This window comes from Odocoileus virginianus, chromosome 32 (assembly GCF_023699985.2).
Source record: "Odocoileus virginianus isolate 20LAN1187 ecotype Illinois chromosome 32, Ovbor_1.2, whole genome shotgun sequence".
NCBI classification, from domain to species: domain Eukaryota; kingdom Metazoa; phylum Chordata; class Mammalia; order Artiodactyla; family Cervidae; genus Odocoileus; species Odocoileus virginianus.
The window spans coordinates 35,620,041-35,685,784 of NC_069705.1; the positions used below are offsets into that span (position 1 = coordinate 35,620,041).

Consider the following 65,744-nt stretch of genomic DNA (forward strand, 5'->3'; position numbering starts at 1 on the left):
GCACAGAAATTTCCAAGGTTTGATTGATAACAGTGGATAAACGTACTTATTGCCCCCCAAGTGACTGAACAATATGTGTATCATTATACAAGCAATGAACTATTTTTTCAAAAGGATATCAGCAGTTATATCAAACGTAATGAATCCCAGATCACTTCTTTCTCTAGGTCCAGTGAAGTCTTCTACATTTTTTCTAGAAGCAAAAAACAGTTCAGTTTCACCATCCTTCAAACTTAACGGCATACAAAATTCACAAAATTCCTATGTAAGTGAAAGTCTAGCTGCACTCCACAAACAAGCAAAAATCAGAGAAACCTGTGTATCAACAAACAAATTCACTATTAAAGCAGGTCTTCAGCTATTTCCATTTAACTTAAAAGAATCCCTAACAAAACCCAGAGGGAGATAAACAGTGCTCAAAGAATGTGAAATACTTTAGGTCAAGTGATCTGGAAGAAGGGGAAGAAGAAATTACAGAAGACTATAAGAAAACCAAGACAAAATGAACAACTGCTATTTTTGAGCGTTTACTATGTGTTTCTGTCAGGTCCACTATGTATTTTTGACCATCATCTCAATGCTCACAACATGCCTATGGGTTGGGTGTTACTTCCACTTCAGACAAAAGCAAATGAAGACCAAGGAAAGAAGGACCAGATACAAAGGAGCTAACAGTTCAGGATTTACGATGAGCCACGCTTTTCTACTCTCCCAGAGCAGACAGACTCAGGAGTTCCAGCCAGGGTCTATCTGCGTGTAAAAAAAGCAGTTGCTACAAAACATCAACATAGGCAGGGGAAAAAAAAAATAGTGGGGGGATAGCTATCAGATGACCAGCTGGTCCGCATTTCCAACTTAATAAAACGAAGGTTGAAGACGAGGGGGCACTTGTTGAAAAATGGCACAGAGAATAACAACAGGTGAACCAGGAAGGAATTAAAAAAAAAAAAAAAAATTTCCTACGGATTGAAGAAGCAAGTCCCGGAGAATAAATCTCAGCATTAAATTTTTTTTAATGGGCATTAGTGGAAGGACCATGTCATTTTAAATTCTACTTGGGGACATGTTCGCAGAATGTATTCAAGCGGCTTGGACCTTCAAAAATTTTTAAATTCAAAGCATGCCGTCGCGAAGCGCCGGGGTGTCGCATCCTCCCCAGGCATCTTCACCCCTCCGGCCCAGTCGGCAGGCACCTTCGGCAGCTGGAGGAGCAGGCAGATCCCCGGGAGGTAAGGAGTCGGAGCCGGCGGCGCGGACCCCGCGCCGGTGGGGGGTACGGGGGGGGGGGGGCGCGCCGCGCTGTCGTGGGGCTCCCTCGTTGGCTGCGCGCGGGCGCGGAAGTGAGGAACCGGAAGGAAGCGCGGACGCCGACCCGAGCAACGCTCCACAGGAAAACTGAAGAGCGAGCCCGCGAAGGCGCGGCGCAGGGTGGCGCCCCGCCCGCCCAGGGGCGCCGGCTGCTCGTGAGGGGGCCCCGCGCCCAGCCGTCCCCCCGACGCCCTCACCGCCCATCCCCGCCCCCCCGGCGTCGGCCGCACTCACAGCATGATCCGCGAGACGTGCAGCCGCACCGGGACGCTCCTGTCTTTGAAGGCGGTGGTAATGAAGCAGCCGAACGTGAGCGCCGCCATCACGCTCAGCGAGAAGGCGAACAGCGAGTTCGCCCGTGACAGCACCGTGTTCATCTCGGCTGACGCCCCGAGAGCGCACCGCTGCACAGGCACAGCCGGGACCCCGTTCCGGCAGCGGACCGGCTCCCGACGATCCGCGCCGCCTGCGCCGCGCGTCCTGGGAACGCGCGCCGTCGCGGCCCCGCCTCCTTTCCGGTCCCGGACGCGACCGAGCGCGCGCGCCCCCGCTGCCCGGACACACCCACCGGCGGGCGGGGCGCGCGCGGAGCCCGAGAGACTGAGCCGCGCGCGGGCCGCCCCCTGTCCCGCCGCCAATCAGCGACGAGGAGGGGCGGGGTTTCGCCGAAAAGGTCCGCCCACTTGGTGTTACGTCCCCTAGCCCGGCCGGAGACTCCATGCCCAGCATCCTTTCTCCGCCTCTCCGTCAGCTTGTGTGGGCTTCCTGGGTACTTAGGTTCCGTTATTTTGCGTTTAAAACCAGCGGGGCAAGATCGTTTGGTGCGTGTCCCGACGGGTCACCCTTTGAGAGCAGCGCACTTTACAAAGCGCCCAGTCTTCCCTTTTGTCAAGCCTGATTAAAGTTAGAACATCAGCTTTTGGGGAGGGCGTGGGGTACAAAATGTATCGGATAACTGAAAGGATGACCTCACTGGGCTCTCAGGATCAAAGAAGGTGAACGCTGTGGAATTGCTATGCCACATAAAGGATAGTTTAAATTTTTAAAAATATATAAAATAAAATTTTATAAAATATATAAATTTATAGTGTAAATTTAGCAAGCCATCAATACATAATGGCCCTGAGAGACCGTAGGGTTCAGACTGCCAATAAACTTAAATAAACTGCCGACACCTTTGCGTTAGCAGCTAGGGTGTATATTTGTTTGGGTTTTTTTTTTTTTTTTTTTTGTAATTTAAAAAATAGAATTCAATGAGCCCAATAATACGCTGAAGTTAACTTCTTAAAAAGTTTTGGGTCCATAAACTAAGAGTGCGAACACCTGTGATACCTGCAGACCAGAAAATGATACTCTGACCCTATTGCTGGTTTACCTGACCTGTTGAGCCCTTGTTTCTTTGTATTACTCAGTAATCACTCAATTTTCATACAGCCATACAGTTAAAATTTTTACTAAGTGCCTAGTATGCCAGGTACAGCAGGCTCTGAGAGAACAGGACCAACAAGACAAAGCCCCTGCTAAACTGAAGTAGGGCCAAGTAATGAAAACCAAACAAGCTATAAACTAAAGAGAGATCTTTAGCTAAGTTTAAGCCCTAAATTTTTATCTCCCAGGCAGCACAGTAATTAAATGAAGCAATGATTTGTTGAACATCTACTGTATTGCACATGATACAGAGATGTTTGTGTGTATAATATGGATATCAAAGAAGTATCCATTAATTCCTTCTTTATCGAGAAGTTTTTTTTTAAACATGAAAGAGTGTTGAATTATTTTCAAATGTATTTCTATATCTTTGGATGTGATCATATGATTTTTCTGGTAGCTCTGTGCTATAGATGGAAGGTTTGTGACCACCTCCTCTCAATTCCATATATTGAAATCCTAACTCCCATTGTGGTGGTATTAAGAGATGACCTCTGGTAGGTGATCAGGTTAAGAAGGTGGAACCCTTATGAGTAAAATGAGTGCCCTTCTAAAGAGACCCCAGAGAGGTCCCTACCCCTCCTTTCATGTTGTGAAATGGTAAGAAGACTGCAGGTCTGTGAACCAAGAAGAATACCTTAAAAAGTTAAAAATCCCATATGCAACTCTTATTATTCTATCTTAGTAATTTGCAAAAAGGGAATAAGGAAATATTTGAATTCTTCATATCCTTCCTTTGAAAGGTCTATTCTGAAGAAAAAAATTGTGTAAATGGAATTTATTGGATTTTAGCTTCTGGGTGCTGGAGTATGTTCAATTTTTTTGCACTAATACAGTCTGAATCCTTATCTTGGAAGGAAGTAAAAAGTACTATTCAAAGGATGTGAATATACTACTAAAACTGAAATTCATGAAGCACAAATTCTGTTTCTGTGGTTTAATCATTAGTTGTAAGAGTCAGTCATAAGTGTATGATATTCTAGGAACAGTTGGGGAAGCAAAGAACCTGTGACCTGGTATAAGATCTGTTAACAGACGCTGAGTAATGATCTTGCCAGGTGCACTGACTACCATATAGGCAGGCAAGACCCACTGCCCCAAAGACAGTTGTGGTTCTGGTGAACATCAACATATGATTTGAGTTGTACATGAACACTTTGTGTGTCTTTCTGCACTTAACATTGCTCGTTTGTGTAAAACACAGTATCATCTAGCAGTTGGTGATTTTTCTGACAACTTTGCTGTGAAAGATCCCAAGTGATACCTAACACCAAGTGATTCCTGACACCAGATGACTCTTAACACCAATATTCCTGGAAGAAAGCAGTGAATAGACCATGTCTTCCTTCTTGTCTCAAATAAATATAAAGAGAAAGCAAAAGTTCAGTCAATCTACACACTACATTTCTTCCCTTTCCGTCTTCATCGAGCCTTTGGATGTACATGTGAATCTAGAGAGCGACCCACATGACACTTGTACTTCTCTTTGGTTCAGAGGCTTACAGTAAATGTCAGTTTAGCTATTCTCATTCTCCATTATCTAAAAAGTTGCTTTCTATCATTTGATATCATAAAAGGACATTTTTATATGAAGTGCATATTCAACCCACACAATACTCTTGTTCAGTCAGTGCATTATGGGAATTAATAAGATAATGTATTTTAAAGCTGGCTTCCCTTTTGGTACAGTGGTAAGGAACCTGCCTGCCAACGCAGGAGATGCAAGAAATGAGGGTTCGATCCCTGGGTCAGGAAGATCCTCTGGAGTAGGAAATGGCAACCCACTCCAGTATTCTTGCCTGGAAAACTCTATGGACAGAGGAGCCTGGCAGTCCATGCAGTTGCCAAGAGTTGGACACAGCTGAGCGACAGAGCATGCACACACACACACACACACACACATTTTAAACTTACTTGGAATCAATAATATTATGTGTATATAATATAATTTCCATCGTTTCTATTAGCTTATGCATATAATTTCTAAATCCAATATTTATATATATATATGTATTAGCTAATATATTTTTATCCTTAAAATTAATAGTTTATTATTAGACTATTCAAAACAAAATATAATTCTTTGGTTAACCAACCATGGGAAGAGTAGGAGTCTGTTTTACTGGCCCTGAAACACTGGTTTAATGTTCCCATCGTGTGGTTTTTTTTTTTTTGTATCTTGATTGTTGTTATTCCCAGAGGGATTTTGTGTCTTTAGAAGACATGCTTTAAAGATGTGTTCATTAACTGCTTTATTCCTGCCTAAGCCAAGAATGTTTGGTAACAAAGAAGAAAATCTGTTTTGTTTTTTTTTTAAGTTGAACAATAGCAGGGAAATTCTCTGATACTATTGAAAGGAGACAAATAGAGACTCCTACCAGAAACTGTATTAGATAACCACAAATCTTCTTTGAAGAAGAAGGATACTAAAACAACCAATGCCAGTCAGCCTACTCCTGAAAATTGCTGTGCAGAGAGATGAACTCTCAAAGCAAAGCAAACAGAAAACCCTAAGGCCAGCATTCTGAGCTTGCCTCCTGAGAATGGTGCCCTTGCATGTCCTCACTGCCTCTGATTAGGAGTAAATTATTTGAAGACCCATTTATAATTGGAATTATAAAAGAAGCATTTCGTTAGACTATCAATCCAGTGTGTAGATCTGAGGCACTATAAATAAATCTCTCAAGCAGCAACCCTCTCCAGTGAGCTCAAGTAATCAATTACAGCTCCACTGAGAGAGATGCTTTTTAATGTCCGACTTTGCCAAAAAGCAGGCTAACAGCTGATCCATTCCTAAAGACGTTAGTGTCGGTTTTCAAACAATCTTTATTCATAAGAAATGTTCTAAGTCAGGCATCCAGAATTCTTTGGTTCTTAATTTTTTTGATTACTTCAGTGGTCCTGCTGCTAAGTCACTTCAGTCATGTCCACCTCTTTGCAACCCTATAGACTGTAGTCCACCAGGCTCCTCTGACCATTTGATTCTCTGTGCAAGAATACTGGAGTGGGTTGCCATGCCCTTCTCCAGGTGATCTTCCTGTACCAGGGGTCAAACTCATGTCTCTTACATCTCCTGCATTGGCCATTATTTAGTAAAAAATAAATTTAGAAACAGAATATTGATGATAGAATCAATAGAGTTTAAACTCCAGTGAAGAGTTTGGAACATTAATTATGGTGGACATCTGTCATACCTAAATTTTTTTCAATGCTTCTCCACATGATAGTATCAGTAGTTCTGCACTTTGTGCACTTCCTTCCCAGTGCAGAATCCTAAAAATAACTACTTTTCCCAGCACTTTGCTGCCAGGTACGGACATGTGACTCAGATTTCACCAATCAGATAAAGCCTAATGAACCCATGATTTGGTTGACAACAGACGGAAACAGGAGACTGACATCGAAGTTTGCAGGCCTGGGTGTTTAAGTTTGAGGGTGAGTGAACCAGCCTGGAGAGTCACAGCAGAGGCCGTGTGGCTGGATGGTCATTGGTAATAGAAGCAGGACTGGTCTAAGGTCAGATAAGCCAGCCAGTCCCATGACCCTTCTGTCCCTGCTGGTTTTTCTTTGTTTTTTAAATCTGTGCTGTTTAATTTCTGCTTTCTTTTACTCCAGTCATTACCCAAATGCTTACCTTGTTTTTAATACTGTTTTGCAGTGGTTTGTTATGATTTCAAATCCACTTGTTTATGACAAAATGAAGCTGTTTTTAAGAGTGAAGTGGTTTTCAAGAATGAAGTGGTTTTTTTAAATATAATTTTTATTGGAGTATAGTTGATTTACAGTGTTGTGTTAGTTTCTGCCATATAGCACTCTGCTATATATACCCACTCGTTTTTTAGATTCTTTTCCCAATGAAGCTAGTGTTTTCATGTAGAAGTGAAATTGTGTGTCAGGATGTCATCAGCCACATCCATGCTGAGCACCAAGTTGCTCCGCAGCTGAGGGGTCACTGGAGGCTGGTCCCTAAGAATGTGTGAGAGGCAGCTGGGGCAAGGGGACACCTAGGTCACAAACACTTGAGAGTGCTGCGTCCAGGCAAAGGCTGCCCTTTGCTGATCTAAACAGCTCTCCAAAGATTTCGGGGCATTAGCTCCTGCCGTGAAGGCAACTGTTACCAGCAGTGGCCCCAGGAGGGACTGTCTTCTTGCCTATCAATTCTGCTGCAATCATTCCAAGCCGCAGGTTCTGCCAACAGGGGACTTTTCATTCTTGTGCTGGCGGCTGGCCATTAGCTCTGGTTGGTCAAGCCTTTTCCCTGAAAACCAGCTCATAGAAATGTACAGGTCCCCTTGTCTGGGGTGATGGTATAATTAATCTGCTATTGGCTTGAGTCTGTTATGTCTTTATTGGTTTATTAAGAGACATTATCCTGTATGCTGTTGGCCTGTGAAATTATTATAATCCCCACAGGGAACCTGTGTTAAATAAATTCTTGGCAAAGACACTCTCGGTCTCTGAGCAAGCATAATTTGCCACGAAACAAAACAAACTCCTATTCGACAATGACATTATGTGGCGTTAGACTTATCATTAAATTAAAGTCTATTGTCTGGAATATTAAGCCATGATTGACTTCTGAGCCTAAAACTGGTATGTCACAATGAACCATGTTTTCTTTCTTTTTTGTCATTCAGTTTACAGTGTTTATACTTAGCTTATTACGAAGTGCGAGATGGCAGCTCACTGCCAGTAATTTATTAGGAAATAGGAAAAACACTGTGTAATATATAGTGCTAGAATACGGACATACTAACCATCCGTGGCCATGTTTTAAAATTTACACCGATTACCTATTTCTTTGGATATGATTTTCTGAAATGAAGCCCACGTATTGTCTCACAAGATGTTTAACCCTGGAGTCTTTTCTCAGCACTTTCTTTTCTGTAGTTGTGTAAAGCTTCACAAATCAATGTGGAATTCTGGTGCTCTGAATTTTCTGCCCCTGCATCTCCAAGATTGTGCTGTGCCATCTCAAAGATGTTATTCTTTGATACCTTCCTTTCTTTCACTGTCCAATTAGGCACCAAGTTTCTGTCAACTCTGTCCCTACGTGTGTCTTGCGTTTTATCCACTTTTCTCAGTTTTCACTTCATTACCTTAGTTCCAGGCATCACCTCAGCTGACCCGCTGTAGCCGCGCCCTCACTGGTCCTCCGATTCTGTTCCTGTCCTCTGTGATTCTGTATACACCAGTTAAAATCATTCCCCCTTGCTTTTAGGAAAGCCTTTCAATCACCTTCCATTTAATTTAGAATAAAGTCCCATGGACTTGTGATGTGGCAGTTTGCTTCTTTGAGAAGGTATCTCGAGTCAGAGCCCTGCATGCAGACAGGTGTGGGGAGCATCACGGGCGGTCCCCAAGAGGACCGCCAGCAAGGGCAGTCGGCAGGCGTCACCGTCAGTAGCTAGGAGAAGACACTCCAGTTCTAGAGGAGAGTCTGCAGGGTACTTGACAGTGTCCAGTATCCGTGGCTCGAAAGTAGGGTCATGTTCCCTCCTTCAGCACCATCTCATGCCTGGCTTCAGGCACAGCGGCCCTCTATCAGGTCGGGGGAAATCAAAATCCTCGACTGCCACCTATTTTTCCATAAGGAAGGCTCATTCTGGCTCATCACACTAGCATCACTGAGGCCCCACTCTCTGCAAGTGTTTGCCAGGTTATAGAGAAATAGGTTTGGGCTTCCCTCGTAGCTCAGACAGTAAACAATCTTCCTGCAATGCAAGAGACCTGGGTTTGACCCATGGGTCCGGAAGATCCCCTAGAGAATACAGTGGCTACCCACTCCAGTATTCTTGCCTGGAGAATTCCATGGACAGGGGAGTCTGGTGGGCTACAGTCCATGCGATCAGAAAGAGTCAGACAGGACTGAGCCACTAACACAGTTACAGAGAAATAGACCTAAGAAGATAGATTGTATCTGCTGCTTTCAGAAGGCAGGATAGCTTATTGCTTTGCTCGTACAAAACACTAGAAAGGTTCTGGAATTAAAATTTGGATGCCCCAATCTGCAGCTAGGGAAATCCCATGGACAAAGGCTACAGCCTGGCAGGCTACAGTCCGTCGGATTGCAAAGAGTCAGAGACACCTGAGCGCAGCACAGTAATCTGCATGTAGGTGCAAGCTGGGCTGAGGAACAATATCCTTGAATTCATCTGACTTATCCGTGGGATCAAATATAAAAATACTCATAGATTCAACAGATAAGCTTCAAAGGGACAGAAGACTGGAACCAAGCTACTGATCAAACACACGTGACCCAGACTGGGATTCTAGAGCTCCAGGGGAAACAAAGCATCTGGGTTCATAAATCCCTCCGAATGTCCCTCGAGGAACAGGCATTAAAAGTCTCCAAAAGTAGCTTTCAGTTCAGCAGTTTGTTCAGGGTGATTTTCCCGTTGGAACGGATGTGGAGAACTTGATGGACACTGTCTCAGAGACCCAGGTTTCTTAAAACTAAGCAGTTCCACTGGAAGAGACAGTGGTAGCAGCCTCTGGGGCACAAGACTAGAAGGGTCTGCTCAGAAAAAACCGAGGGGCCAGCCGCCACGTGGAGCTCCTGCACAGAGCCGGGAGCGCCCACATGCGAGGCTCGAGGGGAAATGCAAAGTAGGACCTGTGGCCAGAACAGTCCCCCAGCCAAGGTTCGATGACTGGAACCTTCTCCATTGCAGGCTCAAAATCTCTGCAAAAAGATTTCAGTGTCACAAATGTCACCATGAGAGAGGAGAGTGTGTCTGGGTGGGCGTTTCCTCCCAAGACCTAGTAATTTACACAGTGCCCGAATTCAGCTCTTGCTGAGAAATCGCTTCTAAGCGCCCAGTGTGTAGATGTTCTACAGTTCCCATCCTTTTGTAGGCAATCTGGTCAAAATAAATCCAGATTTTTCTTTTTTTCCCTCAGCTAGTACACTCAGATACCATTGAGTTTCTGCCATGGTTTTGGCAATATTAATACAGTGTTCCAGGAATGTAATTTTTCCTGGGATAACTGCCCGCAGCAAGGACTGGTTTTGTTTTCCACATTTGTTGGGTAGAGAGCTAGGGCTATGGACAATCCTTTCCGACCTAGTATCTGTTTGAACTGCTTGATAAGCAAGGAACACTGGAGGCCTGGCCTTGAGCTGGTAGGACTCCCGCCGCCCTGACAGTCATTCAGGTGAGAATCCTGGCTGGAGAAGGTGCAGGAACACCACCTCCACCCTGTTCCCGAGTGAGAACTCCTCTGACTGAGCTGAATAAGAAATTGGAAGAATCATGTCCGGATCTTAATTTAGCTTGAGTTTTTTTTTTTTTTTTAACTCTGGTAACCCACATGAGCAAATTATTTTAACTGTAGATTCCAACTCCTTTACACATTAACATGCTAAGTGACTTACACCCTTTCTAAAATTTGTGAAATTCAACAATATTGCAAAACGCACAAAGCAAATATGTAAAGTGGTAACCCACGTTCGAGACACAGGATGTTGTCCCCTGCCACATACACATTCTTTGTCACACCTCCTGCACCTCAAAAATAACCACTAACCTGGTAAACACAGCCTTGCTGTTCTTTCATTTTTACCACCTAAGCATGTGTCCCTAAAAACAGTGGTTCAGACCTGCCCTTGTATGATGTTTGTGCTAAGTCGCATCAGTCGTGTCTGACTCCTTGTGACCCCATGGACCACAGCCCGCCAGGCTCCTCTGTCCATGGGATTCTCCAGGCAAGAACACTGGAGTGGGTTGCCATGCCTTCCTCCAGGGGATCTTCCAGACCCAGGGATGGAACCTCCGTCTCCTATGTCTACTGCATTGATGGGGGATTCTTCACCACTAGCACCACCTGGGAAGCCTTTGTGTGAACTTCGTATAAATGAAAGCGGCAGTGCTCTGGGGAGATAGGGAGTCGTTTCTCAGCACCGTGTCTGAGAGCTGGGGCCGGGTTCACAGCTGCTGTTTGTTTTCCTCAAGACCAGAAAGCCACGGCCTGTTTCACTGCCTGTTTGGCCCAGCTGAAACCAGATGGTGTCCTGGTGCTGCGGCAGCTGCTTAGCCTCAGTGCCCGCGATGCAGACCTGACAGTGGACGTGGTCTGTCCACTCGGTTGGTGGAATTCCGTTCCACTCTCGTAGTTCCAGCCAGCACGCCCCTCGATGAGCCTCGTGAGGTTTTTATTGACTCTGGGGCTGTCGCCAATGGCCTAACTGTTCAGTCTCCGCTTGGAAAACCGCAAGCTCACAAACTGAAGACACTCCTCTTGGAGGCCACACACGATGATAGCAAATCGTGGTACCATCTGAATCATCTGAGTCTCTTGTTGGGTGCCCAGGGAAAGGGCTCATCCTGGTGAGATCAAGCCAAGCTGCTGACTGCACCAGCCGGTTGGCATCATTGCTGCCTATTCATCATGGTGCAGAACACAGTAACACATCCACCACCACAGACTGGCAAAGGGAAGGAGCCCCGTTTGGGTGCAGAGGCCAGCACTGCAGCAGACGTGACCCCCATCATCTGTCCCCCTGTGAGGGGAGCTGCATGGCCTGGGGCAAGCCCCCACCCCTACTCCTGGCGGAGTGACTACATTGGCTTCCATCTCCATAAGCTTAGTAAAAAACGCAAAACGCGTTAGATTTCTGGAAACTTCACTGTCCCCATTACTTACGGGCTTCTTTCTGTCATTTGGTTTGTGCTGGTTCTGATTCATATTGATACATCTTTTTGTGTGTTTCCTTATTTTTGAACGAGTGCTACATATGTCTTTTTAAAAACTAAAAGAAATAATTTAAGGCCTGTGACGTTATCTTCCTCCAGAGAGAATGCTTTTCATTGTTTCTTTCTGACAGATGCCTATGGGTGCTAGCAATCTTGAAATTACCTTAATCCAATCTCCAGGATAGAAATTTTCTAGACCATGTAGATTGTAGTCATTGAAAGCGTCTGGTTTACCTCCGGTTCACTCCTCTTTGCCTCTTCTGGACATCAGCTCTAAGTGTGAGCGCTCAACCATGGCCCTCGATCTTGGCAGACCGTATACATCACATTTTATGTGTCCTTACCCCCAGGCACTGTTAGGAGGATTGCTTAATCTCTCTGCTATCTCTCCCAATCCCTGGAGCAAGCATGGCCGGAAATCCCTCTCTGGATTTTCCTCTGTCCTACATTCTCGGGCCAGTGACTTCTCACTTTCTTCATACTTTGTGGATATTACTAGGAATGTGGTTTTAATATTTCACCCAGAAATTTTTGTTGTCTCCGCTGGGAGAATTAACTAACCTGCCATTACCAAAAGCCAACACTTATGTTGTCACCTTTTATTTTATTGCAGTGTCATTCACTTACAGTAAAATGCACAAACTTAAATGTACACTTGATAAGATTATTTAAACTATATATACTCCATGCTGCTGTTGTTGCTTAGTCACTAAGTCGTGTCCGACTCTTTGGGACCCCATGAACTGTAGCCCGCCAGGCTTCCCTGTCCTTCACTGTGTCCTGGAGTTTGCTCAAACTCTTGTCCATTGAGTCACTGATGCCATCCATCCGTCTCATCCTCCGTCGCCCCCTCTCCTTTTGCCCTCACATGTTACCATCACCCAAATGAAGTCAGATAGTATTCCCATCTTCCTGAAAAGATACCTCATTGCCCTCTTCAGTCAACCCTCAACCCCATCCCTGGAAACCATCCTTTTAATTCATATCACCATATATTTATATGGTTATATTTATATGATATTTATAATGTTGAACTTCATACAAAAGAAATCATACAATATGTACTCTTTTGCTCAGCAGAAGTTTTTGAGAATCTTCTATGTTTTGAACACATCAGTAGCTTAATCCTTTTATTGTCCAACTGCATTATGTTTTATAAATATACCACAGTTTGTTTCTCCACTTCCTATTGATGGACACTTGGACTATTTCCAGTTTTGATTCCTATGACTATATCTATTTTGAATACTTTTTTAGGATTCATTCCTATCTCTTGAATTTTATTTCGCATGGAAAATGATAGGGCATTTATATTGAAATTTAGGGCATCTGTATGTTATTGGATATTCTTACACCTCATTACACACCAAGCTACACCTTCCAACCTCATCTTCATCAGTTTGTTTTAGTTGCTATATTTTGGGGGTTTTTTAATTAATTTATTCAACAGATTTTTATAAAGCACCACTTAGTATGTGCTAGACACTGTTCCAAATACTTTTAAATAGTAACTTATATATTAGTCCTGACAACCAGTTGAAGTAGTTATTAATATTCACATAAAAAGAATATATTAATGGATAAAAAGTCAACTAGAGCCTTTAGATTTCTGCCAGAGAAGAGGATCATATTTCTTTAAAAACAACAACAACAACAACAACAACAAGGAAATCATGATTTCAATAGGGTCACAGTATTTCCTCTACATAAAAAATATTTATGCTAAGATTTAATAACTGGAAGGCACTAGAAACAGGCAATTTTCATTATAACCTCTTGACATGTTTAGTATAATCATTTGAATCAATGCTGTAGTTAACTCAAAATGATTTAGCCCCATTATCTCTGAAAATTTATAGACTAATCTGGCCATATCTGAGACTTATTATGATAGCTGACATCTGAATGACATGAAATTAAGTCTCGGAAACACATCACACACACAGTGTCAACTCACGCATGTAGTACTCGGGATGCTAAAGGAAGCTGAAATGAGAGACTTGAAACAGGAAAGATCAGGGTCCCAGGGAGTGGTCTTATCTCTGACACCTGTGTGGTGGGGGGAGCAGAGATCATACCCAGAAAGGTGCCTGAAAGAGAAAGCCCAGGGGGCCTTTTTTATTTCCTTAGAAACTTGCTCTGAGAATCACCCCTGGTCTCAGATGTCCTAAAATTCCTCCTCCATTAACCTACTGAAATAGTGAGTTGAAGCTCACCAGTGATGCCCCTGTCCGTTTCTTGGTCCTCATTCTTTTTGTTTTTCCTCAGTCATCTGACCCTGTTTTGAGCACTCAGCATGGTTTTCAGTGTCCTGCATCTCGACTGCCCTGTTCTCTGCCCCCCCATCTGCTTCCCCTCTGCTGCTTCAGTGGGAGCTGCTCACCAGATCTTAGACTTGAACAATCCAGAAGTATTAGCCCAGTCACCAAACAATCCCCTTTTCCTTGGCTCCCAGGTATCAAGCACACATGAGATTCCATCTCATGGAGTCATCAGAGTCTGGATGGCTCACCCCCTGATTTAGTCGCTAATTTAGGGACCTGATTAAATGCAGTCTTAGTCCGACCTCTCTGCTGTGTGTGTGATTCTGTGTGACTCTGTCTCACGCTCCATATGCACAAATCGTACTTGCTCATTCTGACAGTAAGTGCTTAAAAATAGAAAATATGGGCAGTAACTTGAGCACCTATTTTAGAGTCATAACTGTGTTCAAACAGTGCTGTTGCTCAGATGGACTTTTTATAGGTCGCCAAAGCTCCCAGAACTCCACTTTCTTCATCTTTTAAAATGTAAATGACTATAATAGACACTCCTTTGGGATAGAATAAGATTGTAAATGAGGAGGTTTATGTAAAACATGTGGCTGATAGTAAGCTCTCAATAAATGATTTCTCCCTGTGGCTTTAACTCCCCTCACATCACCCATTCTAGTAACACAATTGTTGGGCTCAGCTTCAGTTTGATTGATCGAAACCAGTATGATTAGATGGGTTAAGATATGCTAGGTAATCACCCACATCACTCCACCACATCCTCTGAACATGGTAAATGATAAAAGTATTTATCTCAATAAATCACTTAAATTATTAATCAATATTTTATTTTCTAAGAAAACATGAGTGCCAGGAAAATAGGTGCACAATATTTTTCATGTGTCTTTTAGATACTAATAAAACATCAATAACTTATGGTGTTGCTTGGAAGGATCTATAATGTAAAAAATACAGCATCTAGTTTATATTTGAAGCATTTACTTACTATGAGCTTTTCTATTTAGCCTTAATTTTTATTTAGTGATTCATAGAAATAGAGATGGTAAAAGTTTCCAAAGGAGAGTTCACACTAACAAAAGAAAGGTGGGAAATCAACGAACTCATTAAAATGAAGCATGACATCTTGACATAAAGTCCTAGATACTGGAGAGTTAGTATTTTCCTACTAGCAAAAACTGTAAGGAGTTAAACTGAATGTTCCAATGATAGCAGCCTTATGGAAATAAAAGTGCTCCTCAGCCCCAAAGAATCCAGTCCCCTGATGAGCTGATGTGGAGATAATTATTTATAATAGCACTTACTGGTAGAGAGGAAGGAGTGAAACCTGAGCAGACGCTGAGGCGTGACTGAGGTGGGTTTTATTTCTGATTCCACAGCACGGAAGTGGGTGCAGTGACTCAGGGCACTGTGGTGGCCCAGCTGTCCCCGGGCACGCCTCCCCGGTGCGGGCACATGCCTCCCCGTGCCAGGGGGAAGACTAGCGGCACAACCTCACAGTCAGTCACTCCACCATCAAGAGTCTGCCGTCTGTTTTCATCGCTTCCCAAAGCACATGTGCAATGCTCCACAGGCGCCTATGAACAGCCACTTAGTCTAGTTCTCTGCCTCTGCAAACAAGACCAGGGGGCTTTCCCATAAAGAGGGCTGTGGCCGCTTTCTAATCCATTGACCTAATTTACTTTTCTGGGAACCACTCAGTCCCTGGGGAAAGGAGAAGCCTGCTTTGTTGGCACATTTATTTTACAGCTACACCTCTTTTGTCTTAGGGATGTGTTGTGTAAGTCAGCGCAACCGGATAAGACACGCAGCATAAAAAAGGCTGCGACACTGCCCAGCACGACCCATCGTTGATACGCCTCTTTATTCCAAAGTGAGCCACTTCTGTTCCCTGATGTCTTTGCTATTATTTGTGATTTGGGAACTTCTCAGAAGAATCAGGAAGCAATACAACAACAAACAGGCTTCAAGCCAGGTCATATAAATGTATAAATAAACTCCCTGTATGATATGTCATTTTGTAACTCGGCATATTATTTTTGACTTCAATGCCAAAATACTGCCACTCTACATTACTGTTCTTAATAATTTACTCTATTTTGCTTTTTAAAATATAGCTTGTTTTAGGATCCCCATATAAATAGTGGCATTTTATTTCTAAACTAAATAAGATACGGTTTAACTGATGTTGAAGCTGAAACTCCAATACTTTGGCTACCTGATGAGAAGAGCTGACTTATTTGAAAAGATCCTGATGCTGGGAAAGATTGAGGGCAGGAGGAGAAGGGGACAACAGAGGATGAGATGGTTGGGCAGCATCACCGACTCGATGGACATGGGCTTGGGTGGACTCCGGGAGTTGGTGATGGACAGGAAGGCCTGGCGTGCTGCAGTTCATGGGGTCGCAAAGAGTCGGACACAACTGAGTGACTGAAATGAACTAAACTACCAAAGATTGTGAGCCTAAAAAAATATATTCTTGCTTGGTTCTTGAGAATAAAGATGAAGCACTTTTTTTCGCTTGAAATTCTCTGAATACGGTGCCTCCTCCAGGAAGCCTTTTGGAACTTTTCCCTACCAGGATCAGACCCTTCCTCTTTACATTACCCTGTCCTCACTTGTATTTTATCTTAATTCTCTTTCCTCCCCTAGACTTTGAGTTCCTTGTGGCTGTGACATTCTCTGCCTCTCCAGCATCCAGCAAAATGCTTGACACATAGCAGGTGCTTCAAACGTGTTCAGTGGATGAATAAATAGCCTAAAGTTATGACTCTGTGGCTTTCCAGTCTATCCACTTATACATTTTTTTTCCCTGACAATGACAGAAGCTATATAATTGGCTAATTTGACGAGTGGTCATTAAATCCACAAGTCACGAACTGTTCGATAATTTAGCTCATAGTCTACAAATAGGACCATTTCGAAGGTTTGAATTGATGGACTTCATTTTACCCTGATATCATGAATTTCACTTACATTTACACCAGGAACCCCTTACCCAGAGTCTTCAAAATGCTCAGGACAATTATTTCCTCCCCCAACACTAAGCTGCCTGGCTAGCTCAGTTAAGAGAGCAGGTGGGTTGCATCCCTGGGTCAGGAAGATCCCGCTGAGAAGGGCATGGCAACCCACTCCAGCATTCTTGCCTGGAGAACCCCATGGACAGAGGAGCCTGGCCGGCTAAAGTCCGTCATGGGGTTGCAAAAAGTCCGACATGACTGAGAGGCTAAACAACAGACAACAAAAAGGAAACACTCTGTACATTAACGTCAATACCTGGATTTTGAAACTCAGAGCAGGGAGATGCGGCGTCATCTTATACCCGGCTCGGAAAGTCAGGCGTCTCAGACCCCGGCACGTGTTGCCGGCGCTGCCCCGGAATATTGTCAGACCAATAGGCGTGTGCGAGGCACTTTTATGGACAGTATAAATATTTTGAGCTGGAGGCATCGCCACCAGCTGATATTTTCTTTCCTCAGGACCAGCTGTTCAGGAGCATCCCGGACCGGAGCCAAGCACTTTCAGGACTTGGATCTGACCCGGCCCGGCGGCCCGGCGTGCGCAGCGATGTCGGTGGTGGAGGAAAACCGGCCGTTCGCCCAGCAGCTTTCCAATGTCTACTTCACCATCCTCTCCCTTTTCTGCTTCAAGCTCTTCGTGAAAATCAGCCTGGCCATCCTCAGCCACTTCTACATAGTGAAAGGCAACCGCAAGGAAGCGGCTCGGATAGCGGCCGAGTTTTACGGAGTAACCCAAGGACAAGGTATGTGTCCCGCCTGCGCTCTGGTTTCACGCCGACTTTATGTTTCATCCACAACCCAAGAAAACACCCCAGGTTTCCTCCTGTAGGGACTGATTCAAAGTGACTGTTTTGCCAACTTCTCGTCATGGAAATTATTTAAGTCACTTCCTGGCCTCAGGAAAAAAAAAAAAAGAAAGAAAATTACTTTTTTGGGTTTAATCAAATTGAGGTATGGTTGCAAAATAATCTAATGGGAACATACTCTAAGGTAGATGTTTTCTTATTCATAAATATTTTTAAACTTTTAACGTTTCACTTGCCAAGCCATACTTTTACAAGGTTCAACTACTGATTGCGCTTCAATTGTCCTTAATATACCCGAGTTTTTATGATTTTTTTAAAAATCAAATCTTTAGGAATATGTAAAATGATTGTTACAGGAGAAGATTTGAAGGTTTTGTTTGTTTTTCACAGTTTTTACTTGACTGAGATTAGCCACTTCATTATAAAGTAAAGCACACTTTGGAAAATACTAAGATGTATGGCATGGGTTTTCCTGATGGAATTTTTGTCACTTTGCTCAATTTGTAAGAAATTGATTATAAACGGACAGGAACATGAATGAACAAATGTTGTATGTATGCAGCCAAGTACATCCATCTATATTTCTTAGAAGAAATTGAAGTATGAAATTAAGTGAAAAACAATCATTTTAACCATAGACTTGAAAGGTTGTAAAGCAATTTTCATTTTATTGGACTGGTATTTTTTACAACAAAAGCAATTCTTATGGTGGGCTTCAAGGTGACATTTCAGTTTCTTAAAGTCTTTTGATTATTTCTGGTTTGAAAATCATCAGGCAAGCATGCACATTTTAGAGCCCCGAATACCTCTAAAGTAATTTAAATTTTTGAAATCAAAATATATTACCACATAATTAGAGAATGTATTTTTTTAAAAGGATGCTTAGAATAGAAAACTTGTATCTGCTTTTCTATATTTTTTAATTTGTGGAATAACTTATTTTAAAACTCTAGGTGACTCTGTAGGTATATGTAAAATTGAACAAAGGTAGAAAATACTTTTTGGTATATGTGGTACATAAGAAATACATTTTCCCCCCAAGGAAGATCATTCTTATGCAAAGTGATAAAGTTATGTATTTGTTCAAAGTGAGGAAAATCTAAATGCCAGGATGAAACCCAAACGAGGAAGGTGGGCTCTAGAAGAAACAGGCAACATCTGATCTTTCACCCACCAGCTCAGAATAGGGATAACTGTTTAAAAGCCGCATATACCATGTTGGTAAAGTGAATATTCTGTTTTAAAAAACCAGCAAGCATAAGAGATTAGATTTTAAAGTAAACCTCGTGTTTTTAGATATAAGACTAAATAGATGATGCAGGCATAAGGTGATGAAGTTTACGGTCATGGGCAGCCCGTAACTCATTACTTCATAATCAAATCCTGTCTACATGTTATGAGAACTGCCGTACACAAGAACTGAAATGTTGGCTAGAAATCCAACATTTTTGGTGAATTGACAAGGGTTTTAGAGGAAGCTTTGAAATCTCCTTTTGAACTTATTTACAAATAAAAGAAACACTTGTTCCCTCTTTAGCCTGATTTCAGTCTGTTCACGCTGGGAAGCCCCCAGGAAGCTGGGAAATGGCTTCCATGTTCCTATCTGTTTTGATGAGTTTGTGTTAAGATATATTAGAACTCTAGGACTATGTTCCAAAAAGGAGAGAAAGAAATTAACACTCCCTAATAGAAAATACTTTTTCTGGGAACATAAATGGGGAACATCAAATTTTCACATCTGTTATATGTTGTTTTTAATTTTGTACCTATTTAACAAGATTCTCACTTTCTATAGCTTGCATTCACATATATATTGACCAATACAATATATTATCATTTGTATTCAGTGTAAGAATAATCAGTCTCCAATTTTATTTTAATATTAGGAGGACAGTCGGGAACCTTACAAACTCTTGGTCTACCTCTAAGAATTAATTCTTCCTTGCCTAGGAAGAAATTATACTGTTTTAATATAGGTTTTTCTTTTATGTACTACGATTAATCTATTTTTATTGTGTTTATGTTTTTATAATTAACCAATCAAGCTTAATTATCTTTGCTTAATCTAGCAATTTCCTCCTTCCTAGGAAAGATTATCACCTTCGTTCCACTCTGAGTTAGATTTCTCGTTCCTACTTTCAAGACTTAGCCAGATTGTTCCCCAACATTTCTGATGGGGAGCTGCCAAATTCCATGAAATATGAGATGGTGTGTGTATTTTCATATCTTTCATAATCACGGAAGACCCTGTTGACAACAGTCTGGATGTCCTCCCAGTGAGCAATAGTTCTTTGGTAGGAAATAAAAGAAACTCTGTCTTCCCGGATACTGTTGCAAATCAGCTCATTGTCTTAGACAAATACTGGGTGATCTTTCTTAATGCACTTTCCAATCAGGGTGGACACCTGGTAGTATCACACAAGAATACCAAAAAGCAACATGGTAACTAAAATTGTTTAAGATTGTTTCCTTCTTGATCCCTTTGCTATTCCAATAAGCCATAGAAACCTGACTTTTCACCCTTTTATCAACTCCACCATCATATTGGAGGGACCTGTTAGGCTTTTCTATGTAACTATTTTCCCATATGGTTCTTGCTGTTAAATGTCCTAATGACAGTCTCCACATATCTGAGGTCTAGTCTGTTTTTAAAGCCAGCACTTTACTTTTAGGCTGTGTCAGTGAAACTAACAGGAGTTGAAAGGTGTCTCCAACTGTTACATCAGATAGTACAGAGAGCAAGTGAGGTGTGGGGGAGAATGCCGATTTTATGAAATCCCTCCAAAGGTGTGGAAGAAGCATGTGCAACTGACAACCCACAGACTCCTGGAGAAACAGCTAAGGGTCTACCTTTCAAGTTCTATCTTAGGCTCTTAGGAGAGTTCAGTATTTTAACCTACATGTAGACAAGGTCAGTTCTAAGTCCCTGTTTATTGAGCACCCTGGTATCAAGGCATTGAAGAAATAGGATATAAAAAAAGCAAAAGGTACTGTTCCCAACTGTAAGCAGGTTATTCTAATTGAGGAGATGTCTGTTGTTAAGTCACTAAGATGTGTCTGACTCTTTGAGTCCCCATGGACTACAGCATGTCAGGCTCCCCCGGTCCTTCGGGATGATGTATAATAATTACTTCCCAGATACACTAAATACCAAATGAGCCTAAAGAATGGAAGGTCAGTTTCAGATTTGGACCTTCAGAGATATTTTCATGCAGGATGAAGATCTTGAGTTGACTCCCAGGAACCCAGGAGGGAGCAGAGGCAGGAGTTAGGATGCACATATGTTGTTAAGAGACAGTAGATTTGCCTGGAGTTGAAGGTTCATGCAATAGAAAGAAATGATAATAAATTGGGCACAGATATGAAAGAATTTGAATAGCAGGCTAATCAATTTGAACTTAACTTTGACAGCAGTAGGAGTCACTGGGAGTGTCTGGTATGAGGAAAGTTTGGAAAACATATAAAACACTAATTTAAGGTCAGTTTATACAGTAGTGATCTTTGGAGTTGGGTAAGGGGACGGGTTGAAGTTGGTAGATCAGTTAGACCCCACCATCAGGAGATGAGGCCCTCGATTTTCTGATGGTGGTGGTCTGAATGGAAAGAAAAGAATGATGATAAAAAATAAACAAAAAGAAGAAGAAATGAATGAACTCGATGGTACCTTTAAATACACCAGCAGAGAGAGTAGTGGTTACCTTAGGGTCTCCCAGAATTAGACAGTGACATACCTAAAGGAAAAGTCTGTCAATCAGAAGAAGGACTAATTACCCCCCCAGGTGGGTCTGCAGTACCCAGGTAGTGTCGCCCCAGAGAGCTGGGTCCTCAGCTGCCTGGAAAGTCTGATGGGTCACCTCTTCTAGTGTGAAATGTCAGGGTGAGTCGGGAAATGGTAGTGCTAGACTCTGAATTTCTGTCTTGTCTTTGATTTATTTACTGTTTATTTCCTTTGTTTCACTTTTTCATCACCAAGTAACCTTCTGGTTATGACTTGGCTCCCCCTCTGCCTCTGTCCACAGAGAGAGAATGTGCTGGCTTGCCCTGGGAGGGTTTCAGTCCATCTGACATTTATGGTTCTCGCAGTAAATTAATATGTTTGCATCTTGACATCACTCTTTAGTGCTCTGGGCTCTTTGAGTTGTAAGTCCACCTCCGAGATGTGACTTTGCTCCAGCTTTGCCGACAGATCAGGTTTCCAAGCCTGCAAGGCCATGGACCAAATTTCAGAGTGTGGAAAATTCATCGAGGTAATGACTCCATGAGGCTGCCTGAAAAACAATCTTGTGACACCCAGCCTCCTTAGCACTCCTCTCATGGTTGAGGCTTGATATAGAATATAGAATGTATGAGGAATCGTCTGGTAAAATGTTTGTGCTTAAGATTTCAGAAATTTGGTTTCAGGGTTGCCAATAAGCATGCAGTTTTTTTTTTTTTTTTCCAGTGAGTCTATTGTTGACACTTGAAAATAGGATACAGGGTAAACGTGCACTCTGAGTCGAGTCAATGACAAAAGGACTTATCATTTTGGAGAACATTGGAACCTGGGTAGGAAAAGCAGCTAAAACTTTGTATGATGTAACTTTTTTCTCCGTCAGTAGAATCCATCCCAGGTTTAAAAACAACTTAAGAGATTTAACTTTACGGCTGACGTGAGCAAGGGCAACAAGCATGCCCATTATACCTGTTCCCCAGGAACAGCTTGTTTCCTGTGGGTTTCGGTGCTCCTGTATTGATTGTGAGGTTAGTTATGTTGGGAACATTTCTCAGAATCTCAGCATTGAAAAATGTCAAGTCAACCTGTAGGCTCAGTTCTTTTATAGTGCTTATTGTATAAAGGTATAAAAATACCTTGAAGATGTGAGAGTCTGGGGACACATTTTCTATACTTAATGGAAAAATCGCCAGATAAGAATAGCTGGAATAAATGGAACAGTTCTTCTATGGCAAGAAACATGACATTATAATCAAAATTGCTACCAAAAAGGTTTTTAAGAGACTTTCGTTTTGCCCACATTTCTACTATTTTTTTTGGAAATGCCAGAGCTCTTTTTTTGGAAGGGATGAATATAATATTGTGAATTTAAACAGGAATCTGAGAACAAAGTTTCCAGGGTGCAAAAGGCTTTGTCATATTTTAATGTATTAATATTGTTCCTCTTCCTCTGTATTTGGAGAAATGCTTAGATTTTTGGAATTAAAGAATGCTCATTATTGTTTAGGAGGAGACTGGTTTCCTAGGAATATTCTTCCATACTTTTTTCTTGTGTGTATTCTGTATCAAAGGCACAGTGCTTGGCATCAAGGATGAAATATACAAACACATCACTGTCTGTCTCCTAAAGGTATGTATAGTCTAGTGAGAGAGACAAACAGATGACCAAGTAATCTGGAGCATGGTGAGTGCTGATTTGCATGGTTGAAGGGGTGCTCGGGGAGCACAGAGAGTGTGAAGATAAGAAGGTTCTGCCTGGGATCGTCAGGTGAATAAAAGCTGTGCTAACCACAGGCATCTTCTCTCCATCATCACGCATATGTCCTCATTCATCATGCTCCAGAACTTCCCAGTTCCCCATCGCCCATCCCCATTCACCTTTTCATCTCTCAACCTATTATTACCTCTAACTCACATGTGTGTATGTTAGTTGCTCAGTCATGTCCAACTCTTTGCAACCCCACAGACTGTAGCCCACCAGGCTCCTCTGTCCATGGAATTCTCTAGGCAAGAATACTGGAGTGGGTTGCCATTTCCTTCTCCAGGGGATTTTTCCAACCCAGGGATTGATCCCAGGTCTCCCACATTGCAAGCAGATTCCTTACCATCTTCCTTCCCCACCAAGGAAGCCCTCTAGCTCGTATATCTCCTGCCTAAATATTTACCTGTAGGTGCACAGTTTTCTTGCCAAAAGAAATGTTTTAGACAAGAGCCAGTGTGCTCATTGCTTATCCATTAAGCCTTTTGAAGAATGAAAAGTATGTTGGTGAACAATTTAAAAATGAATTTTATATATAGGTGGCATGGTTATAGTCACCTCTAAAAAATTTATATAATAACTATAGTTAAAGAATAACACTCCATCTAGACCTTCTGCTTTTCAATTTGCACTGTCTTTTAGAGGATGGTAAATTATGAAATAAGCTACTTTTCTTATTAATTGACATAACTGATACAATTTTGAATTTAATTCAGTTCAGTAAACACTTGAATACCTACTCTGCTCCTGGCACCATATTATGTGCTACGTACACATGGGTGAATGCATATATGTGCATATATGTGGATGTACATACATGTATTTAACACATATAGTGTATGAGTTGCTTTTGTGTCATAGGAAACTTGGGTCAGTGGAGCCATACTTTGTACATGTAAAACCAGCAAACAGCAAGCACATAGGAAATTCATAAGGTGCTACATTAAACACAGTTAAGTTCTGCAATGAATGTTCCCTAAGGAAGTCCATTGAGAGTATCAGATCCTAAAGAAGGTGGAGTTTTTCTGCAGGAAAAACTCCAAAAGCAGAACATGCCTGATTATGTAGAAGTGCTGATGGAACCAAGCTGCATGTAAAGAAAAAAAAAGAGAACTTTTAGATGTGGAACTGAGCAAGCCTGGTTCGTGGGGGCAGAGGCTGAAGGATAAACATTTGCTAGAAGACAGAGTCAGATTGTTGGTGCCAAAGTGAAAAATACATGCATCCTCAGATTGCATGTCCGAAAGTCAAAAGTTCTATTACAAGTTTTCTAATGCATTTACTGGATTCAGCCTGCAAGAAAGAGCCCCGACTCATGAGGGAAACCGGCACCACCATGCGTACTTCTGTAAGATCCCAGGTGTAACGCATCAATATGTCATTACATGTGTTCCGTGAACTATATCTCGGAGGAGGTCGAATACCTCCTGGGTGCCGAATCTGCTCTGCACATCCTCAGGGTGGACCCACGGAGGTTCCTGGACTCCTGCTACATCTCAGCACGGGAAGCTCATTTTCTAACCTGGGGAAGAGAGAGGAAAGTTGATCCCCAGTGACAGACAGGCCACGCCATTGAAAGCAAGGGGGGTTATTTGGAATGCCTCTTTTCTGAAACCACCATCAAATAGTTTCTTAAAGGAAGAAAGTGTCCACTCACAGCCTATGAAGAACTTTTGGCATTTCTTCTTCACCAGCTGCATAAAGAACAAATCATTCATTCTTTGCAACCTTCTCACAGCAATGCTACAAAGCAGACCATTGGCTTTTCAGACTGGAAATGCCCCAAGAATATCAGGTCGTGGGAGGAGAGGCTTAAGGAGTCTAAAAACTGTTCCATTGTTAGCACTTCCAGGTGGCCTGTAGTTAAACAAGCATATCCTGTGACATGTAGGTTGAGGAGGACATGTATTAGAATGGTCTCTTTTCTCAATCCTATAATTCTTCATGGACAACTGGGGGACAAGATTTTTAAAATCAGTCCCCTAAGAAGATTTAGATTTTTAGAAGAGCCTCAAGGCCTGAGAGGCTAGGGCATTGTGAGGGGACAGGTTCCCATGGCCCCTTTTCCTTCGTGAACAGAACCGCTTGACTTTTATGAATCTTCAGATGTTGGACTTCAAGAGGGACTTTTCTTCAATGTTTAAACTGTCCCATTTTATTTAAAATATGATGTGAGTTAACACACATCTTTGCAGACCCTAACCACTCGATAAAATGAGTCATAACTGAGTATCCATTCAACATTCTTTCCTAGGGATTAGAACAACAGAAAACATTTGGGGCCCGTCAGGAATGGGCATAACTATGTCCAATGGCACGAAGGCATCCTCTCTCCATCAGAGGAGCTAAAATTTCCATGTCACCATCATCCCTACTGAGCAAAATAGAAACATTCAGAAATACATACACTCTTTCCAGAAGGCTTACGGTCTTAAGCTATGGGCAGAGCACAAAGTGACATTTAATACGGAAATGCCATTGATGTTCTTAAATAGAAACATCAGTGCATCTCCGTCATCAAGTGTGCAGCTTGATTTAAATGAAAACTGACAAGGATGCAGTTAAAGTTAAGGCTGGCACACTGAAAATCTGTTCTTTCCCATCGTAACGCTGCAGCGGTCCTTGTGAGTCGATTGAAGAAGGTAGTCAGCCATCAGAGTGCTAACAGATGATCTTCTAAAGAGTTCTCAGCACCCCGAGACAGGATAGCAGTTAAATAATGAGTGTATAAGTCATGATGACTCTCTGAGTGAATCCGTCAGGAACAACCAAACACATCCTTGATCAACCACCGAGAAGATTGATGAGCCCTTCTGTTTTCCAAATTCTGCCTCCTTCACTAGAGAGATGATGATCCCCATCATCCATCAAGTCAAAGTAGTTAGTAATCTAGGGGATGAAATGATGTGCCAAAGGAGTTTCTGCACTGAAAGTTTTGTGTCTTATTTCCCTCTCGAGCCACGGTCCAGGATGGGGAATTTGGATGGGAAAATTACCAGTTTTCTTACAGTGCAAGTACATAGAACCTCACAGGCTTCCCTGATGGTTCAGCAGTAAAGAATCTGGCTGCCAATGCAGGAGATGTAGGTTCAGTCCCTGGATCAGGAAGGTTCCCCTGGAGAAGGATATGGCAACCCACTCCAGTATTCTTGCCTGGAAAATTCCATGGACAGAGGAGCCTGGCAGGCTACAGTCCATGAGTTCTGAGTTTTTCTGTCTCTCTCTGTTCCTTGCAGTTAGGATGAACTTGCTCATCCGGTAAAATCTAGTAGAGGAATGAAGTTTTATGTATCCTTACCGTTACTCAAAGGAAGGAGCAGAACAAAACCTTATTAATTTGGAGAGAATCGCTCCTGTATAGTGAATATTAAACCCTGAAACCATGGTTGCATATCTAATTGGTGTGACATTCCAGGAAAAAGAGGGTTTCTGTCTAAGTAAGCTCAATATTTAGGGGAAAGCTGCTGCTGTTCTGGAGAAGGAAATTATAATTTGGGCTTCCTGAGCTTTGCATAAATCATATTGCAGACAGCATAGTGATTTTGTTGTTATTGTTGAGTCACTAAGTCATGTCCAACTCTTTGCAACCCCATGGACTGCAGCATGCCAACCCTCGAGCTTGTAAGGTGTCTGTGTCATCCATGGTATTTGTCCACTGGCCCTTTCCAAACAGAATATTAACTATTTATAAAGTGTTTCATTGTGGCATGTGGGATCTAGTTCCCTGACCAGGGATCAAACCTGGGCCCCTTGTTTTGGGAGCGCAGAGTCTTAACCTCTGCATGCCGCCAGGAAGAGTTAAGATCCCACGTACTACAACTGACTCATCACTGCCAGATAAATAGATAATTTTTTTTTTATTTTAAATTATTGAATATGTAGAACTTCCCCCAACTACAAGCAAAAATGAGAATTTGGTTATGTGCCTTCAGGACTCAAGCTATTCTTGTTCAGATATTTTTCTCTGGCAGGCTCCACAGAAAAAGCAGGACAGTCTGAACTGTCACATGGGATCTTAGCCCAGGTGTCAGCAGGGTGGTGAGAATGGTGAGGACCTGGAGGGGATGCTGTTGTGTGGGTGGGCTAGTTCACAGTTTTCAATGACTTGCAGACATTTTTTCCTACCATCTTATTACCCTGTCTAAGAGATTCTTCTTGACAAAAATTCTTTGGACAGAAATGTTTTCCTGGGCAATCCTGGTCAAATACCTGATTGTGAATATACTGTAGGAAGCCAGGTTCCTCTGGAAGGGTTCTGAGGCTCTTCTGGAAGTTCTAAGGCTCTTCTGGAAATTCTAAGGTTCTTCTGGAAGGGTTCTGAGGCTCTTCTGGAAGGGTTCTAAGGCTCTTCTGGAAGTTCTAAGGCCTTTCTGGAAGGGTTCTAAGGCTCTTCTGGAAGTTCTAAGGCTCTTCTGGAAGGGTTCTAAGGCCTTTCTGGAAGTTCTAAGGCTCTTCTGGAAGGGTTCTGAGGCTCTTCTGGAAGGGTTCTAAGGCCTTTCTGAAAGTTCTAAGGCTCTTCTGGAAGGGTTCTGAGGCTCTTCTGGAAGGGTTCTAAGGGTCTTCTGGAAGGGTTCTAAGGCCTTTCTGGAAGTTCTAAGGCTCTTCTGGAAGGGTTCTGAGGCTCTTCTGGAAGGGTTCTAAGGCTCTTCTGGAAGGGTTCTGAGGCTCTTCTGGAAGGGTTCTAAGGCCTTTCTGGAAGGGTTCTGAGGCTCTTCTGGAAGGGTTCTGAGGCTCTTCTGGAAGGGTTCTAAGGCCTTTCTGGAAGGGTTCTGAGGCTCTTCTGGAAGGGTTCTGAGGCTCTTCTGGAAGGGTTCTAAGGCCTTTCTGGAAGGGTTCTGAGGCTCTTCTGGAAGGGTTCTGAGGCTCTTCTGGAAGGGTTCTAAGGCTCTTCTGGAAGGGTTCTAAGGCTCTTCTGGAAGTTCTGAGGCTCTTCTGGAAGGGTTCTAAGGCTCTTCTGGAAGGGTTCTGAGGCTCTTCTGGAAGGGTTCTGAGGCTCTTCTGGAAGGGTTCTGAGGCTCTTCTGGAAGGGTTCTAAGAGTGTGCAGTGGTGTGTGGCGTAGTGTAGTGTGGTGATGTACCACAGCACACTTCTGCTGATCTGTTAGGCAGCCCCCCAGAGGAGGGGCTGACGCTTCTGAACCTCCAACATCACAACACCCTGGATGTTGACTTCCTCCACCGAACTGTCCTTCTCACGCTTTTATTTTTTTCTCTTAATTCCTGGCAGCTGAATGGGGAAGACAAAAAAGCAAACAAACAAACCAATCATGTCAACACTAACAGCGAAGAGCTGAGTCAGCCTGTTTAGGAAGTTGGCTTTTTCCCTTTATTTTCTCTGCTTATTTTCTACCAGCTGGTCTCTCCAGGAAGCCAGCAAAACAGCTTTTCACTGGACATGTCTTACAAAAAAGTTTTATTTTTTTTCTTATGAGGAAAGAGAAAAGTAAACCTTTTAAAAAATGAGTGGACTACATTTGGGAAGACGATGCAGAATTATCTCATAGAATCATTGACTATTTTCAAAGTCTATCAGTATTTAAATTATCTGGGAACCTAGACACATGTTTGCAAAATACCCCTTCAAGAGCTTTTAAGGAACTGTTGCTTCTTTTTAAATTTTTTTTTAAGTATTTATTTTTAATTGGAGGATAATTGCTTTATGATGTTGTGTTAATTTCTGAAGTACATCAATATGAATCGGCCACGGTATACAAGTTTTCCCTCCTCTTGAACCTCCCTCCCACCTCCCACCCCACCCCGCCCCCTGGGTTGTCAGGGACCAGGCTGAGCTCCCTGAGTCCTACAGAACTTCCCCCTGGCTGTCTGTCTGTCTGTCTGTCTGTCTGTCTGACAAATGCTAGCGCCTACGTTTCAGCACTAGTCTCTCAGTTCGTCCCACTCTAGAACCGTTGCTTCCTTATCAGGCTACTGCAAGGCTGGTGTGAAGGTGACTAAGCCTCTGCTCAGAAAATGAACCACAAATAATGACCAAGTCTTCTCTCTTCAGAATGAGAGCATTAAACTGTATATTGTGAATGGGGAACAAAGTGATGATGCAAATCGCAGGAATGTTAAGCCTGCTGGTTGGTAGGTCTCAGGGGCTAGCGTCCTCCTGCAGTGTCTGCAATCAGGGTTAAGCTCAAGTCAGAAACCAGCTTTGCCACCGAACGCTTGGCTGGAATATGTTGATGGACAAAGGACTTTCTCAAATCAGTGTCTTACAGCCACTTCACAAACTGGAGAGTAGCATTTCTGAGACTACAGCAGCGCATGACGACTCTCCCAGATTATCATCAGAAGGGAGCTCAGGCTAGCCCAGTCTTCACAGACACTTAAGGAGTCATGCTTCTGTTAGAATACTGGCCATTTGTCTTATGAGATGATGGAAATCCAGTTCTCTGTTGTAACAACAGAATCATAATAGTCCAGCAGCAATGCTCTTGAACATAGGAGCTTTTAGAGGCGTCACAGGTGGATCTGATAGTAAAGAACCTGCCTGAAAATGCAGGAGACTAAGAGATGCAGGTTCGATCCCTGGGTCAGGAAGATCCCCCGGAGGAGGACGTGGCAACCTACTCCAGTATTCTTGCTGAAGAATTCCATGGACCGAGGAGCCTGACTGACTATGGTGCATAAGGTCCCAGAGAGCTGGGCATGACTGAAGTGACTTAGCACTCATGCAGAAGCTTCGAAAGCTATGTTTGGAACTTGGCAAAATACCAATCAGATGTATATATTCCAGAGTATGTGCACAGTTTTGCTTCATATGTTGTGTATAAAACCTACCCCACCCTTTCTGATGATAATGTCGTGCTCTTGGTGTAATCCACAAAGACTTTCCGTACATACGGTCCTCTGCCAACTACTGCACAGTATCACGCCCCTTTGTTTGTAAGGCATCACCTGTTCTAATCCTGCCTCGGCCAGTGGGGTGGCCTCTGTGCTCACTGAGTAAATGTTAATCCAGAGATTCTAGGGAACAAACGAAGGCAGGAAACCCATCCTGTCCAGAAGTTAAACCTATAATGATTTAACTTTAACTTTAACCCACTCCTCTTTTTTTCTTAATCAGACTTACCGTCCCTTTTCCCTGTTTCCTTCTAACCTCATGAGTTGGCATTAGACTTCTTCCCCAAATAAAACAAATCCTTTATTTATTTATTTTTTAAACAAATCCTTTATGTGTATTTTGTTTACTGGAATCAGTTAATGTTTGTTAATATATTCAAGTAGCTTCTTCACCTCGTAGGAACTCAAAAACCTCTTGCCTTTTGGAGAAGAAGGCTACTTGTTTACCTTTTGATTTCTCGCTTTAAGCAAAGGCATTTTTATTCTTAATCTTTTAAACTTTCTGAGCCAAGTTTCAAATGTTATTAAACATTTTTTTCTCCGTTCATTTAAAAGTGAACATGGTGCTTCAAAGCGTGTGTTGTCAATAGAAAACATACCAGAAACCAGATGCCAGAACTGAACCGACAGGGGATCGCTCTTTCCGTCTCTAAAGCAGACCAGGAAGTCGTCGGGTCTTGGATGTTGCAGGAAGGGATTTGGCTGATGTAAAACTTTGAATCAATACCTGCTGGAACAAGTCCTCCAGGTTTCAGTTCTTCCCCTTCAGGCCAGTCTGTATGTCACTGTGTGTGTGTGTGTGTGTGTGTGTGTGTGTGTGTGTGTGTGTGTTCAGTTGTGTCCAACTCTTTGTAACGCCAATGACTATAACCCGCCAGTCTTCTCTGTCCATGGAGTTCTCCAGGCCAGAATACTGGAATGGGTTGCCATTTCCTTCTCCAGGGGATCTTTCCAACCCAGGGATTGAACCTGCATCTCTTGCATCTCCTGCATTGGCAGGCAGATTCTTTACCCCTGAGCCACCTGGGAAACCTCTGTATGTTACTCCCAGGCCCCAAATTCTTTAGTATCTGTTTTAATGGGAAGACCTGGGTTTGATCCCTGGGCTGGGAAGATCCCCTGGAGAAGGGAAAGGCTTACCCACTCCAGTATTCTGGTCTGGAGAACTCCAAGGGCTGTACAATCCATGAGGTCACAAAGAGTCAGACACGATTGAGCAGCTTTCACTTTTTTTGATTAGCACAGTGGTAGGAATGATAAAAATAAATGTTTAAAAAATCTTGCTTTTGCCTAGGCACCCGACTGGCTTCTTCAGGCACAGGCAGCTCGAGGATTCCAGTAGGAGGAATGATCTGTGTCAGTGTCAGGAGCTCCCTTCTCCGTGGTTAAGGCAACAAAAGGGCAAGACAGAGTCGCAGCCCCCAGCGTGGGGTGGCCTCCTGTTTGGAGGTGGATGGGCAAGGACAGACTGCCTTGGGACACCGGGTTGCTCTGACTGAGTGTCTGGGATGTCGCCCTGCCCGGCAAAGTTGGAGTTGAGGCCAGAATACTTGGGACCCTCGACATTCTATGCTTTCTGCTCTAAAACCTGCTTCTGCGAGTATATTCAACATGGCAGAACACGTGTCAGTGTACCCGTTCTTCAATTTTCATGAAAAATGTCAAGATAAAGTTCCTCAGCTACTGCCAGCCTCTAAACCCACCATGAGCACATGGTTAGTGGTGATGAAACTATTTGTGGCTAGAACTACGGGGAGGAGTGGATTATGTGTAAAATTGTTCTTGCATTAAGCTCTTGTCCGGATGCATATCAGATTTTCCTCCCAGCAGCTGTTGTCCTCCGACTGGAGAGCACAGGTTGCTGGTTGCATTCCTTGTATGGGTTTGTGGCCTTTTTGAAACTTCACGCTGATGTTTAGTAGCGCTGGAACAGTGTGTTAAAAAAGTGGGTGAAGAGAAGGAAAGGATGAGAAAGTGTCATTTCCTGAGAACAGTAAACACTTATCCCAGTTCTTGGCCACCGCCAGGGGCTGTTCTAAACAGGCACAGTTAAGTTGTTGTTCAGTCACTCAGTGGTGTCCAACTCTTTGCAACCCCATAGACTGCACGCCAGCCTTTCCTGTCCTTCATCATCTCCCAGAGCTTGCTCAAACTCATGTCCATTGAGTTGGTGATGCCATCCAACCGTCTCATTCTCTGTCGCCCCCTTCTCCTCCTGCCCTCAATCTTTCCCAGCATCAGAGTCTTTTCCAATGAGTTAGATCTTCGCATCAGGTGGCCAAAGTATCGGAGCTTCAGCATCAGTCCTTCCAATGAATATTCAGGTATAGTCATAAACTCTTTGAATCTCGATAAGAACATGAGGATCTAGGTGCTGTTGGTAATTAGGTCTTGTTTTGCCTTGCTTATTTTATGTTGCCTGGTTTTGATTTGTCCACCTGTGGTTCAGGAAGGTTGGGAAAACTCACGCAGGGAGCAGACAGTCTCCTTTTCAGTCCTGCTTTGCTGGTGACACTCCAGGTGACTCTGAGGATACCCCCTACCCTCTCTCGACTTCAGCTTCTTTCTCTGCAGAAGGGAAGAGTTAGGCAAGATGGGTGGGTGGGTTTTGGACCTTTTATTTTTAAGCCATTGACTCTGGGTGGATGTGTGTGTCAGTCTGGAAGTTCAAACCATAAAGCTGGTGGAGTGGCAGTGGGACTGTTTGAAGAAAGAGCCCATGCTTTGCAAATGCACTCGAGGTGGCTCTGCTAAACTCACGGGGCTTTTGAAGCCGTTTTTGAGTGGAAGAAGTTGATGGTATCTGAAGTCCACTGGTGGCTCTGAAACACAGAGCGTTTCTTTCACGTTCTGTTGACTGCTGCTGAATCCTTTTTGTACCAGAGAAGCTTTTAGCACTCAGAACCCAAGCTACTCTCTATGGAGTCATCACCCCCATAACCTCACCTGCCTTATTCCAGAGCATGGAGAATGTTCTCAAGTGAGCTGTTCAGAACAACGGTTGTGAGTCACCAAGTAGCGTGAACTACCTGATTTTGTAGCAGTAGACCCAGCTGTTTGCTCTGGCAGACACGTTCTCACTGATTCGTCACCCAAGGGCGTTTGATGCCCGTGTGATTGACAGTTCTACCCTCAGCCTCTCTGGAGCGCTGCTCCCTCCTCCACTGTGCGCACTTTCTGTGCTAAGAGAAAGTTCCTGGGCCATCTCTGTGTGTGCCCTGGAGGTGAATGGTAACCTGTCTGCACGCCTAGGAGAGGATCTGAAGCTCTCTCAGTCATAGGGCAGGTATTCAGTAGGTTTAGGCTGCTGGGGTTGTGGGGGGTTGGAGGGGAGTCCCCTAGAGTAAAGGACACCAGGGTGAGAAGAACCAAGTCCTTCCTGTCTCTTACTGGGGTTCTGTTTTCTGTTAACCTCCTCCTCCAGCTCTCTGCCTACAATGCAGGAGATGCGGGTTCAACCCCTATTCAAGAAGATCCCCTGGAGAAGGAAGTGACAATCCACTGCCATATTCTTGCCTGGGAAATCCCACGGAAAGGAGCCTGGTGGGCTACAGTCCATGGGGTTTCGAAAGAATCAGACATGACTTAGCAACTAAGCAACAACCACCACCACCCCCTCAATATTACAACCTATTTTGGCTAGCCTCTCTTTGTTAATTGGCATCTTCTTGATCAAAAGGTAAACTATATCAAATAAAAAATGAATAGAACTCATTTATGAAGTGAAAGTCGCTCAGTCGTGTCCGACTCTTTGCGACCTCATGGACTATACAGTCCATGGAATTCTCCAGGTCAGAATACTGGAGTGGGTAGCCTTTCCCTTCTGCAGGGGATCTTCCCAACCCAGGGATAGAACCCAGGTCTCCCACATTGCAGGCAGATTCTTTACCAGCTGAACCACCAGGGAAGCCCAAGAATACTGGAGTGGGTAGCCTATCCCATCTCCAGTGGATCTTCCTGACCCAGGAATTAAACTGGGGTCTCCTGCATTACAGGCAGATTCTTTACCAACCGAGCTATCAGGGAACTCATTTATAGAATTTAATAAAACACCAAAGCAGAAACCCATGGAACCACCAAGCAAGTCAAGAATTAGAGCGTGCTCAGGACCCCAGAAGCCCTCCAGGTGAAACTTTGTAACCACAACATTTCCCTGTCCCCATAGAGAGAGTGACTAACTTTGACTATAATGGTTTTCTTACCTTTATAGTTGTCACTCCTCTGAGTGCATCCTAAATTGATAAGGTTTGGTTTGGCCTGATTTAAAATTTTATGTAAATCAAATCATTCTCTAAATATTCTTTCATGACTTGCTTTTTTTTCACTGAACAGTATGATAAGAAGATTTATCTGTGTGTGTGTGAAGTTTATTCATGTTCAACACTATAAATTCTATTCCCAGTTTAGGGTAATTAAGAGTGACATTGCTATAAATGTCCAGCACTAATCAGTTGGTATGGCTCTAGGACGGGAATTGCCAGGTCAAACAACATGAATATCTTTGGCTTTTTTTAGATAGTGTTACAGTGTTTTCCAACATAGTTGTGTCTGTAGTGAAACCAGCACCATATAAATTTGTGGTGCTTCCTATTATTGTTAATATTTGGCATTGCCAATATTCTTAATTTTTGCCAATCTAGTGAGCACATAGGTTTAATTTTCATTTCTCTAGTATTGCCATTTTCATGTTTATTAGCCATCTGCACTTCTCTTTTGTGATGTGCCTGCCAAATATTTTGCTATCCACTTGATTATGTTGTCTGCTCCTTTTTTCATGGATTTTTAGAAGTTATTTTTATATTCTAACAATTAGATAGAAAATGAAGACAGTGTGAAGAAGCTCTTTATAAGTATCTTCATGGCTTGACTTTTCACTTGTTATAGGTTTTTCTTTTGGTGAACAGGAGCTCTTAATTTTAAAAGTCAAATTTCAAAATCTTTTCCATTTTGGTTAATAATTTGTTGTAATTAATTTTTAAGAAAATCTTGCTGTATTTCAAGATAATGAAAGTATTTTCCTATATTCTCTTCTTAAAGCTTTCCTTTCCAGTTATCCACTTGGAATTGATTTTTTAAATGATGTAAGTCTAGTTTTTCCTAAGTGGATGCCTAATTATATTCACATCATTTAGTGGAAGGTCAGCCATACATTCTATGATTTACAGTTGCTACAGGGCCCATTCTGCATACATTTAGGATCTATCATGCCTGTCTGTGAACTTTCTCCACATCTAAACCATGCACTATTAGTTTCTACAGCTAAGGAGAAATTTAAAACAGAGATCTTACTAAGAAATGGAACTCTACATTCACATTCTTTTCATGTATATTTTGAATATTTACAAAAATGGAGTATACAAAGGATCATAAAGCATATCTCAAGAAATTTCAAATGTCTGATATTATATAGGCCAGAGATTGGTAAACTTCTGCAGAGGATCAGAGAATAAATATTTTAGTTACTGTTATGCCAAGCAGTCTCAGCTCTGCAGTTATAGTGTCAGAATAAACACAGATGATGTGCCATAGAATGGATTTGATTCTGTTCCAATAACACTTTATTTACCAAAACAGATGGTAGGCCAGACTTAGGCCAGGAGCCACAATGTGCTGACCTCTGATAGAGAACACATACATTGCTCTCAGTGAAATTAATGTAGAAATCAGTAACAGAATGCACTTAGAAAAACAAAAAACTCATTATGTTTGGAGACTGAGAAAACATCTTTAAGTAACTCATAGGTCAAGTAATCAAAATTATGAAAAGAACAACACAATCCACTTCCAGAGACTAAGGGAAGAAAATGATAAAGCTGCCCATAGAAATGAATAAAGTAACTTTTTATAAACAAACTATAAACAAAACTAAAAGATATTCTGTTGAAAAACTAAGATTAGCATACCTCTGTCAGAAGAGAGCTACAAATAAACAACAGATGGAATTAGAGAGACCATAATAGCAGGTGTTACTGAAATTTTTCAATAAGTGGTTGTTACATAACAACTTAATGCCAACAATTTTGACTATTTGAATGGGATAGACCATTTTCTTAAAAGCACAACTTACCAAAGCTGAATTTTTTGGGAAATGAAGATCCTAAACAGTCCAAAAATCACAATATAAATGTAATCACTAGTCTTTGAACTTCCATCTGCAAGAGTAGATGATTTTATCAGTGACTTCTACCAAGCATGGTAGGTAATAACAGAAATATTTCTAATAAGTGAACCTTGATAGTAGAGAAACCGAGACTAGCCCCTCTCATCTCATGGAGCCAGTGCCTGCTACCTGTGACATTTTTGCTTGGTGTTACCTTAGCTACCTGCTTCAGAATCATTCCAAGATACCTCTGGCAGCTCTGGAAGCTTTGGAAGATACCTCTGGAAGCTTTGCTTCTGCAAAAGCAAGGTTGGATCTCCTAACAGGACATTATCTTTCTGCTCTGTTTATGGGCCATGATGTTATTTAAAAACAGGAAACCTTATTATAAGAGATTTCTTAGAGAAATTATTTCTCATGCTAGCTTTGTTTTGCTGATATTTCACCTATAATATTTTACAAGATGTTTTCAAAATTTTTAGCTCTTAATAATAACAAACATTTGACTTTGGTGAAAATCACCTGTAAGAACAGCTGAGGGAGAATGATTCCTCCTTGCTTAGTTCCCTAGACAATGGAGACAGGTATATTTTCCTCCATAGAAGCCTTTTACCATCTTGTTTCAGGATCTACCATGAAAAGATGTTTTGTATGTGCATATATATTACTGTTTCAAACTATATTTAATTGGAATTTTTAATCATGCTTAAAGTTTTTTAATCGTAGCCCCCAAAGTTGGAAAAATTGGGAAGACCTTCTTATATAACATTTATTCTCACTCTTATGCACTCAAACTCAGAAAGTATCATTCACCACAGCATCTAGGCACTGCTGTGTTTTGTAATGACACCAACTATATTTTTGGTAATTGGGATTTTTTTCCGACCCCTCTGGCCTCTCCTCAGCACTGAATTCCAACTAAGACAGGAGCTGTCATGGACCACAAGATGTCACTGTAGGTTTCCCAGCAACCTTTATATAAGAGGTGGATGACCCTTGAAACAAGGATTGACTATTAGGTAACAATCCCCTCTATTTTTCCCAAGAGACTTTGATCAAGTTTACCTTCAGACCCCATCTGCCCTTATCCCCATCACTAAGCCATTAGATGTAGGTACTCATGTTTAGAAAAAACACTGAAAAGTAAAATGGAGCAAGAATGGGGCTCAGCAATGATGCTTAAGACTTATATGTACACGTAGCTTTGTAACGAAGCCCACAACAAGGCAGCCACCAAGAACTGAATAATGGCCTTTTCCAGATGCAACTTTGCAAGGGTGGAAATTTGACGCTAACAGGTAAAGGAGACTCTGCTGTATTTTGGTGATGATTTAAGGTGATAATAGTGTCCTGTAGTTAGTGAACCCTTGGTACCTTAGAGAAACAGGCATTCTTTTTTTTTTTTAAGAATAGGAATTTTACATTTTTTAAGACATTTAGAAAGGGGAGAGACTACAGACTTTTGCCCCAAGATAAAGGATTTAATCAATTTAGCTTATGAACTGGATGGCTCCTTAGAAAGTAAGAACTGCTGACATGTAGAAGCTGATATATTGGAAATAGTGTTTTTGTGAGATTATGATATAGTAGTTGTGACTACAAAGAGCCTGCATCTTTTAAAGATCAGTTCAGTTCAGTCGCTCAGTCATGTCTGAGTCTTTGCAACCCCGTGAATCGCAGCACGCCAGGCCTCTGTCCATCACCAACTCCCGGAGTTTACTCAAACTCATGTCCATTGAGTCAGTGATGCCATCCAGCCATCTCATCCTCTGTTGTCCCCTTCTCCTCCTGCCCCCAATCCCTCCCAGCGTTAGGGTATTTTCCAATGAGTCAACTCTTCACATGAGGTGGCCAAAGTATTGGAGTTTCAGCTTCAGCATCAGTCATTCCAATGAACACCCAGGAGTGATCTCCTTTAGGATGGACTGGTTGGATCTCCTTGCAGTCCAAGGAACTCTCAAGAGTCTTCTCCAACACCACAGTTCAAAAGCATCAATTTTTCGGTGCTCAGCTTTCTTCACAGTCCAATTCTCACATCCATACATGACCACTAGAAAAACCATAGCCTTGACCAGATGGACCTTTGTTGGCAAAGTAGTGTCTCTGCTTTTTAATATGCTGTCTAGGTTGGTCATAACTTTCCTTCCAAGGAGTAAGTGTCTTTTAATTTCATGGCTGCAGTAACCATCTGCAGTGATTTTGGAGCCCCCCAAAATAAAGTCTGACACTGTTTCCACTGTCTCCCCATCTATTTCCCATGAGGTGATGGGATCAGATGCCATGATCTTAGTTTTCTGAATGTTAAGCTTTAAGCCAACTTTTTCACTCTCCTCTCATTTTCATCAAGAGGCTTTTTAGTTCCTCTTCACTTTCTGCCATAAGGGTGGTGTCATCTGCATATCTGAGGTTATTGATATTTCTCTCAGCAGTCTTGATTCCAGCTTGTGCTTCATCCAGCCCAGCGTTTCTCATGATGTACTCAGCATATAAGTTAAATAAGCAGGGTGACAATATACAGCCTTGATGTACTCCTTTTCCTATTTGGAACCAGTCTGTTGTTCCAAGTCTAGTTCTAACTGTTGCTTCCTGACCTGCATACAGGTTTCTCAAGAGGCAAGACACATACTGAAATATTTGTAGGTGGCAAGACATGATGAGATTTGCTTCAAAATAATCATAGGAATAGAGATGGGGAGGGACAGTGGTGGACCGTAGGTGAAACAAGACTAACCATGAGTTGGTAACTATGAACCTGGGTGATGGATGGCATATGTGTTTGAAATATTTTGTAGTTATAAGGAGGGAAGGTATCAACCCCAATCCACGCAGGAGTCTATTCATCTTAGTCTTCCTTTCCTGCTGGTGGAGGAACGCCAATGATCTAAGTCCCCCAGCTCAGGAATACACCCTCAGAAATCTTTACCTGTTGGTTGCTCATTCATTAGTTACCTAAATACCACCATTCTGGAGCATCGAGCTCCTGAAGTTTGTAACTGTGTAAACTTAAACAAACAAAAAAAGAGTTTACCTTTGTGCCCTAGATACAGGTTTTAAAACTGTCAGAACCTGATCCAACTTCCTAGTGTTTCAGAATGTCTTGAAAAAGTTTGTACACTTAACTGTGACTTATATGATTATATAGATTTCTACCACAATCCCTCTTAGATTCCAACTTTTTATTTTGAAGTATCTAAAAGTAATAAGATTTCTCTCCTGCAGAAGCCCCTCCATCTTTTTGATGATTTTCAGTGTCCTCCTGTGAAGATTTTTCAACTTTGTTGTTCGGTCGCTAAGTCATGTCCAAGTACTTGCAGCCCAATGGACCGCAGCACATCAGGCTTCCCTGTCCTTCTCTGTCTCCCGGAGTTTGCTCAAACTCATGTCCACTGAGTCAGTGATGCCATCCAACCACCTCATCCTCTGCTGCCCTCTTCTCCTCTTGCCCTCAATCTCTCCCAGCATTGGGGTCTTTTCCAGTGAGTCAGTTCTTTGCATCAGGTAGCCAAAGAGCTTCAGCATCAGTCCTTCCAATGAATATTCATGGTTGATTTCCTTTAGGATTGACTAGTTTGATTTTTCAACTTTAATTGTCCCTTTATCACTGAGGACTGGTAACCAGACCAGGTCCTGGTAACCAAACATAGGTCCTGGTGTTTTCAGATACACTAGCATTGTTAAAACAGGGATGGAATGACTCCTGGGAAGAGAATTGACCTGGTTCATTTCCCACATCCTTCCTACAAGGTGTAAAATTTCATTTTAGTCTTTGTGGGTAGTAATAGAATGCCATCTCCCACCTATAGTCTATCTCAGATACTTTTTCTGAGACATGTTCAGAGACCAATATGAGCTATGAAATATAATTCTTCTTATTTTTCCTTAATGTTTTATCTAATCCTGCTTTGCTTTAAAACATCTGCCTACTCAGAGCCTGAAAATATCCTGTGGTTTATCTAATCCACTTTTTAATTTACACTTGGGAAGATGCTATGTCTGGAGATTTCACAGTGCGTTCTTATTCATACAATCATAGATACCCAGCATTTCAATGATGCTCTCTCAAACATATTCCCTTCACTGTGCATATTTTAATGAAATCATACAGCTGTGCACAATCAGTTCAATCTTCCATCCTTTATTTTCTCCAGCAAATTAACTGAAACATTTCCCTTCAATTCTATAGAGTTGCTTTAAAAAAGTACTTATACTTTTGATATATGTAAAGTTTTTGGAAGAAATAATTGTGATCTTTGTCCACCTAATTATTTATGTGAATTATTATAGGTATTTGTAAGCCATGTACATCTCACCTAACTAAGTATGTGGTTATAGTCAAATCCAGTGACTTTTTCCCCCATTGCACTGGAAATTTGCTTATTTCCCACTATGGACTATAGAAAGCCCTCTTGAGGCTTCTTGGGAATTCTGTATTCAAATTACTCTTTTAAACTAGCATTTTTTTGATTACCCATTATAAGAGCTGCAGTGGTGGACTTGTCGAATGACAGATGTACGTACTCAGAGTTCACAGCCTCATAGGGGAGACAGACGTAGAAATAGATCCTTATAAAACCAGAAGTCCAAAATTGTTAAGACCAAAAGCTGCCCCAGTTCTTATAATAAAGGATTCTATATTTATTTTACAATAACAAAAGAAAAGTGCAAAGCCGAAATGTCAAAAGCTTAAAATGGAAGTTTGTTTTTAGAAACAAAGATCAGTATTTACTTTTACTGTTCATCTTGTTTAGATCCTTGAACTCTGTTTATGGGTACCAGCCTGTGGTGAAGAACTAGTGGTTTGTGACAACTGCCTCCTGTAACCACGCTGGACTCAAAAAGCCCCTTTCTAGACCACCCTCTAAGGTTTTCTCACCACCTAGGAATGTCTCCCCCATACAAATAGCCTCAGCTAAACTGATCCCAAGTTCCAGTTTTATTGGAAATGTCTGGCCTCTTGTGTAGTGATATAGTATGCCCAGAGCTCACATAACCACCCTGCCCTTTTATATCAGGCCTAGACTCTGAATCAAAGAATGTTGGAGCCAGAAAGGAACCATCTCCTCCAAGCTCCTCATTTTATAGAAAAGGAAACTGAGATATCATCATGCTATTTGCTCCAGGTCACATAGTTCCAAGGATTAGAAGTTAATCCGAGATAAGGAAAAGATATTCTTGGTATTCATTCACGATAACTTTGAAGTAAATATTGGCAATGCAATGTGGCAGCAAGTATTAACAGGGGAAATAATCTTACTCATGAGATGTTTTTTTTTTTCTCTTATCCAGCTTGTTATGAGAAAGTAGTACTCCAACAATTTTTTTCCTGTTATATCGGCAGAAAGTAGAACCTAATAATAGTGGGTGAAAAATAGAGATAATGGAATCTGTAACCATTTTTCATCTAGACCCATCTGTGTAACAGGATCACCAGCTCAGTTAATCCCTGGCACCCTGTCATGGTTCAGCCACTGCTCTTGACTCAGTCGTGGACCATGCTCCCTGTTCAGCTTTACATGCCAACAAAAAATACCAGGCACATGTTCGCTTTTTTCCTCTCTTCTGTCCAGCTACTCCTACAGCCTTTTAGGGTGAAAAATCTCAGCTGTACTTAAATTGACTTCTGACGTCTTTTGGTCTAGAAATGACCTCCAGAAAAAAAAAAAATCACAATAGGGAACTATGCCTATATAAATAGGAAGACTGTGATTTTGTACAGAAGCCAATTCTAAACTTAGATCCTTACAAGATGAGAACATGAGCTCTCTACCAGCTGACCCTAATGCACACACTATTTATTCCTAAGGATGGAGGAGACGCGCTTGCTGGTCACCCGTCACGACCGAGCTTTCTGGCTGCAAGGCTGTTTACTGCTGTTATCAACAGGCGATTTTACATTGGATGGATCTGTAGAGATTTCACACAGGCTTTCATGCTTGCAAGAGAGAGCACATTTCTATTCTGTTTGTGACTAGGAAAGGTGACTCTTTTTTTGCACATTTTTGCTTTCTGTGTCACGCAGATAGTAAATACTTCTGGTGACAGCTGGGTCTCCACTTTAAAAATAGAAAAGCTACTGCCTTCCTGGCCCAGCCCCCACCCCTGCCAGCCCTGCTCCCCGTGTTTCTGCACAGAGTTCAACGTGGAGGCCCTCCTCCAGGGAGCACACAGGAATCTCTGTGAAAGCACGAAGGGAAGGAAAGAAAGTAGTTAGAAATCCAGCTGCTGACCTTGCTGCTGGCTGGAGCCCTTGCCTCGTGACCCTGGCTGTCCAGGCAGAAACGCCAACCCCACTATGCCCGCAGACGGTGCTTCTGTTGAAGGGAACTGCATTAAGCAGACCCTCCCGAAAAGAAGGCTAGTGAGCGTAGAAGAATGTTCCTCTAAGCGAAAAGCTAGCTGGGGTATTCTGACCAGTCAAGGTTAGTAGAGCGGCCATTGCAAGTCTGTTGGTGTCCGGAAATAAACGATATTGTCTTTGCAAGTACTAACTTGAAGCTGTGGGTGCTTTCCAGAATGTGGACTCTGACCTGGAAATGATGGCATGGCCAAGGGCTGCACTGTATCTTTCACCTTAGAGTGTCTGGAAAATGCCCCTGCAGACTCATTCTTAGGACTGTGTATTAAACACCTGGGTAAACTCGTAGTCCCTGCATTGCTTACCTTTCTGGCTCAGTAGGTGTTTCTAAGTTGGTGTGGGAGCCAGGAAAGCTGCTCCATAGAGCAGGAAAAGACTATTTCCAAGCAATTAAATATGAGAATTTCGAAACATTTAAATGGAACCATAAGGTAGGAGGCTAGAAAATGAACAGAAGCACTTCCTTTAAGTGCTCTGGCATAGAGCTCTTAATTTTAATAATAAAAATATGAAAGTCATGGAGGAGAATGAGCACAGTGCCAAAAAGTAACTGTGCAAGGGAATTATTTTTTAAAAGAACAAGTGTACACTTTTGTAAAACATCAATATGGTTGATGATAGACTTAATGTTGGAAGTGCAGATTTAGAGATAAAAATAACCCCCTCTTCCCCTACAATGTAAAAGTTTCATTTACTATAGAATGGTTGGGGTCTGATGGTTATTGTTTAGAAATTGTTATAAATTTGTAAAACATGCAAATGTATTTTTAAATAGGATAAAATACTGATTTCCTTAATAGACTGAGAAAGCAATCTGATTTTTCCCCCACCCCAACTACCCAGCCCAACATACATTTCTTTTGCATTACTTTTTAACAATTTGGTGATCAATAAAGGTTAAGAACAAATTAGCATGGATTAAAAAAACAGGTGACTACAAAGAAAACAATTTAACAAATCAACAAGCAATTATTCATCCACCAATAGACATTATTGATGTGGTAGGTATTCGGGATATGCAGTGAGCAAACTGTAGCATGTCCCACTGTCTAAGATCTTCCACTGCAGCAGTAATAAGTTCTACGAAGAAAAACAGATCAGGGAAATGAGACAGAAAGAGTACTGTCGTAGGGGTAGGATGGTCTCATAAAAGACGGTCAGAGAAGAGCTCCCCTATGAGGCGATTCCAGTGGAGATTAAAAGTTGGCCATAAGCCGTGTGTGTGTCTCCCAGAAAGAAACCCCACAGGCAGAGGGCACAGAAGCCCAGATGTTTAGCATGGCTGAACAAGGACCGCGGGTGTAGGGAACGGGTGGAACTGGTTACACTGGTCAGAAATTCCTTGGATTTTACTCTGGGGGAGAAAGAAAGCCATTGGAATGTTTCTCACTTTACAAGGATCCTCGTGTTTTGGATAGACTGTTGGAAGCACATGGGTGGAAACACACAGATCTGTCAGGAGGCGATTGCATTAGGTCAGGCGGGCACGATGGCGACTTGTGACTAGGGTCGTGGCAGTGGACGTTATGAGACAGTAGTGGAAGCTGGATTATATTTGAATGGGCGAAGCAAAAGGACCTACCAGTGTTTGACTGTGGGGTATGAGAAATAGAAATTCAGGAATACACGAAGGCTGTTGGTCCTGAAGCACCTGGATGGTGGAGTTGCCATTTACTGATAGGAAGGAGACCTGGGAGGATCACAGCCAGAGCTCAGTCTGCGGTGTGTTCAGTTGCATGGTCTGCTTAGACAGCCAAGCGGAAAAGGTGAAGAGTCAGTTGGAAATACATCTTGAATTTAGAGGGCAGAGCTAGTCTGAAGATACAAATTTGGGGTGATCAACATGTGGATAATATTTACATCAGTGGGACTAGAAGAGATCCTCCCAAGAATGAATGTAGATGAGGCAAAGACTGAGCTTGAGATGTGGATCCACAAAAAATAAAAGACTAAAGAGAAGTAACTTGTTTGATAATAACTGCCTTCCTGCAAAAAGCACAGGAAATAGTCAACACATATGAAGCTTTCCTTTAAACTGCTGTGCTTAAATTTAAGATCATATTATTAGTGCCAGGTGACAGAAGGGATGGTAACCCTGTCTTAAAACAAGGGAGAAGCAAAAAGAATAGTTGGTTTTGAGAGAAAGGTGATGGCTTTCCTTTTAGAGATGTCTTGAGATGTCAGCAAAATACCTACAGGAAAGTCCAGAATTAAATTTTGTAATGTGTCACAAAAATTCATAGAAAAAGCCAGGCACGGAGGTATTGATTGAAGAGCTCTCTGTGTGGATGTGACCACTGTCTCTGAATTTTGACCATTCCCTGTCCATTTATATCTCCTGCAGATACAAATAAGAGGAATAAGATGAGCTAAAGTTTTGTTATCTTAAATAAATTACTGTATTTCCTGTATAGAAGATGCAGTGAAAAGCTCATAGGACAGACATACAGAGGTATTTGTTTAAAATGGAATTTGGATTGTATTGTCATATTTCAAATGCGTTTAGTACAAATGTGCTAAGTATATTTGCGATCACTGCAATCCTATGATGGAAACAGAATTATCCTTCTCTTTAAAGCTGAGAAAACTGAGGCTCAAGAGTCCATCTGTGCTGGCCTCCGAGCTCAGGTCTCTGTGATGAAGTCCAGCAGGCTCTGTCCACAACAGCAATGGTCACTGGTTTTTATGAAGTGTGTTAAATAGTCTTTCTCCCTTGATTTTGGATGTTCATGGGAGAACTACTATCTTTACTTCGTTAAAAATTTAGTCCTATTTCTTGAGACAAACTGCACCAGTGCTTTCGTTTATCTGTGTGGGTGTCTTTTTTTTCTTTTCTTCCTGTTCCTGCCCATACCCGGTATTCTTGTAAGATAACCGAGGGCTGCTAGATCATGAGCAGAAAATCAATCAGAATAAGTGGCAGGTCCGTGCAAGTCCGCACATGTACCTAAAGTTCCCAAGGTACAGCTCGCTCTGGTGGTCTCAGATCCGGACTAGCATTATGTTCAGGAAATAAACGACAAGGACATAATCTGAGTGGAAAGACAAGGATGGTCTCAGTCTTTGAAGAGACGGGTTTCGGCAATATGTTACTTCCCTAATCGACCACATCCTCGAGGATTTGTGTGGCTCTATTAATCTGCCCATCAGAAAAGTCCTCAGTAAGGGTCAGTAAGTCCCCTGTGATTTTAAAAGTATTATATAAACCTGTGGATAGGGATCTGTTAGATGTCCTTGAGTCTGAAGCTTCGCCACATCTTTGGATCTTCTTTTAAGACAAATAACATGAAATTGCATAGTTTTAAAAATTGGCCATGGAAGTTCCAGGTTCTCGACTTCACAGTAAATCCACATCCATCACAAGGATTGTTGATTTAAGACCTGCAGTCTGTAAAGTGTATTAGCACTTTGCTGTCTGATTCATATATGAAGATGTCATTGCTTTTCATCTCTCCTTGTCATCTCCTATTTGAGATGACCGTCCTGACATTCCCGTTTGGGACCACTGAGGAGAATCCGGTGTAACCCAAACCCAGAGAGCCCCCTGCACCGCTCCTAAATCTGCTCTCTGATGAGTCCTGCTTCCACATCTGCTGATGGGACTAGGATGGGGAGAAGGCAAAGACTTTCTGAAAAATAAAATGGTTTCATCATAACCCTGGGCAGAGATCCAAGTGTAACACTTTTATTTCATTGCAGAGCACATACTATAAGGAGGGGGGTGGGAAATGAATTGGGAACAGTCAGTTTCTCAAAGAGTAGTGAGCAATAATAAGAGGCAGTTCTGAAAAGAAATCTGATTTTCCAAAAGCTGTTTTTCTTTTTGGAGGTGAAAGGTCATGTTACAAGGAGCTTAGAGCTCCATAAAATGGCTGAACAGAGCTAACACATACATGGCAAGTGACTTTTTTTTTTTTTTCAATGCTGATCAAAAAAAAAAGATATGAGTCGGATTTACCTCAACAGTGGCTGGCTTGAAGTGCCATGGGGAGATGGTGATTTAGGTATGTTATAGACCCCTACGGACCTGTAAATATCTGAGAACGTGAATGTTTTTGCTCTGGTAAGGTGGTTGTTTACAGAATACGACAGGCTTGCTCCCTGTAAATTATATACCAGATGCCTGGAACCGGTGTTATTTCTAAATATAGGCACTCGCCTCCCGTGTGGCTGCAGGGAGACCAAAGCAGTGAGCATTAGATTAGCTGGTGAAAGTTACAGACTTTTTGTGAAACATTTTCACATTGAATAATTTATCCTAAGGAGTTCAACTGAACTTGTATTTTTTAAATCTTAGACACCCAATGTAAAGTCTAACAAGATTGTAGAGTTTAAAAAGTTGTAAATGAAGATGTTTATTTTTTGTTTGGTCTTGAGAAAGCTTATAAATCTTTATACTGTAAAGCATATCTGTATTGAAAGGTAAGATATTTAATATTGAATATATCTGAATAGAAATTTGCAGTTGCTGATTTTCAGATGTTTGAAAGGGAGAAGCAGGGAGGGGTGAAGGTTTAGTTCAAAACAGAAACTGGAGCGTGATGGATCCTCTGATTCTCACATGTTACCAGATTAATTATAGAAATTCATCTAAGGAATTATAAGGAAGCAGACCAGGTTGTGTTGCTTGGGAGTTAAGTAAGCAGAATTCAAAACAAAAACTTTTTTTCATTGACTCGCCAGCACGTACTATAAATTACTCCTGTAATGGATTGCTGTGACTTTATTTCTCAGAGCTTACTTAGGAAAGAAAAAGATAGCAACAGTGTTGATCATTGGCTTAAATACATTTATGAATCATTCAATTGCTTTAATATGATTTAATTAAGCTGATAGCACTGAAATCATTTTGGTCAATAGATGCTGTTACTTATGGCTTGAGTTCCCCTAATTTTGGAGAAGACTTGTTCCTTTAAATTCATATTAAAAACCTTCTGTATGTATCGGTTCATATTTAACAAAGAATGCAAGGTATTATTTGGGCATTTACATGGCAGGCATGCACATAGCATGCTCCTTTCCAGCCTGCTCTCAATCTTGTCTCACAGGTAGTATTTTTCCTATTTTATGAGCAAATTGACCCGCAGAGAGTTTAGGTCCCCCCTAAAGGCCACCACCCTAATCTGGTATTCAAGGCCAGGCCTGCCCAGTCGCTCCGTCTTTTTCCTCCATGACCCTTCTGGGCTCCAACCTGCACCTCATCTCTCTCTTTCTCCTGGTCTCCATTTCTCTCACCTTCTCCTCCTGTAGCCCACCCCACTGCTTTTAGGCCACAAGCAGCAGGGCTCCTGGGCAGGTGAGCAGAGCTGAGTCCATCCAGGAAAATATTAGTTAACAGGGCAGTGGCTCTCAGAAGACTGGCCCCTGCCTTTCAGGACAAGGGAACCCTCTCCCACACCATATATTTCCAGTGGGCTTCTCACTGACCACCATCCACACTCTCCTGCAGACCGTGAGACATTTAATTCCCTTCTCATGCCAATGGAAGTCCTATGAATAGAGATAATAGCAAATGCACATACAAAACTCTGGCTTCAGCTTTTTTTTTTTTCTTCTACTGTAAAGGACTTGAGGCTTGGTGATAAAAAAAAAAATGGCAATGGGGACAGAAAGCTCTGTGACCATCTTGGAGGAGAATAGGGGGCTGTGATGGGTGGTAAATTCAGTAAACCCTTACATTTCTTTATTTTGGCCCTGATGTGGCTTATTTTCTGAATGATGCTTTTCCATTTTTTCTGTCTTTTGTGAACAACAGCAAGCAATGCTGAATGGTCCAGAAGACTAATGAAATCATTTTGATGGATAAATTGTATGTAAAATAGGACTATCTAGTACCCCTCAGTTGTTAGTATTATTAATTTCTCTGCCCCTTACAGTCTTAATAGTTTACTAGAAAGAAATAAGTCCAAAATGAATCCAAAACACCATTTCTGTAGACTGTTCTGAGTGCCCACATCTGGTTAATTGCCACATTAGCCAGTGACGGTGGAAGAACGGGCGGTGATAACAGATCAGCCTCATACAATTCAGCATACAGCGTTCAGTGATAAAGTAAGGATAATGAAATTTATTAACCCATTATATAGGAGGGAGCATTATAAATCATTATAAATATTTATAATGAATATTTAAATTCAAACATTTATTTAAGCATTGATTACTTAAAACCTTGTTAATTTACTACTGCTGTGCTGAATAAATGAACATAGTGGTTTTACACATGCAATCTGTTTGGAAAGTTAATAATTTGCTTATTTAAACATTCACCATGAAAACTGATATATGTTCTGAAGTCCTCCGGAGTTGTGCTTTGCAGTCAAGTTGTTTAATGATAAAACAAACAATTGCATATGATTTTGAAAGCATTGAATTTTATCTTCATAGATGGAACTTGAAACATAACTGTTCCCCCCCAAGACTTACTTATGATGATGACTTTAGCATTTTATTTTGTGAGAACATAAGGCTTCAATTCTTATAGATTATTATTTTCCTGCCAGATTTGCCCTATTAACAAATAGTTATTGGGGTACACTAATTCAATTCTGCTTTTAATATGATATGGGAGTGTTGCATCCTGGAAAGAAACAATACCCCAAAACTAATAAAAGATAACTCTTTGTTCAATTGATAATTCAAAGAATTGGATGTTGGGCTTATTAATTTTTTGGATAAGCAGGAAATAATGCTGGGTGGAAAAGCAAAACAATGGCAATCGAGTTGTAACAATTCAGTTCTGGAATTAGAGTATGTGACTCTTTTTAAATGTTTTCATTTCTTCTAGAGCTTTCACTTCCTCAACTTTAAAACAGAAATAATAACGATACATACCTCAAAGAGTTGGTGCCGGGTGTGTGCATGCTTCTTTGTGTCTGACTCTTTGAGACCTAATGGGCTGTAGCCTGCCAGGCTCCTCTGTCCATGGGATTCTCCAGACAAAAATACTGGAGTGGGTTGCCATTTCCATGGGGTCGGAAAAGAGTTGACAACAACAACCACCATGAGGGTTTGCTCTAACTCATAGATTTTTGTTTTCTTTCTTTTCTGGAAGGTTCCTGGGCAGATCGGTCACCACTACATGAAGCAGCCAGTCAAGGTCGTCTTCTAGCTCTGAGAACACTGTTATCACAGGTAAAATATAACATATAATTTTATAATGTAATATATTATAATACATAAGTTTATGATATAACCTATAGTTTAAAATTTGTCTCTGTTCCCTGAGCATACAGCATTCATTATCAATAGTAATCAACTCAAAAACAACAAAATTGCTTAATAACTTTTACTAGCTTTTTATTTTAACTCATATTTTTGGCCAAATCCATAGTTTCTCATTTATCTTTTGAAACATGTTTTAAAACATTTTGGTATAGTCTTATGTCTTAGTATTTCAAATTTCTCACACATTTTAAATATGCTTACATCGGTACAATGGTGTGCAGCTAATTGTAGGCTTAGTTTGGTCATAAAATATCCAAGAAAGGATAATCAGACCAGATGCTGTAACAATGCTTTTTACATTATGGTAATCTGTAGTAAGTTATGGGGGTTTGCCTATGAAAGCCACAAAACAGTCATTTTTACACCTCTCTGATATCAGACTCACCGGAGGGAAAAAGAAAAACACAGAGTCCTTTTAAAGGACTCTGGCTTGGCCAGTGGGATATGAATGCACACCCAGATCCGCAAGTCCTTGCCCTGGTGCTTCTCAGAATCAGGGAGACAGGAGTTTTCTCAAAGGACTACAAGGGGGGAAGTGTTGTGTTACCCACTTTAAATAACACTGCCCTGGGCTCCGGTCACCTGGACTCCCGGCTGGCACTTGAGGTGAACAGAGCTTCCTTTTACTCACCTGTGAACTGAGGCTGCAGAACAAGACACTCCTTAGGGCCTTCCAGTTCTGGGATAATCTGCTGACTATGTGGTTCGCTCATCACTTGATGAAATATACAATAAAAACTGCAAAACCATCACTAACTGCTGAGGTGCAACCCCTCTGAAAGGGTCACGCAGTTCTTGGAGAGGAGAAGTGTCTTAGGAGATTTATAAGCGCATGTCCACAGACAGGCCAGCCGAGAGGGTCAGAGGCTGTGTCCGGAGCCCTTCTGAGACAGAACCAGGACGCTTGCAGAGGCTTCTGTCATCGGTCACCCACGTGGGCAGTGGCTGATAATCAGCTCTCCAGGTCTGGCTGCGGACTGGCCAATTTGAAACCTCTTGACAGGGTGATTCAAGGGATCTTTAAAAATTGCCACTCGCTAGTAGCAAAGATTTGGGATGATATTTATTTTCTTGCCTTCATGTTAAGATTCTTCATGTCCTTCCTGGTGTTATTATAGATCATGGTAACCTGTAAGATATGTTATGGGGCTTTGGCCACAAAAATCTTCCTGTGATGGTGGTAGTATGATTGTCCATAGAGTGAATTATCAAATATAGCAGGAAGGCAAGGAATCTTTTTCCCTAGCAACAGTTAAATATTTTAGACTGATATCATTAGTTTATTTGGAATGAAAATATTTAGGTTTTACTTAATTTTGATTGAATAATAAAATAAGACATTTTCTGTGTGCTGGGCATTTTAATCATTATTGCTTTGCATGTATCATCTCATTTAATTGTACCAATATATTTAGAGGTTAGAGTAGCAATCCGAATTTTAAAAAATACTGCATTATGGCACTTCAAACTCACATCTAACTGACTCTATATTGAGACTTGTTAATCTGAATTTAAAAAAATAACTGCATTATGGCACTTCAAACTCACATCTAACTGACTCTATATTGAGACTTGTTAACCACCAGCATATAATCTAGTTGATGTGGCTCAGAGCGGGCTGCCCCAAATATGTCAAGGTGGCTCAGGATCTGTCGGACAAACCACTTAAGGCTGTGTGGGATACAATATTGATGGTTATAACAGTTTGGTTCAGGGGATCTCACAGCTGCGTGGCTCTGGGTGTTTGAACTGGTCGTGCCTGCTAATCTGAAACCAGATTTTCCTGAGATGTTCTGGTCTTTGCTATCACCTTCTAATGACAGTTACACAGGGGATTTTTCTCTGACTTTCTGCCCACGTTTCAAAATTATTGACGTCATATTTAGGGTTATAATGTCAACGCAGTGACCATAGACCATGTCACGCCATTACACGAAGCCTGCCTTGGAGATCACGTGGCCTGTGCCAGGACACTTCTGCAAGCTGGAGCCAACGTAAGTGCCCCCGGAATGCGTTCCCCGTCCTACACGGGCTGCCTGAGAAGCAGGCAAAGTCCTCATTTTGCTTCTCTTGCCTTCTTAGTAGTTTTCAAAAATAGAGCAAAAGAAAGCTCTCAAATTGCCTGTTAGCACTCCAAGCATGACTTCCAATCTTTGTAAAAGAATGCCTAGCACACTGCAGGGTATGGAGTATCCCTTAGGCTATTTCCTGCTTTTGCGATTTTAAATAACAATAGAGGAACATCTTTAAGCTATAATGTTTGCTCATCTTTTGAATTTATTTTTTTAGATAAATTCTCAGAAATAGGATTTCCAATTTCAGCTGCCAACCGGCAAAGTGGCTTCATCACTATTACATTTGTACCTTTTTCCCCTTAACTACGAAGTACCTAATCATTTAATGCATTTCTGTGTATTTGATTCTAGAGTATTTTTTTTCCCAGAATTCCACTAGTTTCATGCCCACTCCTGTGGGTTATCCACCACTTCATATTTCTATTTATCCTTTAGCATTTTCAAGCTCTGCTTACGGATGTGTGTATGAGCTTAAATAGGCTTTGTCACATTTACTGCACACACCTTCTCAGTTAATATCTGTTTCCACACACATACCTGTTTTGAATGCCTGACAGCGAATGGCGAGTGGTTCTGTGACTCATCCTCAGAGCTCTGGTTTGGTCTAGGTAAACGCGATCACCATAGACGGGGTGACCCCATTATTCAACGCATGTTCACAAGGCAGCACCAGCTGCACAGAGCTGCTCCTGGAATATGGCGCCAAACCCCAGCTGGAGTCCTGCCTTCCTTCCCCTACGCACGAGGCGGCCAGCAAAGGTGACTGTGGCTGGGTGGAGTGGCAAGGGGAGAAAGTCCCTTCAGCCACAGGCATAGTGAATAAGGCTGCAGGGAGAAGCTTGGGGGGCAGCTGTGTGTTGGAGGTGGGGCTTCAGGAGACTCAAGCTCACCTGTACTTTGTGTTGGCAGGTCACCACGAATGTCTGGAAATCCTGATATCCTGGGGTGTAGATGTTGACCAAGACATTCCCCATCTGGGAACCCCTCTGTATGTAGCTTGCATGTCCCAGCAGTTCCATTGTGTCCGGAAGCTTCTTTACGCTGGTAATTTTCTATACCCCATCTTCCATTCTGTCTGTACACACAAGCGGTTCTTCAGCTTTGTGTTGACTTTTCTAAATAAGCTTCTTTAAAAATTACACCTTATGGATAAAAATGTTCTTATTCTAAGCATCCTCACCTATAACTCTAAAATCCATAAAAAGAAGGACATTTGTGGTAACTCCACTTGACCTCAAAACTCCAAAAGTCCTACCTATTAAAGGTCATAAAAATAAAATCCTCAAGGTTGGATATAATGGTGCCAAAGATCTCTATCTCTGTGAACAAACCTATCAAAACAAACATTAGGGATTATAACTGTTTAGGTAACCTTGTATTTCAAGACTTTGCCCCACTTTGTAATTTACCCAAAAAGACTTAATACCCTTTCATTTTCTTGAAACAAGCCAATTCCTTAAACTTCAGCTTCAGCCCCTAAGAAACTATTCATAATCTTCTGAGACCATGGGGTATCTTCCACTCTAGGAATGTGAGCCCTTTTAAGATATGAATTAGATCTTTTTTTCCATCAACTCTTCCCTCTAGCTCAGTTGCCTCTCATGTGCCAGGTGCTCAAAATATACATAAAATGAGTAAATGGATTTCTGTGGTTTTTATTGTTTATGACACTCATTCAGACTTTGATATATGAAAGTGAAAGTTCGTGTCCGACTTTTTGCGATCCCATGGACTCTGTCCATGGGATTTCCCAGGCAAGAATACTGGAGTGGGTTGCCATTCCCTTCTCCAGGGGATCTTCCCGACTCAGGGATGGAACTTGGGTCTTGCACATTGCAGGCAGATTCTTTACCATCTGAGCCACCAGGGAAGTCATGTATATTTTTAGTAATCCTATTATGTGTTACTCACTTCATCTTGGCTAAATTATAGACTTCTTCAAGCAGTGTCTGCATCCACTATTTCTTTCTCTTTATACCTAGTAAGAGTCTTAAATATGAGTTCTGCTAATAATGGCTGGCAGATTGTTATTTTCTGGCACTGTTCACCCATAAATTTGTATAACCAGAAGAATTTATTCTTTACAACCTTCTTTATTTTGCTTGCAATGTTATTCTCTTCCCAATATTTTATATTGGGCAAAAAACAACAACAACAACAACAAGCTGAAGCAGTATTGTTAGTAATTGTGGATTGGTTGTTATTTGCAGGCTCTGATCTCCCATAAAATTTGTGTAACCAATGAAATTTATGCTTTCTCTGTGGAGACTTTGTTATGGAATATAATTTTTTCACTAAATCTTTTATATTCAATTTAAAAATATTGAAAACAAATACATTTACTGAAACTTGAGAGTATCAGGAGGGCCATAGAGGGACTCATGAAATGTGCTGCTTCTTATAAACATCATCAGTTTTATTGATGGTATCAGAAAGCAGAGCTGAGGACTTAATGGATTTTTATTAACAGGCCTGTCTTGGTGTTGTAACTTTTTACGTATTGGAAAATGGGATCATTATTCTTTACAGTATTAAACAGCACATATTCATTGCACGTGTGTCAAATGACCACTATATGCCAGGGGTTTGCACCAAGATAAAATAACTGTGTAATAGGTAATTTAACATGTAAGGACATTTTAATATAAGCATTTAAAAAACTTACTTTGCATGCAGAAATATAATGTGCTCTTCTAGTTAAAAGGCTCAGCGCCTTTATATACTTATTGAATTAAACTGTGTGAGTGAGAGGGGGACAAATCTGTATACATTTTACCCAAAGAGCTCACATATCTACAGTCATAAGTTTCCCAAGAAACCAAACAGCTCTATTGCCTTAAAATAAATGAAAAGAATAAGAACAATAAGCTCTTAAATAATCCTAAGAATGATCCATTGTGAGGAAAATGATTATGTCAACCTAATTGTGCACTGTAAATACTAGTTAATATGATTACTTTGGGAATTGTGTAAAATTAAAAAAAAAATAATTATGAGATTTTTCAAGCATAGAGGAAAATATTAGAGGACCTAACGGAAGTGTGAACTCTCCATCCAGGTGTACTGCATTTTGAGATTTAATACATGTATGCATGAAGCATATTTATGAAATCTGCATGTGCATATATATCGCATACAAAGAAGTAGCTCATTGTAGAGAATTGAGGTCCTCTTTGTGGCTGACACATCTGCCTCCCCTTGCTGAGGTAGGTGATTCGTCTCACAAACCATCATTCCTCATTTCCATGTAGGCGCTGATGTACAAAAAGGCAAATATTGGGATACTCCATTACACGCTGCTGCTCAACAGTCCTGTACGGAAATTGTAAACTTACTGCTAGAATTTGGAGCGGACATCAATGCCAAAAATACAGATCTTCTGCGACCTGTCGATGTGGCGACTTCTAATAGTTTGGTGGAAAGATTATTGCTTCAGCATGAAGGTAAGAAGAATCTACGAGGGCATTAAAAACATTTTGAAGGGCTTGAAAGAGATGAAATTAGAAGACTTTTTGTTGGCATGTAAAATAATAATGGCATAACATTTGGAATATTTTTTGAAGGAAGATAACTTTTTAACTTGGGTTGCATCCATAAAGAAGGTATCATGAGGATTTTGATTTTCTTTGTTCTCATCTTCTCTAAATTCTGTATTCGTTCAGTTAAGTTAAATATATTATTTTTTTACAGTAAACAATATGTTGATTCTGTTTAAATATATATTTCTTAATATATGTCTTGAAATATGCCCCATTTTATAAGGATATGCATCATCTACAGGGTGTTATAGAAACATAATCATGAAGTATTTTTGTTCTAAAACAGAAATTCTAAAGCCTGGTGTAGACACTAGAGTAAAATTTGCTTCGGCTTAAATAGTTAACCTAATTTGAGAAAAAAAAAATTTTTTTTAATTCCCCCTTTAGTGCATAACACTTCTTGGAGCTTTTGATTTATATGTCCTTCATAAAGCAGGAGATTTATGTCTCCTTCAAAAAGCAAAAAGCCTTGTTTATGAGGCTTTATAAACAACAATAATTTCGTAAGCCCAAAGATTAAAATATTTTAAAGAATATGCATGGATTATATCTCAATTATAATAAAGCTTTGCAAATAAAAGCAATACATATGCTTATATAAATTTCCCTAAGTTAGTGGGTTTCCCAGGTGGTGTAGTGGTAAAGTATAGGCTTACATTGCTGTGTCCGGTCCCTGGGTTGTGAAGATCCCCTGGAGGAGGAAATGGCAACCCACTCCAGTGTTCTTGCCTGGAAATTCCATGGACAGAGGAACTTGGCAAGCTACAGTCCATGGGGTCGCAAAGAGTCAGACAAAACAGCATGCACAAATACACGATGGTCATACTGCCCTAATTTATTGCAAAGCTCTTTTGGGTTTTTGTGTGGTTTGATTTCATGTGTCTTACAACCCAGAAAAATCCATTTTGATTTTAATGAACAAATACTTTCACGCTTCTTACAGCCACGCCAAGCTCTCTGTGCCAGCTCTGCAGAGTCTGTATCAGAAACTACATCGGTAGACCAAGATTACACCTTATCCCACAGCTCCAGCTGCCAACGTTGTTGCAGAATTTCTTACAGTATCGATAAGGGAGTAAAATAATTCTAAACGTCTGAAAATCAGAAATTTCTATTTCATCTGCATAGTGTATACTTCATATTAAAACGTGCTAAAGAGATGGTAGAGATGTGAGAACACCCAGGAAGAAGTGAAATAGCAATTTTAGTTAAAGTGTACTAGTGCATAGTATGTTTTATGCATTTTTACTGTTTTTGGACTATATATATGTTTACAGTATCTATGTGAACCCTTACTAAAGGTATTCATATATTTTTGAAGGTCTATATTCTTCAATTAATGTTTATGCTTTTAAGTTTTGGCCTCGGTAATTGATTATTTCTGTATTGTTGACATTAATACAAAATATGAGTATGGTTTAGAAAAGAGCAGCTCATATATTTTTTTTTTGAAATAAACATGACTGTCATTCAGGAAACCCACTATGTTCATTGTTTACTTATCATTATAACGATCAATTCAGTAAAGAAAGGACAAATTGCCCCTTTCTTGCAGAGGTCCCAGCGATCACTTCACTGCCTTAGGTAAACCTGTCTCAGAAACTGGCAGGACTAGAATGATCACTACAGCTCTCTCATCCTGAGAAGTCTGGAACATTACACACCTGCTCAGTGCATTTGAAGACCCTTTCCTACTCATGAGTGGTCTCTCTTCTGTGCTTTTACACATATCACCCCAGCCTCCTCCATTCAGAGGCTGCCGGGAGCTGGTGAGACTTGGACCAGGAAAATGAACTTCATATCTAGTTGATAAAGAGTCCCTGGGTCACACTCGAGGAATCAGGGGGGCCCAAGGCTGTAGAAAGTGGAAGATGACAAGTGCCTTAAAATGTGGGGTTTTCAAAGAAAAGGAAAAAGGGTATTACTTAGCAAATATAGAAACCTTAGGAAATGTCCCCTCTGTGGACCTTCATTGTGGTGTTTCTAATTTTTCTTGCACAAAATAAGGGTTCAGCATAGACTGTACTGTAAAGGGATGCTGTACATAAGAAGGTTTCCTCTGTGGGGGTTTATTCTCTTCTGCTTATTGTATTTGAGTGCAATATAAAAAGTAATATAAAAAATAAAATTAAACATTTAAAAAAACCTCTCTGTGTCTACTTTGTAGTTTAAACTATTTGAATTTATAAGATAATAAGATACTTATAACACTGTGTAAAGTAGAAGAAATATTTGGATGAGTCCTATAAATTTATCAAATTTTGATAAAGCATTTTGATAACCCGGGGCCTTTCCTTTTTACTTAATTCTTGACTGACTGCCAGAGACCTGTGGGAAATAAACTATTATTGTATATAACCCCAAAGTTATTAAGACTACATTTTTAAAGAATCATTCTAGATTTTCAAAAGTCAAAATGAGGTTGTGGCATGTTTGTTTAAAAAAAATGTCTTCTATGTGGCTAGAGACTTTTAAATTTGTCTGTTTTACAAAATATCTCAGTTTAATAAATTTGTAATATCCTCAGAATAATATGCATTTAACCTTTTTTATTATAGAGTAACCCTATTAAACATAATCACATATTAAAATTGCTTTTCAGTAAACCAGTGTCTACTAGTATTTTTCCTGAGCAAGAAGTCATCTTAAGGTACAAGGCATCCCTCTTAATTGGTCTTATGTCAGTAAGAGAAGCAAATATCAAATATTAAAATAAAAATTGACACCTGGAAAGTTTTAGAGTGCTGCTACCTTGTATATTAGCTTGAGTATGATTATCATATCAAAGAACTGTTCTAATTTAAACATATCATATGTATGTTACTATATTAAAGTGTGATGTTTATTCCTGGAATAAACCAGTTTTTTTTCCTGTTCTAATTAGTATTTGATTTTATAATGGAAGGTAATGGAGAATATGATTCAATTGTCCTAGTCTTATTTACCACTGGTTTTCAAATCACTGTATCAGGAGCAGTAAGTATAGCGTAATGCCAACTGACACCGTGAAGTTCCTCTAATCAAAATCTTTTTACATATATGTGTAAAGGTCCAAGGACAAAATTCTACAAAGGCAAAATAAAAAAATACTACAGATAGTCCTATACCATACTTAGTATGGGGTTGCCTCCTGATCAACCCATCATAAGGTGAAAATATCATATGTTGAAAATGCATTTAATACACCTCCTCACAGAACATCAGCGCTCAGCCTGGCCCAACTTAAATGTGCTCAGATCACATGCATTAGCCTGCAGTTGGGCAAAATCATCAAACACAAAACCTAGTTTATAATAAAGCATTGACTATCCCATGCTTTACCGAATACTGTACTGCCAGTGAAAAGCAGGCAGTTGTGTGGGTCTAGGTTGGCAACACGTGCATCAGTTGCTTGGCTCTGTGGTCAGGGGACTGCCTGGGAGCAGCGGGTCCTGCCCAGCATCGAGAAATCTGGTGGGACAGGCGACCACTGGCCTGGGACAGAGACCCAAGTGCAACCCTCAAAGTACGATTTCTACCTAAGGCACATGCTTTTCAGGCCATCCTAAAGTCAAAAAACCAGTAGGTCGGGGACCATCTGTATTTGACACGAGATTAAAGAAATATGGTGAAATAAATGCTGGAATAAAGCACTGTGCTGAACATATTTATTTTTATAGGAAAAAGTACTTAATGTCTATTATTGTTGTAACCACAGAGTTCAGATGTTCAGAAATCAGTAAATAGAAACACAGTGTGAAAGGATGGCCTCTTCTGAAAAGGTCTAAGAGCATCCACTGTGTTTCCTTAGACAGCCCTGAAGCCAGGTGACTGGTTCTCCATTTACTACCAACAATTTAAACAAATGATCTACTCCCTTGGGTTATTCCTACCTTTTTACTCTAACTTCTCTCCTTTCTTATTTATAATTGCTTTAAGGTTTGCCCTCTCTCTTAAAAGCCTTAACAATCATTCTCAGTCTTTTTTGGGAGCAAATTTTGTTCAGAAAATTCAGGCCTTGTTACCTCTCCATCTGCTCTAGGGCTTCAACAAAAAAAGGGGTGCCCTTCGAGGAATATAAATGACCTAAATATATAAAATGAAACATCCACTGGAATCGCTAAGTGCAGTGGATTAGGTCCGCCTGCTAGAAACAGGAGAGTTTAGTGTTTCTGAGTCCCAACACAAATGGGTCATGCCACTGATTCACCCCTCAGACCATGAAGGTTCCCAAAGGCTCAAGGAGAGAAAGGCTGTGCTTCAGGGGGCACAGGCCCTGGGAACAACCAGGAGAGGCTTTGCTGGATGCGGGGTGGGAGACGCAATGAGTCAGGACGTTCACTCTCAGGACAGCTCCATCACTGGAAGACCGTTTTTCCCCCCTCAGGGCTTCCCTGATAGCTCAGTGGGTAAAGAATCTGCCTGCAAGGCAGGAGACCCAGGTTCGATTCCTGGGTCGGGAAGATCCACCTCCCCGGCTCATCCCTTGTCAAAATCATGCCTCGTCAGGGTGAGGCGTGCAGGCAGATAATCTATGAAACGTGCAGAAGGAGGAACAGGGTTTCTTCCCCAGGGGGGAGCTGAGGCTGGGCTGGAGGACAGGGCGACGTGGTACCAGCGTCCTGCTCTAGACCAAGAAATAAAGGCGTGCAGAAAACCCTGCTTCTGATCCTCCTGCACCAGAGACAAGATGGAACTAACACCCTACACCAGGGTTTTTCTTTAAAGAGTTTGGGTTTGTTTGTTTTGTTTTTTCTTTGGCAGGGGAGAATGGTGACTCCATCTCTCCATATCATTCATTCTTGTGCCCAAGGCAGGATTCTTAGCTTGTCCCTTCTTCAAAAGGGACAAGCTAGCATTTGGGACTTGACACCATCTCTCAGACCCTGGACTTCAGGGAACCCAGGACTATTGAGAGTGAAGGCAGTTCCGTCTGGGGCCAGGATTCAGGCTTCCAATAGCTGCCCCTCTTACTGCCAATCCCCCTCCTGCCCCATTATAAGGAGGAGGGGTTCCGTCATCACTGATCCCCTTCCCCCAGGGCGGTGACTGACCCACAGAGCAGGGGGGTGGGCCTCAGCTCTGGATCTGTCCAGTCTGGACTTAGCACCACCCAGAGGGTAAGTTAAACCCAAACACACACAGTTCTACACTTCCCAAGGACAAATATTAATTCTCAGGGACAGGACAATTCAAACACAATTCAAAGGAGGAACAGAAGCACTCTCCTAACTAGCTCATAATTTTTGAGGCCTCCCTCTCGAAGTCAGCATTTTACATTTTTATGTTTCAAATTATTATGCAGATCCATATCCATTATGTACAGGAAGGTATAAGGCCTTAGGCACTAAATGACTTTGAAAAGAAGGACTCAATTTAATGGTCTCAGTCTGGGGGAAGGGAAGCAGTAATTTTTTACTGTTATAGTCTCCTTAAAAAAAAACACAAAAAACTGAAGGTATTAAAAGGAATCTCACAAACTTCTTGAGTTGTGCATGGGAGGAAAATTACACGGCCAAGCCAGCCACATATGCCAACTTTAGGAACATTGGGTTCGACCCTGTTCCAGGGTCCCACACTCAGGGCATCCCGTGGTTGGCTTAATGGTCATCTTGAAATGCTTAATTTTTCAACAGTGGGCCCCACAGTTTTATTCCGATTCTGTTCCGATTCTGCTGAGACACTATAAATACTCCAGTGACTAACATCCATGTGGAGACACGCTTTCATCTTTGGGTGATGTTGCAGTCCGAGCACAGATTGGAAAGGAATTTTTAGACACAGAATGTTGCAGAAAGGAGTGGGTTTAAGAAACAAAGAGCAGAGATAATGTGGGTGCTGTGAGCACAGCTGGCTGACCTCCTGGTTGGTGCTTTTCACAGGCTAGTAGCCAATTTTTATAGCCTCAAGACAGAGAATATTCCTGTTGGAAGGGTGGCATTAGGTGACTGGTAAAGGGGCCACGGTGGGCATTTTTACCTAATTTGAGGTCAGGTAGCTGGCTGGTAAGGATCAGGGGGCTTTGGCAGCAGTTACAATGGGGCTCAGTCAGTTCTAGGGGTGACCTTGGCTCCGGGCTCCGCGTCTGAGGCCTTGGTGCAAGGCCTCGCACCTGTGACCTGGGGATAGGACTCCACAGGTAAGTCACATGGAGCTTTCTCAGGTAATTCTTGTCCCATTAAAAGAACTAGAGGGATAACCTGAGGTGCTTTTTCAAATGTCACTTCAATATGGACACAGTCCAGGTTGGAGGGCTCAGGAGGAGAATCAAGAGATCCTTCTGTATGACTCGGGAGACGGAGACTTCCCCTCCCTGTGGGCAGAAGCAGATGGGGTGCGGTGGGGGACTGGTTATGCCCAGAATAGCACAGATGGCCCTGGCTGAGCAGAACACAGTCGGTTCCCACTGTCTGCGCCCCGTTGCCTTCACAGTGGAAGAGAGGTGTGGTATAGAGAAATCAAAACTGAGACCACAGCTTGAAAATCCCCCCAGACCAAATTCCCACTGTCACTTAACTAAAACCTAAGCTGTCCCAATTTTCCCAAATGCTGATTCCAACCTTAAACAAAACTTTAAGCTTTCTTCCTACCAGTGAGACTTTACAGCTTCCTAGCTAGTGGGCTACAATCAAGGAAAAAGAGTGTAAGTTCCCAGTAACCAGTCACAATAGAAAACAGTGCACAGTCACCTCTTAAAGGCTTGAGGATGCAAAATCCCAGGGTGCTCAAGGTCCTTATTAAAAATGGTGTGGAATTTGCTTATAAGCTATGCACACCCTGCTGTATACACCCTGCTGTATACATTAACTCATCTCTAGATTACTTATTATAGCTAATACAATGCAAATGCTGTGTAAATAGTTGCTGGCAGGAGGAAAATTCAAGTTTTGCCTTTCCGAACTTTCTGGAATTGTGTTTTCTAACATTTTTCTATCTGAGCCAGGTTAAATCCACACTTATGGAAGCCATGGGTTCAAGGGCTGACTGTACTCACACAAACACACTTTATAAACTGCACTATAATTGCTGAAAGTCAGCTTTTAAGCTCCTTCTGCTGCAACTCTGACAAGTTTGCTTCTCGGTCAAGAAAATACTCATATCAAGTAAGCTCTATGAATTTTCTTTTGACATGTGAGAGGTCAACAACAGTTATTGACTTAGATAGCTGTTTGGCTTATGTGGGAAGTTGGCTGGGTCTTGGAGGATGACTGCAGGTTTCTGAACTTCATCAGGAGGTAACTTCAGTCACAGCTGCTTTTCTGTTTGAGGGCTCTTTACTGGAATAAACCGCCACAGTCCTTAACAACTGTTATCCTACTATTGATCTGATACTTTCTCTCCTCTGTAACAATCTGCAAGAACCACAGAAAGTGGCTTGCTTTCTTTGAGCAGGAGCAGTAGGGCAAGTTCATCATCCTGCTTTAGGTCAAATCAATTTTCTGGCTCTCTGCCACAAGATCAGCATAACTTTTTGAGTATCTTAACATCCCCCAAGACATCTGGCTGGCCCACTTTATTCGTGATACCATAGATCTGATGAATAGGAGTAGCAGGTTCTTCAGCTGCCTTCGTGAGCTGGAGATGAGCCAGTGGTAGGGGAAGACCACACTCCAGGCATCGTTCATCAGGGAAACAGAAGTAACTTCATGTATTCAACAATAATTTAACATCAAGAAATGGTTAAATGGATAATGAAGAGCAAAACAATTAAAATGAGACGATTAAATTAACAGAGATAGACCTCTAGTTATTGCTGTTGTTCATTGCTCAGTCATAGCACGACTCTTTGGACTCCATGGACGGCAGCATGCCAGGCTTTCCTGTCCTTCACCGCCTTGCAGAGCTTGTTCAAACTCACGTCCATTGAGTCGGTGATGCCACCCAACCATCTCGTCCTCTGTTTTCGCCAGACCTCTAGTGCAAGAGGGAGGGCAAAGGGAAGGGGCAGGACTTCTGAGTGGAGAAAGAAATGGCAGCCCACTCCCGTGTTCTTGCCTGGAGAATCCCAGGGACGGAGGAGCCTGGTGGGCTGCCGTCTGTGGGGTCGCACAGAGTTGGACACGACTGACGCGGCTTAGCAGCAGGAGTTCTGAGAGCCTTGAACTTGCAGGGAAAGCCCTACAGACTGGCTTTTTGAAGGGGCAGAGAAGACAGCGGGTGCTGATTCCTGAGGAACTTCGAGCAGGGATCTGAGTGTAGAATCTGGGGCTCAGACTTCTGAGCGCCCGCGCCTCTCAGTGATCACTGAAACCTGTAAGAGACTACGATGAAACCTGCTCCAGGAGTGGGGGCGGAAACTGCAAACTGACCCCAGCTGCCGCTGCCTAGGGAAGCTTTGTTGCCCTGGTGACCTTCATCCAAACAGCCTTTCTCCCTTCCTCTGGCCTCCAGGTCTCTCTCTCTAGTTCCCCCTAGTGGTAGAATTTAATACAGCTCAGCAAAGGAAACACCACATTCAGTTCAGCTGTCACTCAGTTGTCTGACTCTTTGCGACCCCATGGGCTGCAGCACTCCTGGCCTCTCTGTCCATCACCAACTCCCAGACCTTGCTCAAACCCATGTCCATTGAGTCAGTGATGCCATCCAATCATCTCATCCTCTGTCATCCCCTTCTCCTCTTGCCTTCAATCTTTCCCAGCATCAGGGTCTTTTCCAGTGAGTCAGCTCTTCACTTGAGGTGGCCAAAGTATTGGACTTTCAGCTTCAGCATCAGTCCCTCCAATGGATATTCAGGACTGATCTCCTTTAGGATGGGCTGGTTGGATCTGCTTGCAGTCCAAGGGACTCTCAAGAGTCTTCTCCAACACCACAGTTCAAAAGCATCAAGTCTCTGGTGCTCAGTTTTTTTTTTATAGTTCAACTCTCACATCCATACATGACTACTAAAAAAACCATAGCTTTGACTAGACAGACTTTTGTTGACAAAGTAATGCCTCTGCTTTTTAATATGCTGTCTAGGTTGGTCACAACTTGTTCCAAGGAGCAAGCATCTTTTAATTTCATGGCTGCCCATCTGCAGTGATTTTAGAGCCCAAGAAAATAGTCTCTCACTGTTTCCATTGTTTCCCCATCTATTTGCCATGAAGTGATGGGACTGGATGCCATGATCTTCGTTTTCTGAATGTTGAGTTTTAAGCCAGCTTTTTCACTCTCCTCTTTCACTTTCATCAAGAGGCTCTTTAGTTCCTCCTTGCTTTCTGCCTTAAGTGTGGTGTCACCTGCGTATCTCGGGTTATCATAGATGATATTATCTGCTTCTGCTCACATTAGTAACTCCATGTGAAGCCGTCCCCTTTTCTCGTCATTCCACAGATTTCCATGATCATCTCAGAAATATTTAAACGTACTGAGCCCTTATGATATGTGCACACTGATCCAGGCTCTTCACTCATTTAACTTATTGATTTAATCCAACACAGCCCTGTGAGGCATATCCTATTTATTTCCATCTTTTACAAATAAAAATAAATAACTCATCACATAATAAGTCTCATAACTAATAAAAGATAGGGCTGGTGCTCCAAAGCCTGTGTCTTAACCGATTCAAAATACTGCCTTATAATAAAGTCACATCAAAGGTCACCTCCTCTGAGAGGACTCCTACACTCCCTCAGGCCAAATTATTTGCTTCCTCCCTGATACTAATATATTTTTATCATGGTAGAGCTTTTCAGATATTTATATCTCTGTACCTTCTATAAATAAGCCACCCAATGGAACTTCCTGCAATGACAGCGTGGTGTCTATGCTGTACCAAGTGGTGGCCACTAGCCAGTCCCATGTGGCCACTGAGAAGTTGAAATGTAGCCAGTGTTACTCACTTAATTTTGTTAATATTTAAATCCGAACAGCCACATGGGGCTAGTGGCTACCATATTGAATAGTGATGATCTAGTGCACAGCAAAGAACAGAACAATAACTCCTCAAAAAGTTCACTGAATGAAATAATTATCCATGAAAAACATATTGGGCAAAGAAAAAACACTTGGATAACCCCATTTCTGGTTTTCTTTTTCACCATATACAGATTCACATTGGTTTACTATATTAATAAACATGTACTGAATAAACATTCAGTGAAATATTATATAGCTTTACTCTCAAGTCTATCCCATATTTTATCTTGCATAATAATATGTATCTATGAACCACATTGATTTTTATCTTTTACTGTAAAAGTTTTTAAAAGATGTTAATAACTCTGATGTGCTAATATTTAATTTATAATTGTGCCTGGTCTGCAATCTTTTTTTTCATCTATATCTTTCATTGATAAATCTCAAGTGACTAGCTCAGGGCCTAGTAAGGATTCACTAAATAGTTGTCCAATGAATGAATCATGCACACTGGGGCATCCTTGTGAAGTGTGATGATCTAATTTACAAATTATCTTCAAATATTATGCGATTTTTATGAACACAATGTAATAATTAAGGAAATAGGTACATTAAATTATGCAGACATTAAGCATCTATTCATCTTAATTTTGAAGATTTTTTTCCATTGGCAGTTTGGAACAAAACCTCTATTGTTTCCATTTTCCAAACAAAAACAGTCTTTGTCTTCTGAAACGTCTTTAACCTCCTCAAAACGCTTGGCTACAGAAACCACAACATTCAAAAT

General features: G+C 41.6%; 2 protein-coding genes across 6 annotated transcripts in view; one reads left to right on the forward strand and one right to left on the reverse strand.

Moving 5' to 3' along the window:
* Positions 1 to 1,817, reverse strand: part of SPCS3 (signal peptidase complex subunit 3) — a 5,783-nt gene extending 3,966 nt beyond the window's left edge. The window contains exons 1-2 of the mRNA XM_070460117.1: positions 1,543 to 1,817; positions 118 to 193 (exon numbers count right to left, since the gene is read on the reverse strand). Coding sequence (XP_070316218.1) covers positions 118 to 193; positions 1,543 to 1,685 — 219 coding nt within the window. The 5' untranslated portion in view covers positions 1,686 to 1,817. The remainder of the gene's footprint in view (positions 1 to 117; positions 194 to 1,542) is intronic.
* Positions 1,818 to 4,732: 2,915 nt separating this feature from the next.
* On the forward strand, positions 4,733 to 58,021 carry ASB5 (ankyrin repeat and SOCS box containing 5). 5 transcript variants are annotated; one of them, XM_070460115.1, is made up of 8 exons: positions 4,733 to 6,171; positions 17,182 to 17,465; positions 49,355 to 49,434; positions 51,414 to 51,521; positions 52,211 to 52,361; positions 52,512 to 52,646; positions 54,854 to 55,045; positions 56,085 to 58,021. In XM_070460115.1, the coding sequence occupies exons 2-8, from the start codon at positions 17,270 to 17,272 to the stop codon at positions 56,210 to 56,212; spliced, it is 990 nt and encodes a 329-aa protein (XP_070316216.1). In that variant the 5' UTR covers positions 4,733 to 6,171; positions 17,182 to 17,269; the 3' UTR covers positions 56,213 to 58,021. The 5 variants fall into 5 exon arrangements, with proteins under 5 accessions (XP_070316216.1, XP_070316215.1, XP_020765894.2 ...); XM_070460114.1 differs by lacking the exon at positions 4,733 to 6,171 and having other exon boundaries at positions 17,144 to 17,465; XM_020910235.2 differs by lacking the exons at positions 4,733 to 6,171; positions 17,182 to 17,465 and adding an exon at positions 37,004 to 37,246.
* The last annotated feature ends 7,723 nt before the right edge of the window (positions 58,022 to 65,744 follow it).

Coding starts and splice junctions, on each gene's coding strand:
- ASB5 (XM_070460115.1), top strand. CDS start 17,270: ATGTCGGTGGTGGAGGAAAACCGGCCGTTCGCCCAGCAGCTTTCCAAT. Junction 51,522..52,210: donor TTCTGCAAGCTGGAGCCAAC/GTAAGTGCCCCC, acceptor GGTTTGGTCTAG/GTAAACGCGATCACCATAGA. Junction 52,647..54,853: donor CCGGAAGCTTCTTTACGCTG/GTAATTTTCTAT, acceptor ATTTCCATGTAG/GCGCTGATGTACAAAAAGGC.